Below are 70,419 nucleotides of genomic sequence, written 5' to 3'. Positions count from 1 at the left end.
CTCGCGACCTTCGCCTCTCCTGAGTCCGTATGGGAGTTGCAGCGATGTGAAAAGACTGTAACTACCAATTGGATACCACGAAATTGGGGAGAAAAAAGGGGTAAAAAATAATTAACATTATGTATTGCGGGTCCGATTGAAGTGCCCGGCGGGTCGTACTTTGCCCCCCCTTGCCTTATGCATAGTTTKTACATCTCAATTGTCAGTAGAAAGCACATTTGTTTAAGCAAGTCAGCCATATCAGCTGTTTTTTTAAAGGCAGTAAATAAGGCTGCCTTATAACTGTTTCGCTACCAGACAAGGCTCCGCTGATTGCCAGGTGTAGCAGTAAGATGTTGGGACAGCTKTATGTTGGCCCTAACATTTTGTGGGCACCGTTTGTCACCGTTATTGTGCAATTAATGTATTGTTTAGTGTTGTGTAGTAGCTTTGCTGGCATGCATCCCACTTCTTTTTTTTTGCCACCCCAATATTTACATGCTAAAATCGCCACTGCCTACATCAATGCAGTTTACAGCCTATGGACAATAGTTGTGTATTCACTTGATAACAATAATACATTTGTCATTGCACTTTGTTCTTGTAGCCCAGATATAACAATTTTATTGTCTAAAAACGTAGGCCTATGCCCAGTCAATAGTAGAGCTTTGCATGTCCAGGGACCACAGAGGGCAGCCTGGATGAACGCACTACAGAACTGCCATTTCATAATCTCTTAATGAAAACTTCTTGCACTTTGACAGGTAAATATTTTGCTTATAGTCCTTATATCCAGCTAATGAGTGGCCTAATATCTAGCTAATATTTCGATTTTTAATTCGGCTACAAATCACTAGCCTCTCTCTTCCAGCTGTTCCAGTGCACAACAGGCTATGCACGCCTCTCCACAATAGGCCATTCCTCTTCTCATAGAATCCCAGGAAAATCTATAGACTACAAAAGCAATAGGACATTTAGATAATTTTTTATACAATGCCGAATTCGACGAAAGAAGCAGTCTTGCTCTTGCTAATTGCTGAATGTAAAACAGGCCTACAGCATAGAAAATGCATGTCGGTAAAGTTTCAATGTACATTGAAGTACAGTATTACCTGCATTTGTCACTATGACAATGAACACATCCTGAATGGTCTGAACCAGTATTTATCTGTGCGCTAGAGACCTCATGAATGGTCTTGCGTTACCACCTTATTATAATAGGCAGCATGCAGTAAGATGCATTAATCAGTTGATTGATAGGTGTAGGACTGTAGAACGATAGACGCTCAACTCTAGTGTGGATGCTCACCAACGTTTCACAGTTATGTAACCTATAGTTTATCATTATCGTTATTGGCTTGGTGGATGGCCCAGACCTCAACTCTGACACAACACAACTAACGTTATCGCAACAGAACTAGCGTTCTAGTAAGTCTAGCTAGCGTTAGCGAACTTGAATTAAATACATATAAAATGACATTACTTAACTTGTATACTCTATACATTTACTATTTCAAATAATTTATTCTGGCAAGTTTGCCACCAGCTCGCTGCAGTAGGGAAGTAAAGCGGAAGTCGAATCCATCACTTCCGTTGTTTGGCTATGCCCATAGCAACGTTCGAAAATGAGGTGGCGATAAACCCTGGATTGTGACGCTACCTATTGGCGGTTGAGAGGCTTTGAAGCCACCGGTCGGCCATAAAATCAAATACAATTTTGTCGGTCACATACATATGGTTAGCAGATGTTAATGCGAGTGTAACGAAATGCTTGAGCTTCTAGTTCCGACAGTGCAGTAATCTAAGAAGTAATCTAACAATTCCACAACAACTACCTAATACACAGAAATCTACTGGCACTCCCCAGTAGCATCAGTCCTCCATAGGAATTAATGGAATTCTACTGTATTTCAATTAAATGTTTGTAGGACAAAATTACATGTATTTAAGTATTTTTGTTGTTGTAGAACAGGAACATCAGTAACCTCTAAGAATGAAACTTTAAGCTAAATGTTTTTATATATATGTTTTATGTTTTGCTCACATCATATAATTATGCATTAAGGTGTCTGTAATATAGTAATGTGGCAAAAGCGAATGTAGACATTAATAAATGCATTTCTCTAGCTTCCAAAATATGTTTTACAACGGTGGGGGAGTGCCAAGGCAGAGGCACGGTGGTTTCAAAACAGCTTCTCCTATCAGTCATCTAGTGTATATATAAATGATTGTCCAAAACCCCTCTTGACTGCTGCAGGTCACATCTATATTTTTAGATTCTGCAATACATTTTATGATATCCATGCCACTTCATCACGAACATTTTGTTTCCCCTGCTTTCAATTATGCTCAATGTGGCAATTCCATTCAGGACAAATTAAGAAAAAGGCTGATCACCACAGGGTGTCACTGTCGCTCCTTAAATTATTAGGCCAGTTCTTGCCTTGGTCCTGGGGCAAAAGGAAACCACTGCGGATTCACACAGATTCGGTGGTTAAATTGAGCTGGTGGAGCTGGGCTCCTGCACCTTGGGTCAAAGTGGAATAGGAAAGAAAGTAGGATAAAAGTACTAACGCTAATCCTAGAATTGTAATCAGTGCTTGACTTGGACTGAAATAGGTGCCCGTGTTGTGCCGAAAATCTCCCCCCTGCCAGAACCCCCCCACCTTTAGGACAGTGGCTGAGGACACCCTGGCCTGACACCTTGATGTACCTGGCCCGACACCACCTGGCCCCCCAACCTGCTTGTTGCTGCCCCCCCAACACACACACACACTCAGAAACCTGGATACCTTTACTGACCTTGATGTCTTTATGAAAGCCATCTGACCATAGGGTTTTGCAGTGTTTGTACCCTCTATAGCCACACATGATGTTTGAGCCTTTTGGTCATACTGTATATGACCCTCGATTTAATACTGGATCAGAAACCGACTGTTGCTCTTTCCTTATTGAAATGGTGAATAAAAGGACGACTATGATTTGAATGTGTCAATTGTATGCAATGCAAATTACGCTAAAGAAAGCCATTGTGAATTCAGTGGGTTTTTCTTCATTATTGTCAACAAGACATTATTGTGATGTACCCTTGTCCTGTCTCTAAACACTGTGTATTGAGGATACTTGTGGTGATAAATCTATCATCCAAGTTGGGATCAATAAACTACTACTGCTACTACTAATACTACTATTAGGGTCAAGTTCCATTCCATTGAAAAGCAATGCAGAATAATTTAAACCCTGCCTATTATAACCCAAGCTCTAAGGCTGTATTCATTGATATTAGACTGCCCATAACTGTCTTATGAATTTGAGTGGTTACGTTTCTCCAGTATATCCCCCAGTTTATCAAAATGTGGCTGTTGCAATTACAGAATATGGATCTCATTGATGTAGTTGTTTCTACTTTTGGTCATTTCCATGTACACTGCATTCGGAAAGTATAAAGACCCTTTTTACACATTTTGTTATGTTACGGCCTTATTCTAAAATGGATTAAATAAAAAAATTGTCCTCTTCAATCTACATAAAATTCCCCATGATGACTAAGCGAAAACAGATTTTTTGAATTTTTAGCAAATTTATTACAAATAAAAACAGAAATACTTTCTTTACATAAGTATTCAGACCCTTTGCTATGAAACTCGAAATTGAGCTCAGGTGCATCCTGTTTCCAATGATCATCCTTGAGATGTTTCTACAACTTTATTGGAGTCCACCTGTGGTAAATTCAATTGATTGGACATGATTTGGAAATGACTTGTGTCATGCACAAAGTAGACGTCCTAACCGACTTGCCAAAACTATAGTTTGTTCACAAGAAATGTGTGGAGTGGTTGAAAAACGAGTTTTAATGACTCCAACCTAAGTGTATGTAAACTTCCGACTTCAACTGTATGTAAATGTAATATTTCAGTATGAGCAGGCGTAAACTACAGACAATGAACACAATTGCATTTTATCGATGGCAATTTGAATGCACAGAGATACCGTGACGAGATCCTGAGGCCCATTGTCTTGCCATTCATCTGCCGCCATCACCTCATGTTTCAGCATGATAATGCACAGCCCCACATTGCAAGGATCTGTACACAATTTCTGGAAGCTGAAAATGGCACAGTTCTTACATGCCCTGCATACTCACCAGACATGTCACCCATTGGGATGCTTTGGATCGACCTGTACGACAGCGTGTTGTAGTTCCCACCTTCTTGCCCTTTGTGCTGTTGTCTGTGCCCAATGATGTTTGTACCATGTTTTGTGCTTCTACCATGTTGTGTTGCTACCATGCTGTGTTGTCATGTGTTGCTGCCTTGCTATGTTGTTGTCTTAGGTATCTCTTTATGTAGTGTTGTGTTGTCTCTCTTGTTGTGATGTGTGTTTTGTCCTATATTTATAGGTTATTTAAAAATAAAACAATTTTAATCCCAGCCCCCGTCCCCGCAGGAGGTMTTTTGCCTTTTGGTAGGCCATCATTGTAAATAAGAATATGTTCTTAACTGACTTGCCTAGTTAAATAAAGGATAAATAAAATAAAATATCCAGCAACTTTGCACAGCCATTGAAGAGGAGTGGGACAATATTCCCCAGGCCACAATCAACAGCCTGATCAACTCTATGCAAAGGAGATGTGTCGCGCTGAATGAGGCAAATGGTGGTCACACCAGCTTCTGACTGGTTTTCTGATCCATGCCCCTAGGGCCTAATGAATTTATTTCAATTGACTGATTTCCTTAAATAAACTTTAACTCAGTAAAATCTTTGAAATTGTTGCATGTTGCGTTTATATTTTTGTTCGGTGTAGTTATGAGGTTAGGAGATTGGGAACCAATCTGGACTAGCTAAAGCCAACTTCATAAAATTGCTAGGTGGCTAGTATTATTACAGAGAAACAATAACAGGACAAATCTGGCGGGGCACGTGCCCCTGTGCCCCCTATAGGCATGACGCCTCTAATCACATATACAGTGCATTCGGAAAGTATTCAGACACCTTGACTTTTCCCACATTTTGCTATGTTACAATTCTAAAATTGATTAAATAAAAATAGTTCCCCATTTTTCTACACACAATACTCCATAATGACAAAGCGAAAACAGGTTTTTAGAAATTTTTGCAAATGTATTAAAAATAAAAAACTGAAATACCTTATTAACATAAGTATTCAGACCCTTTGCTATGAGACTCGAAATTGAGCTCAGTTGCATCCTGTTTTGATTGATCATCCTTGAGCTGTTTCTACAACATGATTGGAGTCCACCTGTGGTAAAGTCAATTGATTGGACATGATTTGGAATGGCACACACCTGTCTATATAAGGTCCCACAGTTGACAGGGCGAAAACCAAGCCATGAGGTCGAAGGAATTGTCCGTAGAGCTCCGAGACAAGATTGTGTCTCAACACAGATCTGGGGAAGGGTATAAAAAAAATGTTGACAGCATTGAATGTCCCCAAGAACACAGTGGCCTCTATCATTCTTAAATGGAAAAAGTTTGGAACCACCAAGACTCTTCCCAGAGTTGGCCACCCGGCCAAACTAAGCAAACTAATTTTCAGACCAGAGCGGAAGGACCGTTTAAAAAAAAATACATATAGGCATGTCAGTTACAGTATAGATTAATTAAGTTTGCATGAATGCATAAAAACTTTTGGCTGAACTGTCTGTTTGAAACAGGAGCTAGCTATGCACCTCAGGTTACATAACCCACTCTCACTTCATTCATTCATTCACTCACTCACTTACCCAGTGAGTTTATTGAGAGAACACACCGTTTGGAGAAATGAAGTCCAGGAAGCCTGATGCTGGCTCAGCACAGTGAGTAAATCTGAGGAGGACATCAGAGGGCTTGGCTGCGTTCAAAATGGGACTCTATTCCCTACATAGTGCACTACTTATGACCAGAGCCCTATATAGGCAAWAGGATGCCATTTGGGACCCATGGCACACTGTCTGCAAATCTGGAAAAAACATCACTGCCTATGGACAGAGTAAGCATTCTCTCTCCTCAGGAAGTGCACGAGAGACCCTGCACTGTTCAATCCATTCTTCAATCCATTATTTTTGAAGAACACATACTCCCAAGTATGTGTTAATGTAAGTGTGACTGTATTTTGTTTCGGCTGTCCAGTTCAGAGGTGTGTGGGAGAGTCGGAGTGCAGCTACAAGCGTCTTCACACAAATCAGAGGCAGTCATTTTACCCTTTGTAACTGGGTGCGGGCCGAGTCCAGAGAAGAGGGGGCAGGGAACCTTTTATTKAGCTCAGACTGTAAGTAGGTACAGCTGGGAAGGAGAGTGGAGGGAATAGCACCGTTCTCAATATGAAATTATTTTGTTATGGTCCCTCACTCTCTCATTCTTTCCCTACCACTCCTGGTTTTCCCCCTTGTTCTTGCCAAATGTCTCTCAGACACAGTGTTGTTCATAAAACATGGATTCTCTCTTGGAGTTTAAAAACTCTAAATGAACAAAATGGTGAGGGATGAGAGCACATAGAGAAAAGGGTGTGTAAGAGAGAAAGGCAGCAGTTGTCGTTGGGGGTTAACTGCCTTGCTCAAGGGCAGAATGGCAGATTTTTCCACATTGCTGGCTCGGGGATTCGAACCAGCAACCTTTTGGTTACTAGCCCAACGCAATTAAGCGCTAGGCAACTTGCCAAAGAGGCCAAGTGGCAGGGAGGGATGGAAAACAAATGAGGAATGCATACAAAGATCTTAGGCAGGGGATAGGAGAAGTTGAAAGGAGGTGGTATGGAGAGAGAAAGTCAGAACAGCGGTGATAGACAAGGTCTTGGTTTGAATCAGAAAGCTAATAAAATCAGGTTTTGGAAACACATTAGCAATTTGTAATTGTTTTTAACAACATTTTGAGGATGGTTTACAGTTGCTTTGGTAAAAAAAATTAACAAAAAAAATTTCATGTGGTATGCTGAGAATAAATACAGCTTTGGTTGTGTAGGAAGAATGATATCATTACAAGCTAATACGAGAACATAAAACTGACAAAACATCAAAATAAACTGGCACAAGGCTTTCACAACAGTCAAACTCTGTCTGACAAAAAGCACACCACTGACGTCTTGTTAACCACAATCTGAATGACTGGAAGATTAAATAAGCGAACGGACCAGGTAGAAATTAAGAAATGTGAAAAAAGAGGCACAAAGTGAAAAGTTTGACAGTCTTGAAAGTTTTCATTCTCGTTGATACACTCTGGTGCACAGGACATCCCCGGCGCTCATTATCTGAAAGAAAATTACAACTAAATTAATACAAAACTCTGATAAATCAAACATATATATTTGCCCCCAAATACAGTTAAAGCCTAACATGTAAATACAGGAATAAGATTACCATTTGTTGGCAATAAAAATTGACTCTTTACCAAAATCAGTTCACCATCATTGGTCACTTCACGGGTCCAGGCAGTCTTAGGGCCCTCCCCTTTCTGCAAAATCTGCTCACAGCTGATCTTGTTATCTGTCTCCCAGCGAGGGGTACTCTGGAGATCATAGGAGGAAGGCCAGGCAAGGATTGAATAGATAAATGACACTGCATGCTGTAGTGAATTGGTTAGATAGAAAGACACAGTAGATCTGTGTGTGACCCTGAGGCTTCTCATTTGGTACTCAGTACTGTTGCAGCATGTTACTGCTTCCTCAAGTCTGTACGACGTTATGTTTGCTGCCCTCTACAAACCATATAAAAAGTAAGAATAATAAACCATCACCAAGAACAACTATCAAGTTACACACGGATTATTTCCACATGCTTATACAGACCCCTGATTTCATACACTGAGTCCTGGCAAAATATGCACATATGGTAACAAAAATATTTCATGCAACATATGTAGAGATGACGATGATGAAGAGTGTGGACATGGAGTATTACCGTGCAGAGGCGTCCGTCCACTGTGGTCTCATTGAAGGACTGTCCCACGGTGAAGGAGACATGGGTGGTGCGTACGCTGGTGGAGGTCTGGATGGAGAGGCTCTCTCCCTGCTGGGTGATCTCTACTGCAGGCCTGGAGGCTGCAGCCACGGCTATCTTCCTGACAAACACGTTCACACCTGGTCATAGGGGACCAATAAGGTATCACAGGAGTAGATGGAGAATGGAGACATTGTTTGCGTCCTAAATGGCACCCTATTCACTACATAGTGCACTAGTTTTGAACAGGGCTCTACGGGGCTTTTGAAAAGTAGTACATTATATAGGGAATATAGTGCTGTTTGGGATGCATCTGTTGTGATGAAAAGCCATATCACAGCCATCATTCATAACCGTTAYTTTATGGGTAGTGGGAACGACATCAGAGGGGAGGGTTTGATCTCAGACAGAGCTCTCATTCATTCAACTTTAAGGGATGATTAGCATAGACTTTCATACAATTAACAGGATGTTACTCAACTAAATGAATGAAATATCAGACTGAATTTCATTCCTCTCGCCTATTCAAATTAACATTCTTATCCCTAAACAAAAATCTGACAAACCTTCTCATTGGAAAGTTTATTTTTGCCTGGAGCGAAATTGCTCTTCGGAGGGATATAATTGCTGTTGCCCACAGAGAAACCGCCGGAGCGAGTTAGTTGAGGAGTCCCAGGGTACTGGGGGAATGTCAGTCTCAGTACCGGCTGACTGAGGGGGCCCACTTCAGGGGGCCCATTTCAGGGTATAGTCCCGTTTACACGGGCTTTAATTACTATCTCATGAGGACTTGGTTTATAACTAGGTAAAATATAACATTCCTCCACGGGTTATTTGTCTTTACATTTTAATGGATGCCGCTGACTGGCCCTCCTCTGACCTTTCTGTGTGTGTGTGTGTCTGTGTGTGTGTGTGTGTGTGTGGTGTGTGTGTGTGTGTGTGTGTGTGGTGTGTGTGTGTGGTGTGTGTTGTGTGTGTGTGTTGTGTGTGTGTGTGTGTGTGTGTGTGTGTGTAGTGTGTGTAGGTGTGTGTGTGTAGGTGTGTGTGTGTAGGTGTGTGTGTGTAGGTGACTGAGTGTGTATGTGGACGGGTGCCTCAAAAAGGATAACCAAAGACTTTTAAAACAATAAATCAAGCAAGATAATTATTACAAATAATATGGCTAGCTCATAATTACCCATAAAACCAAACACATGCACAGGGGAGAAGAAACACTTGAGTGGTGTGTGCGGCCACAGACCAAGCTGGTTTAACATTTCACCCATAGCCCAGAGTGGGATGCTTGACATATCCCTGACAAAGGCTAGGGCTCCATAGATTGCAAAAAAGAAGAATGGCAATTGCATAAATAAGTGCAACAGTGATTTGTAGAATTTATGATAATCTGAGACTATATCAAAGAGTCGATACATTTACAGACATGTCTACTACAAACATATTTATATATAGAGTGCATTAAGACATTCGAATGTTAGTTATAATAACCAAAAGGCTACGTCCATGTTCATAACWGTATGAAAATACTCACCCAATGCTTTCAGGAGCTCTTCAAAGTTTTCAGAAGTCTTCATTTTCCACGTCCCAGAGAAGTCTGCAATTTTACGGTCCATTTCAGATGTAATTGTTTGCTATAGTAGTCGATACTTACAGAAACAAATAGATAACGTTACTATTCAGTTCTCTGCTGACCCTGTGAAAATAAACTGTTTGCAGCTACTCTGGTTTTCCTTTGCATTTCGTCTCTCAGGTTGGGTACCGTTACCTGGTTCTCTCTGTTTACTCTATCCCCCTCCCCCTCCCCCTCCTTCAGAGGTTGGTTCAATCTGTTCCGCGAACTCCCTTCTTTGTCTTATGTCTTGCTTGGTCGAAGCGTACCGAGCGCGCCCTGGGTGGTAATGAACAGCAATAATCCATCATGGAACCAAAGCGCACGGAGCGTCCAGGTGCCTGTTCCTCTTCTCGAGCATTAGTGGAAGAATCAATAATTGTTGCTGTATATTCACGGAAAATAGCCGACTGAGATATCTAGACCCTAGATATATCTATGACTATTACAGTATATAATATTGCGTTTTGTAAACTAGGCTAGATACATTTTCATTAGGTTACAATGGAAACGTTTATATAGTGCCAGTTCTATCGAGCGGGATTTTATTGCCAAACAAACTGCAAGAACGGGACCCCTAATTAAGAAAGTATGCTTGCACTTTGAAGTTGAATGGCGCCAGTGCGGTAAATCAGGTTGTGGAATTCAAAACAAGAATTTGGGCAAGTGAGTGAAGGGATAAGAAAGGGGTATCGTCGGTCCTATTGAAAACGTCAAGTTTGTTAAAGAGGATCCCATCCTAAAGAAGATTATGATTTTGGAATGTGAAATCAGATAGGTTGGGTTAGCGCCTATAGAAAGAGGAGAGAAGGAAGTGCAGAGGGCAGTGAGGGGATGCCGATCAATGACCCATGGCAATCATCTATATGAGGATATTTCCTATCATGGGCTGGCTCTTCTCAATGAGCACATTAGAAAATTGCATATTCCATATTGACAATATATCAATAAATCAATCAAAACATAATATGGGGTACAAGTCCTTCACTCCCTTTTACTTATTTAAATATAAATACAATTACATAAATATTGATATATATTTCTAATCACGCCTAATTACGTTCACCAACTGATTCAAGAATAGGCTACATTAAAGCACATAAATTGTTTGAAACATAGAAATCTTGAAATGCTTCTCAATGAGATGATATGTTCTAGAACTCTCTGGAACAGAACACAGTTTCATGTCTTTACATGTTTATGTGTTTACAAAACAACAGACCTCTTTTATAAGTAACTGAAGAAAGACCACTATCTCCTCCTTATACAGTTGAAGTTGGAAGTTTACATACACTTTAGCCAAGTACATTTAAATTCAGTTCTTCACAATTCCTGACATTTAATCCTAGTAAAGATTCCCTGTCTTGGGTCAGTTAGGATCACCACTTTATTTTAAGAATGTGAAATGTCAGAATAATAGTAGAGAGAATGATTTATTTCAGCTTTTTTTCTTTCATCACATTCCCAGTGGGTCAGAAGTTTACATACGCTCAATTACTACTTGGTAGCATTGCTTTTCAATTGTTTAACTTGGGTCAAACATTTCGGGTAGTCTTCCACAAGCTTCCCACAATACTTTGGGTGAATTTTGGCCCATTCCGCCTGACGGAACTGGTGCAGCTGAGTCAGATTTGTAGGTCTCCTTGCTCACACACGCTTTTTCAGTTCTGCCCACACATTTTCTATGGGATTGCGGTCAGGGCTTTGTGATAGCCACTCCAATACCTTGACTTTGTTGTCCTTAAGCCGGTTTGCCACAACTTTGGAAGTATGCTTGGGGTCATTGTCCATTTGGAAGACCCATTTTCAACCAAGCATTAAACTTCCTGACTGATGTCTTGAGATGTTGCTTGAATATATCCACATAATTTTCATGGCTCATGATGCCATCTATTTTGTGAAGTGCACTAGTCCCTCCTGACGCAAAGCACACCCACAACATGATGCTGCCACCCCCGTGCTTCGCGGTTGGGATGGGGTTCTTCGGCTTGCAAGCATCCCCCTTTTTCCTCCAAACATAACGATGGTCATTATGGCCAAACAGTTCTATTTTTGTTTCATCAGACCAGAGGACATATCTCCAAAACGTATGATCTTTGTCCCATGTGCAGTTGCAAACCGTAGTCTTGCTATTTTTATGCCGTTTTGGAGCAGTAGCTTCTTCCTTGCTGAGCGGCCTTTCAGGTTATGTCCATATAGGACTCTTTTACTGTGGATATAGATACTTTTGTACCTGTTTCCTCCAGCATCTTCACAAGGTCCTTTGCTGATGTTCTGGGATTGATTTGCACTTTTCACACCAAAGTACATACATCTCTAGGAGACAGAACGCGTCTTTCCTGAGCGGTATGACGGCTGCTTTGTCCCATGGTGTTGTATACTGCTGTACTATTGTTTGTACAGGATGAAGGTGCACCTACAGCGTTTGGAAATTCTCCAGGATGAACCAGACTTTTAGGTCTACAATTATTTTTCTGAGGTCTTGGCTGATTTCTTTTGATTTTCCCATGATGTCAAGCAAAGAGGCACTGGGTTTGAAGGTAGGCCTTGAAATACATCCACAGGTGCACCTCCAATTGACTCAAATGATGTCAATTAGCCTACAGAAGCTTCTAAAGGCCATGACATCATTTTCTGGAATTTTCCAAGCTGTTTAAAGGCACAGTCAACTTAGTGTATGTAAACTTCTGACCCACTGGAATTGTGATACAGTGAATTATAAGTGAAATAATCTGTCTGTTAACAATTGTTGGAAAAATGACTTGTGTCATGCACGAAGTAGATGTCCTAACCGACTTGCCAAAACTATAGTTTGTTTACAAGAAATGTGTGGAGTGGTTGAAAAATGAGTTTTAATGACTCCAACCTAAGTGTATGTAAACTTCCGACTTCAACTGTACCTCTCTCCATCCCTTTGGTTGCACTCTAGTGAAAAACTTCTCTTCCAAAATCATGACATTCAAGCAACTCCCTTTTCATATTGCAATTCGAAAATCTAGGGGAAAGTGAGCAAATGAGTTTGCGACCATACAATTTGTCTGCCTTTAAAAGTGTTTAAAAGTGTTGCATATTTATTTGTCAGCCTTTAAAAGTGTTGCATAGAGATCAAAGTCAAATGGACCCCAACAACAGAGAGGAGACAGGGTGAGGGTGTAAAATTAAACAACCCTCTCAATTCAATTTCAAAGGGTTTTATTGGAATGGGAAACATATGTTTACATTGCCAAAGCAAATGAAATAGATAATAAACATAAGTGAAATAAAATGTACAGAAAACATTACACTCACAAAAGTTCCAAAAGTATAAAGACATTTCAAATGTCATATTATGTCTTTAAACAGTGTTGTAATGATGTGCAAATAGTTAAAGTATTTGTACACCTCTCTCTCTCTCTCCAAATGTCAAGAGGTAATTACCAACCAATTCTGTCCCGCTGGTTCCGTCTCCTCCACATCCTCTTACAACCCCCCTCCCTCTCCTCTTCCTCCTGCCAAGAACATTTCAACAAGTCTGGATCAGAACTAATACCCCTGGAAACCTAATACTGTGTATTCTACCAACCCAAAAAATGTAACCCAAAACATTTATCTATGTTTGCAAAATATTCCAGTGGTAAACGTTTCTAGCCCCCCCCCCCCAAGCTCAATAACATACTTCATAATTTGAATTAGATGGACAGTCCCGCACTCACTGTTGGCTGACCTCACCCCCTTTCATCTTTCCCTGAAGAATATGGGAAAGTCCGAAATTGAACCCTATACCCTCCATAGTGCACTACTTTTTACCAAATACCTTTAAAAATGAGTTCACAATATAGATAATAGGGTGCCACTTGGACATAGCCTATGAGGCTAAGAGGCCCAGCTAAGGACTGAGTTGGATAAAGGAGAGGAGAAGGTCCTCTGAAAAAATGTGAGGACATCTAGTCCCTGTTGTGATGACGACCGGTATTCTTTCAAATCTCTTGATTGTTCATGTTTCCCCTGAATGCATTCTCATTTTACAGGACATAATCACAGAGGAGCAATTGAGGGTAACGGTCATTCCCAATGTATGAATGTGTCTTTGTGTCTTCATAGGGCAAATTCCATTTCAATTCAGATGATGTGATGATTGACATTCAATTCAAGAATTGAAAAAAAAGGCTAAACAAATATTATTTTCATGAATTCATTAATTTTATTTTAATTATTGGATGACCTGAACTGATGGACTTAAAACGGAGCTGAGTGTAATGAATATTGCTACATTAATTATGCACTCCATATGGCCATTTTGTGTTGAGAAATGTTAGTAACTGGTGGAAACATTGAAGTAATGTAATAAAAACAAGACTAGTACCAACATATTGATATAGCTTTTATAAAACARAGCTACCTGGTTGGTAGTAATTCAATATTTATTGACATGATTATGAAACATATTTTATTTTGTCAAATCTAATCAAATGCATTTATATTGAGTGCACGACAAAAGTAAAGCTTAAGCACAGGATAGGATGTCGATGTAGCGCCATCTACTGTTGAATGCGATTTTCTGATTCCAATTTCATATTAGTGCGGGACATAAGATTTTGTAGTCTTTTGCTTCCACCCGGACGACTGCATCAGTCACAACATGGCGAACCACCTTCGTTTTGTTGCTCGGACGGTGATGGTCAATGAGGGCAATATCGATGCAGCTTACAAGGCTCTAAATAGGTATCGTATTTCCACATGTATTTTTAAGTTACTGAGATAGCTAACGTTAGCTATTGTAAGTCAGCTTGTTATTTGAACATCGTCGTTCGAACATAGCTAACTTGATCAATGTCATTCCGACATGACTTCCGGTGTAGACAGAATCCATACGGTAAACGATGAATTTGGCGATTTAAACCCAGGAAGCAGACATTCAACTTGCCGTTCGCCAGTTTTTCACGCTTAAATGTCAAAATCCATTCGGTAGGCTACTTACCAAAGGACGGACGATAGTTGCTCAGCGAAACTCTATTATTACGGCCGGTATGTAACGTTAAATACCAAAAAGCTCAAAATAAAAAGTTTCATGCAACCGAAAAAATGCATCTGGTGAAAGTGAAAATCGCCTTCTGCACCTCCAATAAAATCACAAATTACTGCCACGCACAGGTCCGCGGATCCAACAGCAGTAAAGGTAATTGATTGTATCGCCTAGAACAGTGTATGAACGTAATATAAATTGGTTTTCACCTGCGCTCAACGGAATGCAATAATATTTAATGTAAGATAGGTAGACAATAGGCTAGGTCTTTACAGTGATATTTATATATTTCTTAATTCAATTCTTTTACTTTTAGATTTGTGTGTATTGTTGTGAATTGTTAGATATTACTGCACTGTTGGAATTAGGACCACAAACATTTCGCCACACCCGCAATAACATCTSCTAAATATGTGTACGAGACCAATACAATTGGATTTAGGTATGTGGAGACACATTGTACAATATGAGGATGAAATTATAGTCCTAAAAAAGTTGATCAGTTTTACTGACTTTACTGACTTTTACTGATGCGCAACTCACTCACCGGCGATGGCCGATGCGCTCGTGATAAAAGCCTGTCTCTCTCGTTTTACTTAGTAAAAACAATGCTCTTCACTCAATAGGCCTATTTGGAAGTTGATACAATACATGGTCAAATGTATGTTATGTGGACACCCCTTCAAATTAGTGGAACACTCGTTGATGACAGGTGTATAAAATCGAGCACACAGCCATAGACAAACATTGGCACTAGAATGGCCTGTACTAACGGGCTCAGTCAATTTCAAAGTGGCACCATCATAGGATGACACCTTTCCAACAAGTCAGTTCGTCAGAAATGTCTAGGAGCAACAATGGCTCAGCCGCGAAGTGGTAAGCCACATAAGCTCACAGAAAGGGACCACCGTGTGCTGAAGCTTGTAGCGCATAAAAAATAATCTGTCCTTGGTTTCAACACTCACTATGGAGTCCCAAATGGCCTCTGGAAGCAACGTTAGCACAATAACTGCTTGCCGGGAGCATCATGAAATTGGTTTTCATGGCCAAGCAGCCGCACAGAAGCCTAAGATCACCGTGCGCAATGCCAAGCATCGGCTAGAGTGGTTTAAAGCTCACCCCCATTGGACTCTGGAGCAGCGGAAACCTGTTCTCTGAATCACGCTTCACCATCTGGCAGTCCGGCAGCTGATTCTGGGTTTGGCAGATGCCAGGAGACCGCTACCTGCGCGAATACAAAGTGCCAACTGTAAAGTTTGGTGGAGGAGGAATAATGATCTGGGGATGTTCTTCATGGTTCGGGCTAGGCCCGTTAGTTCCAGTGAAGGGAAATCTTAACGCTGCAGCATACAATGACATTCTAGACAATTCTGTTTGGGGAAGGCCCTTTCTGTTTCAGCAAGACAAAGCGAGGTCCATACAGAAATTATTTGTCGAGATTGGTGTGGAAGAACTTGACTGACCTGCACAGAGCCCTGACCTCAACCCCATCGAACACCTTTGGGATGAATTGGAACGCTGACTGCGAAGCCAGGCCAAATCACCCAACATCAGTGCCTGACCTCASTAATGCTTGTGGCTGAATGGAAGCAAGTCCCTGCAGCAATGTTCCAACATCTAGTGGAAAGTCTACCCAGAAGAGTGGAGATTGTTCTAGCAGAAAAGGGGGGATCAACTCCATATTAATGAATTTGTAATGAGATGTTTGACGAGCAGGTGTCCACATACTTTTGCTTACGTAGTGTATTTGTTAGCCTACTGGCAGATATTTATCTTCACTTTTCAGCAGGAGCCATTTGCTTTCCAATCTGTGTTTCCCCGCGATTGTGTGAAACCTGAATGTGACCCCCCCCGCCCTCCGTTTAATCTCCGAACTGCCTCTACGCTAGCCCAAAAGGAACACCTATGTGAGAATGCTATTCATTGACTACAGCTCAGCATTCAACACCATAGTGCCCTCAAAGTTCATCACTAAGCTAAGGACCCTGGGACTAAACACCTCCTTCTGCAACTGGTGGTAAGGGTAGGTAACAACACATCCGCCACACTGATCCTCAACACGGGGGCCCCTCAGGGGTGCGGCTCAGTCCCCTCCTGTACTCCCTGTTCACTCATGACTGCATGGCCAGGCATGACTCCAACAACATCATCAAGTTTGCCCATGACACAACAGTGGCAGGCCTGATCACCGACAACGATGAGACAGCCTATAGGGAGGAGGTCAGAGACCTGGCCGTGTGATGCCAGGACAACAACTTCTCCCTCAACAGGATCAAGACAAAGGAGATGATTGTGGACTACAGGAAAAGGAGTACCAAGCATGCCCCCATTCTCATTGACGGGGCTGTAGTGGAGCAGGTTGAGAGCTTCAAGTTCCACATCACCAACAAACTAGAATGGTCAAAACACACCAAGACAGTCGTGAAGAGGGCACGACAGTGCCTATTCCCCCTCAGGAGACTGAAAACATTTGGCATGGGTCCTCAGATCCTCAAGGTTCTAGAGCTGCAACATCAGGAGCATCCTGACTGGTTGCATCACTGCCTGGTATGGCAACTGCTCTGCCTCCGACCGCAAGGCACTACAGAGGGTAGTGCGTACGGCCCAGTACATCCCTGGGGCCAAGCTTCCTGCCATCCAGGACCTCTATACCAGGCGGTGTTAGAGGAAGGCCCTAAAAATKGTCAAAGACTCCAGCCACCCTAGTCATAGACTGTTCTCTCTGCTACCGCACGGCAAGCGGTACCTGAGTGCCAAGTCTAGGTCTAAGAGGCTTATTAACAGCTTCTACCCCTAAGCCATGAGACTACTGAACAGCTAATCAAAGGGCTACCCAGACCCCACTTACACTGCTGCTACTCTTTTTATTATCTGTGCATAGTTACTTTAACTCTACCTACAGGTACATATTACCTCTTATCTCGACTAACCGGTGCCCCCGCACATTGGCTCTGTACCGGTACCCCCTGTATATAGCCTTGCTWTTGTTATTTTACTGCTGCTGTTTAATTAGTTGTTACTTGTATTTGACATTTTTTACTTAACACTTGTTTTTCTTAACTTCTTAAAGCATTGTTGGTTAAGGGCTTGTAAGTAAGCATTTCACTCTAAGGTCTACATCTGTTGTATTCTCTGCGTGTTACAAATAACATTTGATTTGATGCCGTTCACTGACAGATTTGCCCGACTGTAGGCATGCTTTGTGATTGGGCTACACACAATCCACAGCTAGGCAATTCAAAACAAAAAAAGCTATTGATTCTGTGGCTAAATGATAGGCCTACTCCTGCTGTAGTAGTCTGAACTGTTGAATTTGTTTCTGAACAGACAGCAGTAGTTCTATGACTTTGTTAAATGTATGTCAATTCATCAGCACCTCCAGCACCCAGCTATGCTATAAGGAAATAAATGAAGTGCATAACTGGAGAGAGAAGAGTTGCAGGCTCATGTCTATCAGAGCAGAGAGAGGGAGCAATGTCATATAATGTGAATCTCATTCTAGTTCTGTGAGCGACACGGCCACGCGTTGGTCTGTAGGTAAAAATGTTGATTAAACAAACCCGTGCCGGCACAACACAAATAAAGTGTTGAATAACAGGCACTTTTTCACATTGTTTTTTTTTGCTGGCATGATAATTAGAGGAGGCAACTTGAATTAACTCTGATTGCTTTTATTAAAAATGTTACATTGCAAACAGTCCCAATAATTTTTCATGCCACGAGGTACCGGATTATGGCAAATGGGTTCTGGAACGAAACAGTCCAAAACTGAGCGGTACCAGATCCTGTTCTCAAATTAGCGAACTGAAGATTTAGCTTGCTACTGTGTTCACGATCACCAAATCAGTATCGCCCAAAATTGCTACCGTCGAGGAGGGGCTATTTTCTACTGCTTTCCCTCCCTTCCTGCTTGGTTGCCTACCTTTCCCTAAGACTCTCCATTCCCTCTTGCGTATTAGAAATTTTGATTTTTTTTTTAACCTAAAGCCCGCGGCTTTAACGTTCTGATACATTGTATTTTAAGACTAGTTAAGTCCCATGACAACGCCCTTATGTCTTGTTATCCGTGCATGATGCTGACTAAAAAAACAGACATTTGAGATGGATTCATATTTCCTACTACTCAGAGACATATTATACGCCTTTTAATAAGACGCATAATGGCTAACACGTCCTCATGTCAAAGAACACAACATTTTACGTGTAGGCCTGCTTCTAACCCATTTCTCTCTGCTCTCTCATTTTACACCCTTAAGAGTGCTGTCTGTGGATGGAATTATCGAAACGGTGAAACGAAAGCGCTACTATGAGAAGCCATGTCGGCGCAGGCAGCGAGAGAACTACGAGAACTGCAAGAGGATCTATCATTCTGAAATGGCCAGGAAGATCTCCTTCATCTCCCGGACGCAAAGACGAGACCCCTGGGTCGGCTCCTAGATGGAGGGCTATGTTCCGTCCGTGCGACGAGGACAGTTAGGAGTAAGAGCTCACTGAGTTAGCACTACCCAGCTGGAAGATGGAAGGGGAAAGAAAAGTCCTCTGAAGGGAACTTCAATAAACCGGATCCAACTAGATTTGTATTCCACAATCCAAAGGGTTAGGGTTAGTGGCTGACACTTTGAAAAATTGTTTATCATCGAAATGATGTCGTCTGTTTTGAATGGTAATTTTCCCTGTTCATTATAGCACAGTGTGCCAGAGGCGAGCATGTCTGTCTTGTTTGAGAAATGAAACCTTCATTCTTGTTTGAAACGAGACAGTAACTATTTACATGAAACTATTGTTAACATTTTAGACACAAAGCCAAATTTATGTTTCGCACCTGGATCAAAAGTTGTGGTAATACTGAAGTTAAATAAATTGTCTCATGGTGTACGTTTGTTTCTAGTACGTTTTGTTTCTGAGATTAAATGAACCAATTTTGCTTGCGCCCACCACTTATTTTTGTTAGTTTTGTGCCATATTGCACTATTTTGAGGTAAGCCATGTTCTATAAATGAAAACGTCCTTTATACAATGCTTTTTTAGAGTATTGTAAAAAAGAATGGCATTTGTTTTGGGATGAACAAACAATTTATAGATTAGGTTGCAAATTGATAACAATATATTCATTTTAAAAGGAGAATTTGAACAACAGTGTAATTATGCAGGATATCAGTCTACTAAGACATTGGCTTCATCCCAAATTGTACCCTATTTCCTATATAGTGCACCCCTTAATGGTCCATTTAAGTCCATTCCTTGCCAGAGATGCATAAACTATGGACGGGTTGTCACATCCACTGGTTTCTCTAAATGGGGGCCCCCAATGTGAGCTCGTGCTCTAGCGCCCATAAAAGCAAAAGCACTTGCTGCCCTGCAGAGGTTGCTGGCCAGAGCAAATCGTCTTGACATTGTGGAGTAGGGCAATAAATTATCTATGATGGATTTGCAAGTTTTTCGGTTGGCGGCTGACCTACCTCCAATAGAGAAGTGGCGGAAGTCAGAATCAATGATTTTGTTAAGCGGGCTATAGATAGACTAATAAAAATCGTGGAGACTGTTTAAAAGGTAAATCTACAACATGTTGGCCACTCATTTCAAGCAATCTCTCATCATACACTTGTCTCAAGAAATTGCCTGAAATTCTGATATTCTTATTGTTTCAAATAAAATATTATTGGTTGCATACGCAGCGCCATTCGGGCACTTGATCTCAGTGCAAGAGGCGTCGCTACAGTCCCTGGTTCKAATCCAGGCTGAATCACATCCGGCCGTTATTGGGAGTCCCATAGGGCGGCGCACAATTGGCCCAAAGTCATCCGGGTTTGGCTGGGGTAGGCCGTCATTGTAAATAAGAATTTGTTCTTAAACTGACTTGCCTAGTTAAATAAAGGTTAAATAAATACAAATATGWTTTGCTTATGTTAACACAGGTGTAGCGAAATGMTTATGTTTGCAAATAAAAAACATTTAAAGAAAATAATTAACAAATATAAGAATGAGCAATCTGAGTCCGGTATATAACTAGTGCCTTGATGAGGGGGAAACCTATTTAATCCATTTTAGAATAAGGCTGTAACGTAACAGAATGTGGAAAAAGTCAAGGGGTCTGAATACTTTCTGAAGGTACTGTATATGTGTATAGACATTATGGACAGTATATGAGTAGAAAAGGTGTGTACAGCAGTAATTATATAGGATGAGCCTTAACTAGAATACAGTATATGCATATGAAGTGGGTAAAACGGTGTGTAAAATTATATTGTAGTAACCAGTGGTCAATAACTTTGTACATACAGCAGCAGTCTCGAAGGTGAAGGGTTGAGTATCGGGTGTTGGCCAGCTAGTAACAGGGACTAAATTCAAGGAAGGGTACTGGGCGGAGGCCAGCTAGTGGTGACTATTTAACAGTCTGGTGGCCTGGAGATAGAAGCTGTTTTTCAGTCTCTCTGTCCCAGCGTTGATGCACCTGTACTGTCTCTGCCTCATAGATAGCGGGGTGAACAGGCAGACACTAGGCCCTCAAAAACCTGCAGACACTAGGCCCTCAATGGAATGAGTTTGACACCCCTGGTCTAGGGTGTTGGGTAAGGTGGATGTGATATGATCCTTAACTAGCCTCTCAAAATACTCCATGATGACAGAAGTGAGTGTTACAGGGCGAGACGATAGTCATTTAGTGCCGTTACCTTCACTTTCTTGGGTACAGGGACAACGGTGTACATCTTGAAGCAAGTGGGGACAACAGACTGGGATAGAGAGAGATTGAATATGTCTGTAAACACTCCATAAGAACATTGTGGAAGGACCTCCAAATATAATTAGGCCTGTTCATTTCTGGATCAGATGATATGTTTTAGGAATGGTTGGGTCATCACAAAAATGTAAATGGCTATTATAGGGTATAATTTATCTACACCAATGGTACCCAAACTTTCTATAGTCCCTACCCCTTCAAACATTCAACCTCCAGCTGCGTACCCCCTCTAGCACCAGGGTCAGCGCACTCTCAAATGTTGTTGTTTTGACATCATTGTAAGCCTGCCACACACACACTATAAGATACATTTGTTAAACATAAGAATGAGTGTTTTTGTCACAACCCAGCTCATGGGAAGTGACAAAGAGCTCTTACAGGACCAGGGTACAAATAATAATATAATAATAATCCATCATTTCTCTTTATTTAGCCATCTTACATATTAAACGTTATTTGTTCATCAGAAATTGTGAATAACTAAGGCCTCCCGGGTGGCGCAGTGGTCTAGGGCACTACATCGCAGTGCTAGCTGCGCCACCAGAGTCTCAGCGCCCAGGCTCTGTCGCAGCCGGCCGCGACCGGGAGGTCCGTCTGGTGATGCACAATTGGCCTAGCGTCGGTTTGGCCGGTAGGGATATCCTTGTCTCATCGCGGTCCAGCGACTCCTGTGGGGGGCCGGGCGCAGTGCGCGCTAACCAAGGGGGCCAGGGGCACGGCGTTTCCTCCGACACATTGGTGCGGCTGGCTTCCGGGTTGGAGGCGCGCTGTGTTAAGAAGCAGTGCGGCTTGGTTGGGTTGTGCTTCGGAGGACGCATGGCTTTCGACCTTCGTCTCTCCCGAGCCCGTACGGGAGTTGTAGCGATGAGACAAGATAGTAATTACTAGCGATTGGATACCACGAAAATTGGGGAGAAAAGGGGATAGAAACATTTTTTTTAAGAAAAGAAAAAGAAATTGTGAATAACTCACCACAGGTTAATGAGAAGGGTGTGCTTGAAAGGATGTTGGGTTGTATTGGAGAGAGTCTCAGTCTTAAATCATTTTCCACACACAAGTCTGTGCCTGTATTTAGTTTTCATGCTAGCGAGGGCCGAGAATCCACTCTCACATAGGTACGAGGTTGTCTCTGTGTCTTATCAGCACGATTTGCCAAGGCAGGATACTCTGAGCACAGCCCAATCCAGAAATCTGGCAGTGGCTTCTGATTAAGTGGACTGGAGGCAGGGCATGAAAGGGATAACGAATCCAGTTGTTTGTGTCRTCTGTTTTGGGAAAGAACCTGCGTAATTGCGCACCCAGCTCACTCAGGTGCTTCGCTATATCACATTTGACATTGTCTGTAAGCTTGAGTTCATTTGCACACAAAAAAATCCTACAATGATGGAAAGACCTGTGTGTTGTCCTTGTTAATGCAGACAGGAAAGAGCTCCAACTTCTTAATCATGGCCTCAATTTTGTCCTGCACATTGAATATAGTTGCGGAGTCCCTGTAATCCTAGATTCAGATTATTCAGGCGAGAAAAAACATCACCCAGATAGGCCAGTCGTGTGAGAAACTGGTCATCATGCAAGCGGTCAGACAAGTGAGAATTATGGTCAGTAAAGAACTTTAAGCTCGTCTCTCAACTTTAAAAAAACGTGTCAATACGTTGCCCCTTGATAACCAGCGCACTTCTGTATGTTGTAAAGTGTTACATGGTCACTGCCCATATCATTGCATAATGCAGAAAATACACGAGAGTTCAGGGGCCTTGCTTTAACAAAGTTAACCATTTTCACTGTAGTGTCCAAAACGTCTTTCAAGCTGTCAGGCATTCCCTTGGCAGCAAGAGCCTCTCGTGATTGCTGCAGTGTACCCAAGTGGCGTCGGGAGCAACTGCTTGCACGCGCGTTACCACTCCACTATGTCTCCCTGTCATGGCTTTTGCGCCATCAGTACAGATAGCAACACCACTTGACCACCAAAGTCYGTTTGATGTCACAAAGCTGTCCAGTACTTTAAAAATATCCTCTCATGTTGTCCTGGTTTMCAGTGGTTTGCAGAAGAGGATGTCTTCCTTAATTGACCGTCCATAAACGTAACGGACATATACTAGGAGCTGTGCCAGGCCCGCCACTTCTGACTCATCCAGCTGTAACGCATATAATTCACTGGCTTGTATGCGAATAAGTCCTCCACAATAGTATGGGAATTGCCTGTCCTAGCCACTCTGTAGCTCACCATATAAGACGCTTCTAGCCCCTTCTTATTAATGGTATCTGTTGCTTTTATACATGTCTTACTACTCAAAAGTACTACTTTATTTTGCTAAACAAAACTGCTGTGGCTTATTTTTCAAATTGTCATGTTTAGTTTCTAAATGTCATGTTTAGTTTCTAATTGTCTGCGCAAGAGWGAAGGTTTCCCGTGAGAGAGTAACGGTTAATGTGATTGGATGCTAATTATTTGACTAGGCTACCTGTATTTGACATTGTGTTGTTATTTCGCTGAATACTAGATGGTTGAATTTTATTTTTGGCAGTGAAACGAGGCTACCAAATGTACGTATAGCCCGTTGGAAATATAAATGTACTGTTTGAAAATGTGAAGAAAAAAAAGAKATATATTTAAATGTGAATCATATTTTYATTTGGCGTACCCCTGACTGCGTTGTGTGTACTTGGGAATAYCTGATCTACACTAATTAAAGGTGCACTATGCAAAAATCACTCATATCCTTCTTGCTAAAATTCKAATMGTTTTCCTAATTTCAGTTTGTGACAAAACAAGCAAGCAGAGTGTAGAGAAYCATTGTACCGTCTAAACCGCTGTGAAATATATTTTCCTTAACAAAAAATATTGTATTTTCAGCTGTTTGAAGCTGGTGTACAAAACAGAAAGTAATAGACACAARAACGAAACTTAAGAACGGGGAGCACAGAAAAAGAAGCACATCGAACAGATCTACAGTTTCTTAGACTTGCTTTCAACGAGAATGAMATATATATAACTAAAATGTCTATGTGAATTTGGTTGGGTTGTCCAAAACATTACATATTGCAGCTTTAACAAAGATACACTAAATGGGGAGTAAACATGCATGGTAGTTTTGGACAAATCCAGAATATGCATGCCTACCCCACGAGAACAAAATGTTAACTATCTACTAAATTCAGCAAAAAAAGAAACATCTCTTTTTCAGGACCCTGTCTTTCAAAGATAATTTGTAAAAATCCAAGTAACTTCACAGATCTTCATTGTAAAGGGTTTAAACACTGTTTCCCATGATTGTTCAATGAACCACAAATAATTAATGAACATGCACCTGTGGAACGGTTGTTAAGACACTAACAACTTACAGACGGTAGGCAATTAAGGTCAAAGTTAGGAAAACTTAGGACACTAAAGAGGCCTTTCTACTGACTGAAAAACACCAAAAGAAAGATGTCTCTGCTCATCTGCGTGAACGTGCCTTAGGCATGCATGCTGCAAGGAGGCATGAGGACTGCAGATGTGGCCAGGGTAATAAATTGCAATGTCTGTACTAATGAGACTCCTAAGACAGCCCTACAGGGAGACAGGACGGACAGCTGATCATCCTCGCAGTGGCAGGCCACGTGTAACAACACCTGCACAGGATCGGTACATACGAAAATCACACCTGTGGGACAGGTACAGGATGGCAACAACATCTGCCCGAGTTACACTAGGAACGCACAATCCCTCCATCAGTGCTCAGACTGTCCGCAATAGGCTGAGAGAGGCTAGACTGAAGGCTTGTAGCCCTGTTGTAAGGCAGGTCCTCACCAGACATCACTGGCAACAACGTCGCCTATGGGCACAAACCCACCGTCGCTGGACCAGACAGGAAAGGCAAAAAGAGCTCTTCACTGACGAGTCGCGGTTTTGTCTCACCAGGGATGATGGTCGGATTCACGTTTATCATCGAAGGAATGAGCGTTACACCGAGGCCTGTACTCTGGAGCGGGATCGATTTGTAGGTGGAGGGTCCGTCGTGGTCTGGGGCGGTGTGTCACAGCATCATGGGACTGAGCTTGTTGTCATCGCAGGCAATCTCAACGCTGTGCGTTACAGGGAAGACATTCTCCTCCCTCATGTGGTACCCTTCCTGCAGGCTCATCCTGACATGACCCTCCAGCATGACAATGCCACCAGCCATACTGCTCATCCTGTGCGTAATTTCCTGCAAGACAGGAATGTCAGTGTTCTGCCATGGCCAGCGAAGAGCCCAGATCTCAATCCCATTCAGCACGTCTGGGACCTGTTTGATCGGAGGGTGAGGGCTAGGGCCATTGCCCCCAGAAATGTCAGGAAACTTGCAGGTGCCTTGGTGGAAGAGTGGGGTAACATCTCACAGCAAGAATTGGCAAATCTGGTGCAGTCCATGAGGAGATGCACTGCAGTACTTAATGCAGCTGGTGGCCACACCAGATACTGACTGTTACTTTTGATTTTAACCCCCCCCCCCTTTGTTCAGGGACACATAATTCAATTTATGTTAGTCACATGTCTGTGGAACTTGTTAAGTTTCTGTCTCAGTTGTTGAATCTTGTTATGTTCATACAACTATTTACAAGTGTTAAGTTTGCTGAAAATAAACGCACTTGACAGTGAGAGGACATTTCTTTTTTTGCTGAGTTTAGTTGGTAGCCACTCTAACTCGGCCATTATCCAATTATGAATTGCCCCAGCTCTGGTGCGTCATCATCAGGCTGATCCATAGCTGATGACATCAGTTGTTGTCCAGTGTTCTACACGTGGAGTCTGAAACCGTAAGTACCATCTAATCACTAGCCTTACATTATGATAATGCAGGACAGGACACCTCAGCCACACTATATAAACCGTGTGGTTACTGCCTCGTGTTTTCCCTTGCTGACTATACAGCCACAGCCTTCCACACGTCTGACACGTGCAGTGAGAGAAAAGCGTGACAAGTAAGTTACTGGCCAATCAGTATTTATGTAGTCACTGAGTGGTTATATTCTCAACCAATGAGAGCGTTTTTGTACCAAGTGCTAACCAATCGTGGCCGTGCACACAGTTCAGCACGTGTAGCGCATGGTAGCAATTCACATGTTGCCCCTCGCTGTACTGAGGACTGAAAGGTAAACGGAATTTGAAAGGAGGAAAAGGAGGAAACAGTACTGAGACGTTGAGAATAGAGGACTCTAACAACTATAGCGCGCAATCAACATCAGTGTTTGTCATATATATATATTTTTTTAAATAAGATCTTGTCAGAATTGTAATAGGAGAAGGAAATAGCAAATATTCAACTAGTTATCCATTTGACTGTTTTATTTTATTGTCTTGATATCGGCTTCATCCTAAAAAGGTAAGAGATATATCGGCTATAGCCTACTGTGCCTTATGTTTTTCTTTAGAGTTTTTTTCCCCCCTAGTCCTATTTTAACTCGATTTGAACTGTCAAATGTGCACTGTTGGTTACAATAATTAAGCAAATAGTAAAATAATTATTGGTTGTGCCTGAAGTATGCGCTGGTTCAGGATCAGCTTTCCCAGCTCGAGCCCGAACCTTCCTTTGGTTAACGCCTCAAACCAACCTGGAATCAGTTTATGGCATTAGTTATCTCAATGTATGTCATCTATATATTATTTAATAACTTTAATACAGTATAGACTAATTTAAAGAAAAGGCATAGGGGATTTATGAGATGCGTTCAATGAACATTGACAACTTTATAATGCGTGAAACAATGTAGTGTAATGCAGCCTCTGGCCTTTTGTTTCAGGATAGTCAATTAGTTTGATGTTAAAATGGTCAGATGTTTGAAATGTAACTAATAGCTGACATAAAATCCTAGAGCGATACAGCCAAATCCCACTGGACAGGGTGCGTCACACCCCCACACAGCACACGATCACATGTATAGATAGCAACGCAACAGCTCGTGGAGTTTGAACCAATATCAGTGACTAACAGCATTCCTTCTTGAATATTTATTAGGGGACACACCTACTAGTATTCTGGAACGTGATGTGAAACTCATGCATTTGCGTTGTTATTGTTTTTTATTTGTTATTGTTTTTTTATCGATCGTTTTTTCATTTAAATTGTGATATAGGTATGTCTATGACTATGTCATTTTGTTAAAGGGGGGTTTTACTACATTACTACATGCCGGACTTGTTGTAATGCCTAGGTCACCATTAACTCTACATCAGTTACTCTGAGGTATGTCTAATTGTAATATCCATTGGGACTGACCTGGTCTGTTCTCTCTCTCTCTCTCTCTCTCTCTCTCTCTCTCTCTCTCCAGGGATGCATTTGTTGAGCATGTCCACCAAATGGCCGACCTATGATTCCCGCTCCTCCACCCCCAGCTTCCTCCTCAGCGAGAGCGACGTGACTGAGGACGAGGCAGACATTGATGTCTTCAMCTCCGAAAGYGAGGGAGATAGCTCAGGGGGTGGCAAGACCTGCTCAGTACCCTTCTCCCTGGCCGGGGGTGGCGAGGCAGCCCCTAGGTTACACTGGTCCATGGCTGGGAGTGGACAAGCGGAATGCTTTCCCCACACCACCATCTACCCATCCATGGTGGCTTCCTCTTGCAGTGCTGCATTCTACACAAAGGAAAGCACAGAGGAGACCACGCAAGGAGACCTGGCCTTTGCTCAGAAAGTGAGTTTTGTTTATTTAAAGACTGATTTAAACATACTTTGTTACTGATTTTCTCACCCAGGGACATTGTCAGACAGTAGATGTTGATGTTTTCTGTTTCCCTTCTCTCTCCTAGTGTTCAGAGCTACAAAAGTTTATCAGACCCCTGTTGGAGCTTCTGAATGGACTCAAGACGGGGAGATTTGAGAGAGGACTTAACAGTTTCCAGTCGAGCGTTGCCATCGACAGACTCCAGAGGATCCTGGGTATTCTTCAGAAACCTGACATGGGGTAAGCAAATCATCTTGTGTATAGCTAGCAGTAACTTATGGTGTAGTCACACATTTACTTTAAGTGTTTCATGTCGTAACATGTTATTAATGACAGTACTCCTCTTTTTCCACAGAGAGAAATTCCTCCGCACCCTCCTGCAGGTAGAGATGATGCTGAAGATGTGGTTCCCCCATGTGACCCCTGTCGCTGCCACCCAGAACCCCACACCCAGTCTTCCGCCACGATGGCACCAAAATCAGCTGTGTATGCCAGTCAAAGTGGGTCTCTTACTGCTCTAGCTATCACTGTTTAATATGTAATTGTCATAATGATTCCCACAGCAATCTATAATATGTAAGACTTGTATCTAATTTATGTTTTTCTTCACTCTTGCTCCATCAGAAGCGCAAGCTTAGCTGGTTGGACTCTGATTTCCCCAGTGCCGCCCCACCCACCTGCAAGCGCCTGCAGCGTGAGGACAACTACCAGGAAGTGACCTCACAAGACTTTAGCCTTTTGAACACAGACACTTATAGCCCGTCATGTCTGACTGTCAGCAGGAGAAGAAAGGGAAATAAGAGGCTTGACATTTCACCTTGCTCTGCATGTGGTAGCCCAGCCACACAAGACAGCCGTGTCTCCTCAACCCATCTGGTGTTTCACTCACATCAGTTCTCCCTCCATGAACATCAGCCACGGAGATGCCACAGCGGGCCTGGCACAGTGAAGACACAGACCAATATTACATCAGTGGGAATCCAAAGGAGGAGTCAATCTATCCCCACATTACTAAGGTCTATGAAACAAGAGCCGGAGTAGAAGCACAGACACATAAAAGTGGACATAAAACTGAACTCTGAACTCATTGCACCTTTTAACCATCTTTCATTTTTCATTTTTTTTACTGAAATTTACCTGGGAATATTTTTTATGGTTGATGTGATAAAGCAGTGTTTAGTAATAAATAAATAAAATATATATACTGTTACATTTTTATTTTATTTTAGACGAATAAAAGATTGATGGAATACCTCTAACCTAACATCAACTCACAGTTATGAGTAGTATTAATAGTAGTACATCTTAAAACATGGACAATACAATGAAAAACAATACAAGAACCTGGTAATCCTTTAGCTGATGCAGCACAGTGAAAAAAGGCAGCTGAGTGTATAAGGCTTGCTATACCACCTCATTGATTGTAAACCATAGCATACAACTGGCACTAAACCACTCCCAACCAGTGGCAACAAAACCATGTATTTATTACACAGTTTAATGTAACTATTGACTAAATCCACCTCAGTGTGAATACTAACTACCACAGTAGCATACAACTGGAACGAAGGCAACCATTAAGTACTACAAAAGAGGAGAAATAACAACTATGTTAGATTTATTGTATTTCTCATAAAATGGGTCTGTTCTAGAAGAACCTGGATGCAGACTAGAGCCAGGGATTCCCTATTACATTCTAATTTGCTTTATAACTTTCTTTATTTGACAGTATACATTTATCATCCTTTACTTTTTGATACATTTGATATCAGGTTTATTCTTCTACGGTGTGAAAAGAAAAATATTTTGAGGAATATGTCACTGCCCAAAAATGATTTGCACATGAGTATTTTACTTTCGATAACAAAGGACATTCCACCTTATTGATAAATGTTACTATTGTGATGACGCCAAACACCTCATTTTTTTTTATCTTCTAGGAAGGTTTCTATTGGATTGGGAGAAAATCCATAAAAAGTATTTCATTAGGCCATTTGGGTATTTGAACCACTATGTTTTTGCTGAGCAAATATCATTCATGTCGAAATGCCACTTTATCCCTGGCCACTTTCAGAGAGTCGCTCTTGAGTTGTAACTACCTCGATTGGAGTAGGCAGGAAACCAAGAATAACTAGGTACTGACTTGATCTGCCAACTTAAAGAAGATTTCTGGATAAAAACGAATACAGACAACTGAAGCTGGTAGTATGTGTTATTGTTCCTTACCGTGCCAGGGAAGGCCCAGGTCGTTGGACAGCATAGGAGAGAGATCACTGCAGTTGTAAATACAGGTAACTGTGTTGAGGCAATGCACAACCCTTCCTAAAAACTGGTCATACATCAGCCAATTGTGGAGTTGTTTATTTAGATATTTCCCTTGAGGAAATACTGCAATTTCATGTGATGTTTTTGGTGTATGTAGCCTAATGCTCCTGCTTAATTAATAGTGTCCCGTGTGGCTCAGTTGGTAGAGCATGGTGCTTGCAACACCTGGAGAAGCGTGTCTGTTAAATGACTAAAGTGTAACATTAAAAAAATCGAAAATAAAATGTACATTTCCACATAAATAGGGCCCATGTTTTGGACATTTTCTCTGTTTATCAAAAGAGGACAAATGGTTAGGCTGAGAAGGATACTTCGCTGTTTTATGTTATCTTCCTTTATTCAAGCCATTTCCTTTGCTTCCTTTCTTCCTACCTTTAACCCAACACCCTCCATCACATTTTTGGGTTGGACATAATATAATTGTTTTTTGGTTACACACAATGTAATTGTGCATAATATTTTATATATAATTGTTTGAGACCTACATTGTTTTTGATGAATTGCACCCTTTATGCTCAAATAAAGTAACGTGTTGGTTCATCAGAACTTGACGTCTGACACATACATTCAAATGATTTCCCTGAACATCTGAGCTGATGTAGAATTGACTGTGGCCCTGCTAAATGAGAGTTCAGGTAGGCCTCCGTGCTACAGCAAGAAAGTAGAAGGGGTGCTCGACAACAATGACAAAAATCCAACAAAATAGCCTACCAAGAAAAACTTCCAAAAGGACTACCGGTAATCTGAGGCAGGAAGGAGTTGGAGTACTCAACGAAAAATGCAGAGATACATTTCTTATTTACTGAAGCTTTATTCCATTGTTAGGATGAGTACAGGTGACTGATGTCAAGCTGCCAGTCACCTGTACTCGTCCTACTTCTTTCAGAGGAAGACATCAGTTTGGCGTCGAAACGTCAGTCACCTGTACTCTTCTCAACGATGGATTAAAGGGGCAATCTGCAGATGCTATATTTATTTGGGGATTTATAAATTAATGATATATACCCATTGATTCTTGAAGAATGTAACTTTTAAATGCCTCATGGGCTTCACACCCTGTCAGAACCTAAAATATAAGCTTGTTTTAATCCAATGTTTACTCTACTGTTTACTCCAATGTTTGTACTCCAGTATATTACTCCAGTATATTGTTTCAACTGTGGATAGGCCATTTAAAGCCTGAGAAAATCTACAGTATCCAGCTGCAGTCCTGCAGCATGGCCTGTCACTAAAAGTGGCCTTTCACTAAAACCCTATACTATTAACTAGCTACTTTTCCTTTCCTAGTTCTCTTTCTTCCTTTCCCTTCCTAGCTCCTTTCCTCCTATCCTTTCTGACCTTCCATTCCTCCTTTCCTCACTCCCTTTCTGACCTTCCATTCCTCCTTTCCTCACTCCCTTTCCTCCTCTCATAGCTATATTTCCTTTCCTCCTTTCATAGCTTACTTTCCTATGTCCCTTTTTCTTTCCTCTTCTCCTAGCCCCCTTTCATATTTTCTTTCCTACTTTCATTTCCTAGTCTCCTTTCCTAGCTCCGTTTCCTCATTCCTTTCCTAGCTCACTTTCCTTTCCTTGTTTTCTAGGTCCCTTACCTTAACTCCTTTCCTAGCTTCCCTTCCTCCTTTTCTAACTCCTTTCCTAGCTTTTTGATTTGATTTTAAACACAATACAACCACACATGTGGATACAGTACAATGCCATTAAAATCATTGACCATGACACAAAAACAATTATTATCCATTGTGGAAAGAAGGAAAAGACACTAAGAAAAGGAGGAAAGGAAGATAGGAAAGGAGGAAATTAAGCTAGGATAGGCAGAAAGGAAAGGAGGAAAGGGAGCTAGGAATGCCAAGAAGGGGAGGAAAGGAAGCTAGGAAGGAAGGAAAGGAAGATTGGAGCTAGGAAAGGATGGGAGGAAAGCAAATGAGGGGAGGAAAATAAGGAAAGGGAGCTAGGAAAGGAGGAAAGGAAAGGGAGATTTAGCAAAGATTATAGCCTTTTCTCATTTGCGCAACAGTCTGTCCTCCACTCTCTCCTCGGTTGGTTGTGGGCCTCCTGGAGGTCAGGCCTCCCCCTGATAGAATATGAACATGTCAGTTGGGGGCCCCTCCAGATTGCATATGGCAAAATGTGTATAATAGCTTGAGATTAGCTACAAAACTGTACATTTTTCTGTCTGCCCGCGGCAAATGTGTAGAATTGCATGAAGTTAGCTGTTTTCCGGGTGGTGGGGCCTCCTGAAGGTAGATTCCCTGCGGCCTGTGTGCGGTTTTAGTGACACGCAATGATGAGCTGGAGGACTGCAGCTATTTAGCCACAGGGTGGCGCTACATTCACATTAGTCCGTTTTTAGTTTTCTAGTAACGACCAACCAACTCTATAATAAGACAGAAACTCAATAAACGTCTTTGTTGCTCAAATTGTTGAAATAAAACCAAGGACAGAATAAATACTATCGTTAGCAAATACAGTAATAACTTAATGTACTGTTAAAACAATAGCAACTGATTTATGCATACAGCCAGCGCGGCACCATACTTTTTATAACGAAGATAGACCAGACCCTGTCGTTGGAGGGGCACAGGGTCTGAGCAAGCGAATCGAGGAATCCGGGTGGAAGAGAGCGCGCTTGTTTGAAATGGAAAAACGTTGCGGTTGCAATTGATAAAGAAGAACATCAAGACGAAGCAGCTGCTTCCGAGGGGTTCGTGCTGATTGTACGGAGACTGTGACAGCCGGTAAAATGGCATCCCTTGACAAGGCAAGAAAATGTACACTACCGTTTCAAGTCAGTACTAATTCAAGGGTTTTAATTTATTTTTACTATTTTCTACATTGAGCAATGGACATTAGACCGGTGAAAATGTGTACTTTGGTCTGGAGTCCAAATTTTCGATTTTTGGTTCCAACCGCTGTCTTTGTGAGACGCAGTGTAGGTAAACGGAGGACCTCCGCATGTCTATTTCCCACGTAAAGCATGAAGGAGGAGGTGTTATGGTGTGGGGGTGCTTTGCTGGTGACACTGTCTGTTATTTATTTAGAATTCAAGGCACACTTAACCAGCATGGCTACCACAGCATTCTGCAGGGATATGCCATCCCATCTGGTTTGGGCTTAGTGGGACGAACATTTGTTTTTCAACAGGACAATGACCCAAACACACCTCCAGGCTCTGTAAGGGCTATTTTACCAAGAAGGAGAGTGCTGCATCAGATGACCTGGCCTCCACAATCGCCCGACCTCAACCAAGTTGAGATGGTTTGGGATGAGTTGGCCCGCAGAGTGAAGGAAAATCAGCCAACAAGTGCTCAGCATATGTGGGAACGCCATCAAGACTGTTGGAAAAGCATTCCAGGTGAAGCTGGTTGAGAGAATGCCAAGACTGTGCAAAGCTGTCATCAAGGTAAAGGGTGGCTATTTGAAAAATCTGAAATATAAAACATATTTTGATTTGTTTAACACGTTTTTGGTTTCTACATGAGTCCATATGTGTTATTTCATAGTTTTGATGTCTTCACTATTATTCTACAATGTAGAATATAGTAAAAAATTAAGAAAAACTCTTGAATGAGTAGGTGTTCTAAAACTTTTGACCGGTAGTCTTTGTCAGGACAAGTGCAGTATTACCATAAGGAGACTTATACTTGGAATACGGAGGAGGAATGAAGGGAAAATGAGAGGCAGAGGAGGTCTGAGAGACAGGGAGGAAGAGGGTGAGCTTGAGTCGATTAAAAATGGTGAGAAAAAGGGAGATGGTTTGTTAAAGAAGAATGGTAGAACTTGTAAGCAGAGTGAGTTGAAGACAGGAGGAGAAATGGAAGTGAATGAGGGCGAAGTATCGGAGGTGGTAGGTGTGGTGAAGTTCTTGGAGGCCGAGGCTTGCACCGAGGGTCAGGATATAGATGGGTCTGTGACAGGAGGAGTGACGTTTTTGGATAAAGTGGACCCTTGCCTTTTGGCTCATCCTTTTATGGTTTCAGGGTGGGCGAAAACAGAGTTGGATGCTGTGGAATCGGTGAGGGTTACCAGAAGTGGTCTTGTAATAATTGTTTGTGTTTCTGCTGGTCAGAGGGAGCAGGCCCTCCGTGTTAAACGAATGGGGGCAAGAGATGTGAATTGTTTTGCTCTCAAGAAATGGGTGCCACTGAAAGGAGTGATTACTGGGGTAACGGTAAATGTGAATGCTGACCAACTGAAGGTTAAGATTCCCGGTATTTGTGATGCTAGTTGTTTGGTGCGACGCAGACAGGGTGGCGTGAGTGGAGAAACAGAAGAGTCATTGTCTGTTCTTTTCACTTTTGATGTTGAGTCATTGCCCAACAAAGTGATGTTAGGATATATACAGTTGAAGTCAGAAGTTCACATACACCTTAGCCAAATACATTTAAACTCAGATTTTCACAATTCCTGACATTTAATCCTCGTAAAAATGCCCCGTCTTAGGTCAGTTAGGATCACCACTTTATTTTAAGAATGTGAAATGTCAGAATAATAGTAGAAAGAATGATTTATTTCAGCTTTTATTTCTTTCATCACATTCCCATTGGGTCAGAAGTTTACATACACTCAATTAGTACTAGGTAGCATTGCCTTCAAAATTGTTTAACTTGGGTCAAACGTTTCAGGTAGCCTTCCACAAGCTTCCCACAATAAGTTGGGTGAATGTTGTCCCATTCCTCCTGACGGAGCTGGTGTTACTGAGTCGGGTTTATAGGCCTCCTTGCTCGCACACGCTTTTTCAGTTCTGCCCACAAATGTTCCATAGGATTGAGGTCAGGGCTTTGTGATGGCTACTCCAATACCTTGACTTTGTTGTCCTTAAGCCATTTTGCAATAACTTTGGAAGTATGCTTGGGGTCATTGTCCAGTTGGAAGACCCATTTGCGACCAAGCTTTAACTTCCTGCCTGATGTCTTGAGATGTTGCTTCAATATTTCCATATCATTTTTGTTCCTCATGATGCCATCTATTTTGTGAAGTGCACCAGTCCCTCCTGCAGCAAAGCACACCCACAACATGATGCTGCCACCCCCGTGGTTCACTGTTGGGATGGTGTTCTTCGGCTTGCAAGCATAACCCTTTTTCCTCCAAGCATAACGATGTTCATTATGGCCAAACAGTTATATTTTTGTTTCATCAGACCAGAGGACATTTCTCCAAAAAGTACGATCTTTGTCCCCATGTGCAGTTGCAAACTCTAGTCTGGCTTTTTTATGGCTGTTTTGTAGCAGTGGCTTCTTCCTTGCTGAACGGCTTTTCAGGTTATGTCCATATAGGACTCGTTTTACTGTGGATATAGATACTTTTGTACCTGTTTCCTCCAGCATCTTCACAAGGTCCTTTGCTGTTGTTCTGGGATTGAGTTGCACCTTTCGCACCAAAGTACGTTCATTTCTAGGAGAGGCACTGAGTTTGAAGGTAGGCCTTGAAATACATCCACAGGTACACCTCCTATTGACCTAATTATGTCAATTAGCCAATCAGAAGCTTCTAAAGCCATGACATAATTTTCTGGAATTTTCCAAGCTGTTTAAAGGCACAGTCAACTAAGTGTATGTAAACTTCCGACTTCAACTGTAAGTTATCAGGGCCCTGGACGTTCTGCCATCCTAGGCGAGACCAAAATCTTTCATAAATGCATGGTGGGCCTCGTTTCGTTGGAGCTGTGTAAAATAAGCTTTCTGTCAATGACCCAGCCTTAACGAATTTTATTTATTTAAATATCAAATTTGATTGTCCAATATACATTTCAGCATTTCTTCATTTTGTGGCACGCCTAGAGTGACCTCTTTCCTCTGCTGTTGTGCTGCATTACAGTCATCGATGTTTTCTCTCGGTAGCTGTCCATGGTCCTGAAATCAAATCAAAGATACCCAGCATTTCCACAAACTTCAGAATGTTCCCATTATTTGTCTCGTTCAGCCTGTCAGTGGTCCCACGTAGTGCAATGTTCTGGGTGGCCATTACGCGTATCAGGGCTATGAGCCTCTGCAGCACCTGCTGCCAATGGAGAGTCTCTTCGTCAATAGCCCGTTGGGCTTGGGCATCGATAGTTTGCTTGGACACCAGCCTGATCTCCAGCTCCTTCCACCTCTGGAAACTTTCTAGACGGTCATGCGACTTCTCATGAGAGCGGAGGAGGTGGGACAGATTCTTCCAGTTCCTGGTTCCATCCCTGACCAGTGCAGATTTGCACTCATGTGAAAAAAAGTTTGCAACAAAAACAGAAGGCTGTATCATTTTGCTTGGAATAAACGAGCCATGGTCTCTCCCTGTTCGCCATCCTCCTATTGTAGTKGGCCACCGAAAATATTTGTTACCTCTCATCTCTTGGKAAATTCCCCTCCTTATCCTGATATGGCCCAACCTGCACTAAAATATATCGTAAAGATCCATTCAAATCTTTTGGCCACTCACCGAGATCTTTTATGTTTTTTTATGTCATCGGGGACAGGGAGCGACGGGTCTGAGGTAGTAGGGTCCAGATAGGTCCAGATAGTAGGGTCTCCGCTGGCATTATTTGGAGGTGTGGTTAGGCCTGGTGCGACCACCTGTTCTTGTCCACCCAGAGAGCTGTCATCATCGGTGGAAGTGGATGGCTCGGACTGCTCCGGTTCGCACTCTTCGCTGCTAGAACCAGCGAACGGGGGCTCGTCCGTCTCTCCGAATGAACGTCCTTGGAGGCTTGTTCTCCACACCGGCTGATGGACATTGCTGCAGGCTGATAGATTTCAGCAGCGAATCTCTTTGGCTTAGAGATTGTGCCTCTTTTCTCATTAGTTTAAAAAATATATATATATTGGCTTCCTGATAGTTTTTGTCTCTTTGACGTGGTAGCAAATTTGGTTGCAAATCTCTGTAGCTTACTTTTAGCTAAAATGATTTCCACTCACCCCCGGCGGTCTAGTAGCCGATCAGGGGCGCCGGAGGGCGGCACCCAATTTCCAAAATGTCGCCCCAAATTCCGATGTTACAGGTGTCAAGCTTAAGGGCATGTGACAGTAGTGTGTAGGAGGCAGGTTCCTAAGTGTGAGAAGTGGTCAGAAGGGCATGAGACACAGGATTGTGTAGTGTTGGGGGAAGTAGTGGTACGTGTTAATTGGGAAAGGGGGATACCTAGTCAGTTGTCCAACTGAATGTATTCAACTGAAACGTGTCTTCCGCATTTAACCCAACCCCTCTGAATCAGAGATGTGCGGGGGCTGCCTTAATCGACATCCACGTCTCCGGCGCCCGGGAACAGTGCGTTAACTGCCTTGCTCAGAGGCAGACCGACAGATTTTTACCTTGTCAGCTCAGGGATTTAATCCCGCAACCTTCCAGTTACTGGCCCAACACTCTAACCACTAGGCTACCTGCCGCCCCATGGGCCCCATGGGCAGGAAGTTGTCATGCTGAGCCAGGGAAGAAAGTATAGGAATATGGATCAAGTGGGAAGGATCCTGAGAGGAGTGGTGTGAATAGTTGATCTATACCAGTACAGAGGGATAAACCAACAAGTGATATATGTTTCAGTAAGATTGGATTTTTGGCATTTATAGCAATGGTTATCAACTGTACTGCAGGGAACGTAAGTCACAGAAAATAGAGGTTGTGGTGGGAGCTGCAAAGAGGTATTTGAGTGTGCAAGACTTGATATCAGAAGAGTTACAGGGTGTGTTAAGTATTAAGTGTTAAGACACCACGTCTCTTACTTTCAGGCTGTTGGCCTGAAGTAGGACTAAATATATTTAAGTAGTAGAGTATGGTATATTTTGATATTTTGTCATTTTTTTTGTGAGTGTAGTGTTTGGTAAGGTATTGTTGTTGTTTTTTCAAGCAAAGCATAAGGGAGTTATACTCCAGTCGAGTAGGTGGACTAATGCAACATTTATTAGACCTCATCGAAGAAGAAGACCTTGTCGTTTCCAACGGGAGCAAATTAATCACAGTGCGCAGAACAAGCAAGGAGGTGGGCAGAGCCAAGCACGAGCTAGTGAGATCCTATTGGCGCGTTCTAGCATTATTTGTATATTTCCGTTAGGGAACGCCTACTCTATGAAGTGCGCGTGTGCAATAACTAAATTCCCACTTGCACTTAAAAATAAAAAACTTTGGCAAAGGGTAAAGTCTACAACACGCAGTCCAATCTGTTTATTACAGATTATAGTTTTGGAAATAGAAAGCTGTATGGAGATTAAATGTTTAATCGAAGAGAACATTTGCAGAATTTCGCGCCATCTTCTCCTAATGCCGGCCATTGGGCTTTCTCTCATCACCATATTTGGTAGTGAGTGGAATCGACGCCAACCGGATGCTTCACATTTATACATCCGCTGAAATATCTGGCTCATTGTTTTATGTGTGGCTTGGCAGTGCAAGGCCCGAAGATGGCTGCAGGATCAGGCGCGTCAAGCGGCCAAAGTCGTGGTTTGCCTGTGGCTCTGGAGTCAACTTTGGACCGACGGTTTCAAGGAGTGTCGAACACAATGGAATCAATTCAAGGACTATCAAATTGGTGCATTGAGAACAAGAAATACCACAGCCTTATCGTGCGTTACTGGATTAAATGGTTGAGGAAATGTGAGTTGCTAATGTTAGCTAGCTAACGATAGCTGATTTGCCTGGCTAGCTTAGCGCTCGTTATATTGCTAGGTTAGCTAACTTTAGCTAGGTAACTGTTGGCTGCATACTTTAACGTAAGTAACTAGCTATGTTTAGCGAATGTTAACAGTATCTAGTTAGTGACATTGGTGCACAACACAGGAATGTCATGTGAAATTAAATCATGTAATGTATCTTATAGTTAGCTTCTTGGGTAACGTTAAGTAACGCGGGAGTGCGCATATGTGGAGCTAGTTAGTTAAAAAGTTAGCTAATGTTGACTTGCAGTGTCAGCCAGATAATGCTATCACTACTAACGTTACTAGTTGTGATGTCTAGCAAATGTTTGTTATAACGTGTCTGGTCAGTTGTTGACAAACAATGGCTTTAGTGAGCAAGTATTCTACGCATAGAATTAACGTTAGTGTAAAGTTGTTAGCTAACGTTAGCTATTCTCCTGTTAAGACTGTCAAATTTCTTGAAGCCTTTGCCATCCTTGGTTTAACACCTTAAATCAGTTGGACTTAGATGTGTCAAACAGTAACAATCAAAATACACGTTAACTAGCTAGGTAAATAGTTCAGTAATTAGCCAACACGTTTATAAAATATACTATGTTAATGAGTTTACTGTAACTTCCTGTTAACTACACAGTAGTTATTGCACAATAAAAATAGGAACGTTTTGAGGAGCAGACTAGCCTACCTCAGGAAATGACCAACCATTTTGGGAGCTATAGTTGTTGTAGGCCTATAGGGAGTGCTTGTGTACGATAATTGAAGATGCCTGAATGTATTGTTGTTCAGGTCTCCCGGAGACCGGGAACATGCTGTGCTGCTTTTGCCAGATGCTTTCCTCTACTTTTTTGTTATTGACAGTGAAGCTTTGGTAGTCCATATTTATGTCATTGTGTGTTGTTTTAGAAACTGTATGTTATTTATTTTTTAAGAGTGTAGTTACTAGTAAAGTATTCCTAACATGCAGACCAGACAGCTCGCAGGCATTTTGATTTTGTCCTCCAACTCCAATCAGGACTAGCAGGTTGAAATATCACAACAAAGTCTGAGCCAACTATATTAATTTGGGGACAGGTTGATAAGCGAACATTTATGGTAATATCTAGCTTGCTGTTGCTAGATAATTTGTTAATAGGATATAAACATTGGGTTGTTTATCTGAAATGCACAAGGACCTCTACTCTGACAATTAATACACAGATAAAAGGTTAAACCGATTTTAGTTGCTAGTAATTGCTCCTCCTTCGGGCTTCTTCTTTGGACTTTATATGGCGGTTGGCAACCAACTTTAAGGTGCATTACCATTGCTGACTGGCGTGAGGACCTCAGTTCATTTTACCATCACCCATGTGGGTATGTGTGCCTAAAAACCAATGAGGAGATGCGAGAGACGGGACTTAATAACGTAACTGACCTCACTGCTCGCGTTGCAAAATAAATGTACTCATATATGTTATTCAATCATTGCACCCACACTGCTCACGCGCGTCAACGAGCATCTGCGTAGCCTGGTGCTAAAATAGAACTTGGTTCTATTTGCGATGCGCTGTAAGTCCCGTCTCTCCCATCTCCTCATTGTTTTTTAGGAGCGTATACCCATGTGGGTGATTTGAAAGATGAACTGAGGTCCACACTCCAGCCCAGTTGGTAGTGGTAATGCACCTTAAAGTTGGTTGCGAACCGCCATATAAAGTCAGAGGAAGAGAGATTACTAGAAACTAACTCGGTTTCACCCTTTTATGGATTAATTGTAGAGGACCTTGTCCATTTCAGGTAAAATAACAACCCAATGTATTTATCCCATGACAAATTAGTTAGCAACAGCAAGCTAGCTAGCTAAATTGCCATAAATGTTTAATGCTTTTCGACCTGTCCCCAAATTAGTATAATTGGTTCAGATTTCGTTGACACTTTTCAACCTGAGTGTCCTGATTGTGGGTGGACAAAATCAACATGCTCACGTGTCTGGTCTGGTCAGCATGTAACTCGAAATGACTGTGTTGTTTTTAAAGCCGCAATAAGCAGTTGAAACAATAACAAGAATTGTCCCGGCCAATGTTTCGGTAAAAATATGATGGATATGGCTGGGTAAATGTAACCACTGTCAAATTCAGAGACAAAGCTATGGATGAAAGTACTGACCATCCATCATAACATTAGTTTTGAAGAGTTATAGTTTGTTTACATTTACAAACATGGGAGCTTATATTTTGGGTTCTAATGACTATTGAACTATGCAAATGCATTGGGGCATTTTTATAGGTATTCAAGAATCAATGGGTAGGTCTGCATATCATAGATTTATAAGTCCCCAAATGGATGTAGCAACTGCAGGTTGCACCTTTTTTTAAGGTAATTTTCTTTGAGTTAAAAATAATGTGATTGTGTTGCAAGAGTGGATTGTGAGAGTGAAGAAGGTACTGCTTGTGAAAGCCAGCCGATATGTGCTAAAGGTGTATTGCCGTGCAACTTGGTGAAGGGGTCTTTGTAGGATTCCTTCATGGACCTAGTTTAGGAACAAGTGATAGTTCACTCACTCCAAAATGCATAGTCTGCTAATTACTCCTGTTAGTTTATACCTATTGGCTGAGGAAGAGTACAATGTTATGTTGGTATGCCTGGTCTTGTTACTACAGCAGGGAATTAAGTATTTTCACCCAGGCTTAGATAAGTATCAGGATGTTGCTGTGACTGCCTTGGAGGCGGAGCTCTGAGTTTTTCAGTCACCATGACTGTTTGCTGGTGTTCCTGCCTTTTCAGCAACAGAAGCTGATGTTGGCAATGCTTAAAAATGTTATGATGTAGGCTTAAAGGGCAAGTTTGTTTTGCATTACCTGGTGCCCCGGCTGGTGGAGATTTCACTTAAGGACCTATGTTGGCCTGAAACCTTAGAGGTTCTTCCATTGGCACTTTGAAACCAACCCAGGTTGGGCTGGACTTGGTGGCCTAGCTCAAGATGTTTCCACTGCTTCCAGATAATTAGAAATTATGTCATGTTGCTAGGTAGACAAAATGTGACTGCAGCTGGCTTCACTAATGTTGCTAGCAAGCAAGATGTTGAAGAATTTAATTCACCCTCACCATACTGTAACTAACATTACCCCATACTCCTGCCAGTACAAGCCAGACTCAGAGCGATGTATTTAGCTTGCTGAAGTTAGCTAAACGATTAGCGTAACATGCTAGCTAACTTAATTCCTACCTTGCTTGCCATGACATTGGCTATTAGCTAGCTAACCAAGCAAACCAGACAGGTTTGATATGATGTAGCTAGCTAGCTTTCAATACGACTTGGCAAGCTACAATTCCTGCTAGCTAGCTTGTTTTAACTCTGATTTGCTAGCTAATGTTTTTGGTCACTAGCATTTGAGTCACTAAACTTTCTCATAAAAGTTTATTGTGTAGTGCAAAAATGTAATGAAGGATCCAGCTATGGTGGTAATTAGTGTCATTTCTGACTACTGCAGTATTTGCTTGTCAATGTGCTAGCTAACAGAAACAAGTCCAGACAAGCTAGCTAAACGTTGTCAGCATCCAGCAGTGATCAGCTTGGTGGTTGCATAGGAACGGCATCACCAGCCCAACTTTTAATCGAGCTGGCACCAGTTGTGAAACTTGGCTGCGCTGTCCCAGGTTTCCCTCGACCTAGCTCGAATTTTAAGTGCTTTAGTGTCTGCTAGGGCTGGGTGATTAGACCTAAAAATAATATATATTTTTCAAAATTATGGTCGATTCACATATAAAACATTTAAAATGTTTTCTCTAAATCAGCGTTGTACAATTTAATGGTCACTGCATTTCAAACAGTCAGAAATAGTCTAATGAATTCACAGCTTGTGAAGTTATACCATGGATAAATATAAGCCTTCCACAACCATAAGACCCACTAATAATTACATTATTTTATCAAATTAGTTTTACCTGCTTTTTTTTGCCGATAATCACATCTGGCTTTCAAGTGTAAGAAAATGCCCTTTTTTGTTACAGATTTAACTGGACGAATAAAAAATCATGAGCTGGCGCTCACCCAGAGAGAGTGATTTTATGTAGAGGTGCTGACTAACTGCGAATAAGCTATAAAAATATGTTGCACACTATATAAACTCCCAGTTATTTATCTAGAACCATGCATAATGCACGTTCACTAATGACTAACTTCTTGTAGCAGGCATAAGGCTATAGAAAATGAACACAGGTCTCATCCACAATCTCCCGAGTGGCGCAGCGGTCTAAGGCACTGCATCTCAGTGCTAGAGGCATCACTACAGACCCTGGTTCGATTCCAGGCAGTATCACAACCCGGCCATGATTGGGAGTCCAATAGGGCGGCGCACAATTGACCCAGCGTCGTTAGGGTTTGGCCGGGGTAGGCCGTCATTGTAAATAAGAATTTGTTCTTAACTGACTTGCCTAGTTAAATAAAAATCTCAAGCCCACGTGCTAGTGATAAGCCAGCTAATSTTTATTTCAAGTTCAGCCAACTTGGATCTATTTGCTAACTAACAAGGTTGAACAGTTTAATTGTTATGAACACACCCTTCTGTCTGTTTGCAAAGCATGTTAGCCTGTCCAGCCTGTCCACTTTGTTCAGAATGAAAACGAGTTGCCAATTCTTTATAATTGTGTTTTATGGTCAGTGCACATTTAATGAAAGACTAGACAGCTAGTATAAGTGTTTGGATAAAATGCTGCTAGCGGTACCCCAATGCAGTGAGCGATAAACTGAGCATACATTTTTTCAATGTTCATTGATACACTCGTTTTAGTAGTCTGCTCTGTGCACAATTTGAGTAGTTGAGACATAAAAAGGGTATTGTGAAGTTAACTTATCCTCTATTACAGTCAAATAATGTCTCAATGTGTTTTGSTATCCATATGACAGATTCTGTTGGACCAAATTCAAATAGTGAGTTGAAAACGCTTGTCAGAGTGGAATATGTGATCTCAACTTTGTTGGCGTGAGAGGCAGGGGAGAGGCTTGTGTGTGTAAACCATAGAGGAAGAGGCGACGCGAGAGGTTTCACTCTCGCTAAAAACGTTCCAAAATAAGTAATGCGTTTCTAAGGGCTTATATTGGACCTAAGCTTGTCGCCTGCCTTCCCGACTTTGGGACAACAACTGTCTCCCATTTGTTAGGGCGGAGATGTGCATCTCGTCATTATATACAGATCTCTGGCGTAAATGGGATGGTGCACGAAGGAGAAGAGACCAAAAATACAACAAGCGAGCAAGCGGACATAAACACTCCTAATAACGATTAAATGCAGATACAGGCATTTGGAATATCGCCAAAAAACATAAATTAATTAGATATAGTGTCTGCCTTTTATGGTATGACAGAATAAACCTGTTGACGTAGGGTAATAGTGGCTAACTGCCTCCCTCTTTAGCGTATATGACTTCAGAACACTTGTGTTGATGATCTTATCGTGGCTAAGTGCCTTGCCTGGCTGTGTGTGACGTCTGAATCACAGTGTTGATGTCATAGTGGCTAATAGGGCTGGTAATTTCCAGGGACCTCACAATACGATATCATGATACTTAGGTGCAACTCAATATTCATGTTTTGTACACTCGGTGCATGTCTGCTGCAGAGGGACGAGAGAGACCAGAGAGACCCCCATCACTAGTGGCTACCTGCCTTTATAATGTCACAATAGAAGTTATTGGGCGGGTTCAAGCGGACCATCGTTGATCACCAGCTTTCAAAGTGTGTTACATTATGGGTATAAAAATGGTCCTTCTTGCGACATGTTGACTGCAGGAGCTTTACAAAAACCTTGTGGTTTAAGGTCATGTAGTTTTTGTTGAAGTCACCTTCAAGTCGCTTCAGTTGCTTCTCGCCAATTACACTATGCAGCCATGACCTGCATTGTGGTTGACAAATAGTGCCTCCCAATCATTTGTGTGTTTTTGTTTGACCAATGCGAACGTGGCCAAAGACATGACTGAAACAGGAACCAACTTCCACAATTCTAAACAGTCCCTCCAGGATTTCGTAGGGATATTTTTGTGATATGTGCGGGCAAAAATGCTTGGTATTGCAGAGTCAATTCTGATATTTTGCATGGCAATGATTTTGTCCAATTTGTCACATGCGTTGAGGGAATAAGTTTGTTGACGTGTGGCTTGATTGATCCATAGAATAAATGTGCAGTGTTTGGTTAAAACATTTTATACTGCAGAGATGGGTCTTTAAAAAAAAATGTATCAAATAATGCTGGAATATTGCTTTTTTACTTTTTTTTTTATGTGGAAATAATGCAGTGATTGGTCAAATGTGCAGGCACTCACATAATATGCAGGGAAGTATTGATTTAGCCCCAAAAAATTTATCGGAATACTGGAGGAACTGTCAATTCCCCTGACTGTTTACAGTGCCTTCAAAGTATTCATACCCTTGACCTTTATCAAATTTTGTTACAGCCTGAATTTAAAATTGATTACTTAAGTTGCATGGACTCTGTGTGCAATAATAGTGTTTTAAAGTGGAACTGACAGTTTTAACAACTTTGCAGGTATGAAACAGACAATCATATCAGCCCCAAAAAATCCCAGTTTATGCTTCAAAACCAACATAAGAGGTTTTAAAATGTGTTCTATTTGACTCAAAATTCCATGACGTACTGTCAGGCATTGTGGGAAGAATAGATGGATGCAGTTCAATGTATGATTAATATAATTCACCAATACATTTCTTGGTAGTCCAAAAAATATGGCTATCAGATTGTAAAATCACAGCTGGCCTGGTACATTGTTTGCTGCCACAACTCATTCGAGATGCACAGTTTTCAATTTCAATTATTCAATATTTTGAACAAAAGCGGACTGTAACTAAGGCTGGGAATGGTTGGCAAAACATTTTTAATCATGTTTTCAGTTGACATGTTACTACATAGCTACGTATTTATTTGGAGTTAAATACTTTTTGATTCGGGTCCACAGCATGTTATGCACATCTGCAAGCATAGCAGCAAAGGCTGGACATATTATTTATCTTTTATTTTAATATTTTAAAATGCTATAAAGAGCATCATAAGTGGACATTATAAAGTGCCATATTTTTCTGATAAAACAACGTTCAGTTGGGGTCGTAGTTGCATGTGTTTTTGTGAAAACAAATAGGCTATGGCTGGCCTGCAAATTCAGTGTTTTTAAAATATTGTCCGTGCGCAGATTGAATTTGACACCCCTGGGCTAGCGTAGCTATTTATTTAGCAAGCTAAGAACATTGAGCCTAATGCTAGCTACTGGGAGAATGTCATGTCATTGGAGGAGTGGGTGAGTGACCAACTTTTTCCCCTCATTTTTTTGTTGGCTACAGCAAGAGATGCTGCAGGTTTAGTTAGGTAGCAAGAAATGTACATTGTTTTGCTAGCTAACTAGCGAGCTATGCTGAACTTGAACAACTGTTATCCACAGTTAGCATATATCTTAGTTGTCAATCAAATGTATTTGGCATCGATCAAATGGGTGGGCAGGCAAGTTCCCATTGTCAACTTTGGTTGGGACAAGCATGCATTGGCGAGCAGGCTGCAGAAGGACTAGCAGGCTACTATTTCCCTTTTTTATCAATTTTGACAGCCAACTAGTTGAAAAAGTTTGAGAGGGTGTAACTAATCTTCCCTCGTTTAGATTTTAGCTCATCTCACTCTGGCTAGCATTAGTTGTTGATCTTATTAATGTGCATCGGCAGCTGATGGAGAGAGAGCCTACTTTTTTTTTTAATCAATAGGATTGTGACTTTCTCAAATGTAAGGCTCCCGTGATGTTTACATATTTGCATAAATCCTTTCAGCTGTATTTTGCAGCTTTTGGCAAATCAAATTTGATTTCTCACATGTGCCGAATACAACAGGTATAGTGAAATGCTTACTTACAAGCCCTTAACCAACAATGCAGTTTTAATAAAAATAAGTGTTAAGTAGAAAATGGATGAGTAAAAAATAAAAGTAACAAATAATTAAAGAGCAGCAGTAAAATGACAGTAGGGAGGCTATATACAGGGTGTACCGGTACAGTAAATGTGCAGGGGCACCGGTTAAATGAGGTAATATGTACATGTAGGTAGAGGTCAAGTGACTATGCATAGATTAATAAAACGTAGCAGCAGTGTAAAGTGGGTGGGCAATGCAAATATTCTGGGTATACATTTGATTAGCTGTTCAGGAGTCTTATGGGTGGGGGTATATGCTGTTTAGAAGCCTCTTGGACCTAGACTTAGCGCTCCGGTACCACTTGCCAATGCAGTAGCAGAGAGGTCTATGACTAGGGTGGCTGGAGTCTTTGATAATTTTTAGGGCCTTCCTCTGACACCGTCTAGTATACAGGTCCTGGATGGCAGGAAGCTTGGCCCCAGTGATGTACTGGGCCGTACGTACTACCCTCTGTAGTGCCTTGCGGTCGGAGGCCAAGCAGTTGCCATACCATGCAGTGATGCAACCAGTCAGGATGCTCTCGATGGTGCAGCTGTAGAACCATTTGAGGACCCATGCCACATCTTTTCAGTCTACTGAGGGGGAATAAGCGCTGTCGTGTCCTTTTCACGACTGTCTTGGTGTGCTTGGACCATGTTAGTTAGTTGGTGATGTGGACACCAAGGTACTTGAAATTGAACCTGCTCAACTACAACCCCGTTGATGAGAATGGGGGCATGCTGTGTCTTTTACCTATTGTCCATAACCATCTCCTTTGTCTTGATCAAATTGAGGGAGAGGTTGTTGTCCTGGCACTACACTGCCAGGTCTCTGACCTCCCTATAGACTGTCTCATTGTTGTCGGTGATCAGGCCTACCGTTGTAGTCATTGGCAAACTTAATGATGGTGTTGGAGTCGTGCCTGGCCATGCAGTCATGAGTGAACGGAGTACAGGAGGGAACTGAGCATGCACCCCTGAGGCCCCCCGTGTTGAGGATCAGCGTGGCGGATGTGTTGTTGCCTAACCTTGCCACCTGGGGGCGGCCCGTCCAGGATCCAGTTGCAGAGGGAGGTGTTTATGCCCAGGGTCCTTTAGCTTAGTGATGAGCTTTGAGGGCACTATGGTGTTGAACGCTGAGCTGTAGTCAATGAATAGCATTCTCACATAGGTGTTCCTTTTGTACATGTGGGAAAGGGCAGTGTGGAGTGCAATAGAGATCTGTGGATTTGTTAGGGCGGTATGCAAATTGGAGTGGGTCTAGGGTTTCCAGGATGAGGCTGTTGATGTAAGCCATGACCAGCCTTTCGAAACACTTAATCTCTGCCGGTAGTCATTTAGGCAGGTTACCTTCGCTTTCTTGGGCACAGGGACTATGGTGGTCTGCTTGAAACATGTTGTTATTACAGACTCGGTCAGGTTGAAAATGTCAGTTGGTCAGCGCATGCTCGGAGTACACGTCCTGGTTATCCGTCTGGCCCTATGGCCTTGTGAGTAAGATTTTTAAAGGTCAATATTCACATCTACTCCCTTCACAGAACAGCGCAAACTAGCTCTAACCAGAATAGAAGGAGGAGTGGGAGGCCCCGGTGCATAACTGAGCAAGAGGACAAGTACATTAGTGTCTAGTTTGAGAAACAGATGCCTCACTAGTCCTCAACTGGCAGCTTCATTAAATAGTACCTGCAAAACACCAGTCTCAACTTCGAGAGTGAAGAGGTGACTCCGGGATGCTGGCCTTCTAGGCAGAGGTCCAGTGTCTGTTTTGTCCAGCTTAATCTTTTATTGGCCAGTCGGAGAGATGGCTTTTTCTTTGCAACTCTGCCTAGCATCCCGGTTTGCGCTGTTCTGTGAAGGGAGTAGTACACAGCGTTGTACGAGATCTTCAGTTTCTTGGCAGTTTCTCGCATGGAATAGCCTTAATTTCTCAGAACAAGAACAGACTGACGAGTTTCAGAAGAAAGTGTTTCTGGGCATTTTGAGCCTGTAATCGAACCCACAAATGCTGATGCTCCAGATACTCAACTAGTCTGAAGAATGATGTGCTAACATAATTAAAAAAGGGTTTTCTAATGATTAATTAGCCTTTTAAAATGATAAAATTTGATTAGCTAACACAACGTGCCTTCGGAACACAGGAGTGACGGTTGCTGATAATGGGCCTCTGTACTCCAATGTAGATATTCCATTAAAAATCTGCCGTTTCCAGCTACAGTAGTCATTTACAACATTAACATGTCTACACTGTATTTCTGATCAATTTGATGTTATTTTATTGGACAAAAAATGTGCTTTTCTTTCAAAAACAAGGACATTTCTAAGTGACCCCAAACGTTTGAACGGTAGTGTATGTACTGTCACTGTGGGGATGACGTCATTGATGCACTTATTGATAAAGCCAGTGACTGATGTGGTGTACTCCTCAATGCCATCGGAGAATCCCGTAACATATTCCTGTCTGTGCTAGCAAAATAGTCCTGTAGCTTAGCATCTGCTACATCTGACTACTTTTTTAATTGATGCTTCCTGCTTTAGTTTTTGCTCATAAGCAGGACTCAGGCTAAGAATTATGGTGACATTTGCCAATTGGAGGGCAAGGGAGAATGCGTTCTCATGATCAAAAGTCGAGCTGTTGCTACTGCCTGTAAACATACAGTCCAGTTCAAAGTGAAAGATGGCACCCCCGTGTGGCAAATGGCTTTTTAGCATATCCCTACTGTTAATCTGATTGGCGCACCTGTCTGGGTAGAATGCAGTCCTGGACAGTGTGTATTAATTGTCCAAACGCACAGCTGCTTTCCCGCTATAGAACTTTCACAAATGCCTGACTACGTAATTCCCAGACGTTCTATGAATTTATGAAAACGTGAAAATGACCATGTCCAAGTGCGCGCTTGTCAGAAAATGTAAAAAAGGTGTTTGTTTTTTCTGTGGGTTTATATGAACAGATTTTAAGATTTTGTGTTGATAAAATGCTGTCGGTTCCACTTGAACATGATTTTTGAACGACTACCTCATCTCTGTACCCCACACAAGGTCCCTCAGTTGAGCAGTGAATTTGAAACAGATTCAACCACAAAGACGAGTGAGGTTTTCTAATGCCTTACATAGAAGGGCACCTATTGGTAGAGGTCAAAATAAAATAAAAAGTAGACACTGCATATCCTTTTGAGCATGTTGAAGTTATTACTTACACTTTGGATGGTGTATCAATACACCCAGTCATTACAAAGATACAGGTGTCCTTCCTAACTCAGTTGCCTGAGAGGAAGGAAACCGATCTCGGGATTTCCCCATGAGGCCAATGGTGACTTTGAAACAGTCACAGAGTTTAATGTTTGTGATAGGAGAAAACTGAGGATGGATCAACAACATTGTAGTTACTCCACAATTCTAACCTAACTGACAGAGTGAAAAGGAAGCCTGTACAGAATAAAAATATTCCAAAACATGCATCCTGTTTACAACAAGGCACTAAAGTAATACTGCAAAGAATGTGGGAAAGCAATTCACTTTTTGTCCTGAAATACATAGTGTTGTGTTGGTGGATTTGCCCCAAACATATTACGGAGTACCACTCCATATTTTCAATCATAGTAGTGGCTGCATCATGTTATGGGTATGCATGAAAAGAAAAATGGGAAAATGTTGTACAATCCAGGTGTGGAAACCTCTTAGAGACGTACCCAGAAAGACTCACAGCTGTAATCGCTGCCAAAGGTACTTCTACAAATACTTATACTTATCATTATGGGATATTGTGTGAAGATAAGTGAGAAAACAAATCAATTTAATTATTTTTAATTCGGGCTGTAACCACAACGTGGAATAACTCAAGGGTCATAAATACTTTCTGAAGGCACTGTAGCTTTAATTTAGGTTATTGTTCATTCTTAGATTGTTATTAAAAAATATATAGGTCCATTATTTTTTTCTACATACATACTTTAGATTTGGTTTCAGTCATTCTAAGTTTAACAGAGTGTTTTTCCCATCCTGAAAATTAAATATATTTAGGAAAATAAATCTTTGAATGCTAATGAGACCCTTGAACAAATGTAATCTTGGTTCTTGTGTAAAAAAAAATGTGGCATTGGCATCATAGACCATTTGGTTTGGATTTGTCCTGTCTTTGCAATGCTTTGTCTTGGTGTACAACCATAACAGTATCGGTGACAATGATGCCGTCATCACCTGCTAAATGTATTGGGATGTTGGGATTAGTTTTTACGAGGGGAAAGCAGGGAAAATAAGCATTGTTTTGTCATTTTTATATATTCAGGTCTGTTTTATGCTTTTCAAAATGTTTCATGTTTTGGAGTGGCTCCAATGACCCTTTGCGGTGTCTGCCCAGAGCCTACTTGGCCTTGGGAAAAACTTTGTCACTGCCTTTTAGACTGGGGTTCCACTTTCAATCGCCCTAGGCCAGGGTATCTTGGACCCGGTACAAGGTAAGGCTTCAGGCCTGCATCTGAGTTAAACCTCCCAAAACATGGCGTCAATCCATGCAGGACAGGATGAAGAGTATTCTAGTTTGTACAAAACACAGGAAAGTTACCCTTCGGTTACAAGAAGGCAATGAACAGGTAACTGACAAAATTAAGGAAAGACTTCAGTATATTAAGTAAATTGAGATCAGGTGGGGAGCATTGTCCTGGCAAGGTTTAGGTCCGCTCAGCCCCTTAGAGGGCAAGGTAAACGCCAGTAAATACGCAGCCATTCTGAGTGATCACCTTCAACTTCTGGTGAAGCATTTCTACCCTGATGGGAGTGATCTCTTCCAGGATGACAATGCCCACATCCACAGTGCACGAGGGGTCACTGAATGGTTTGATAAGCACGAAAACAATGTAAACCATATGCCATGGCTGTCTGTCAGCAGATCTCAACCCAATTGAACACTTATGGGAGATTGAGGAGTGGTGCCTGAGACGGCGTTTTCCACCAACATCAATTCTTCTTATGGAAGAATGGTGTCGCATCCATCCAATAGAGGTCCAGACCATTTTATTTTTTATTTGTTTTTTGTTCTTGTGCTTTTACCCCTTTTTTCTCCCCAATTTCGCAATATCCAATTGGTAGTTAGTCTGGTCCCATCGCTGCAACTCTCCTACGGACTTGGGAGAGGCAACGATCTAGAGCCATGCGTTCTCCGAAACACAACCCTGCCAAGCCGCACTGCTTGAGTTCCAGACACTTGTAGAAATGATGACGAGGCTCATTGAAGCTGTTCTGGGGGCTCGTGGTGGCCCACTGCCCTATTAAGAGACTTTGTTGGTTTTGCCTTTATTTTGGCAGTTACCGGTATAAGCCTAATGCTTTAGTAGTGGCAGTGTCGGGTACTGAAAGGCTAGACATATGAAATTGTATGGTATTTTGTTTGTGTAACACTTGTCATGCTGGCAATTTTTACAGTCCCACCACTGTGGTTTACAATTCAACTATTTTCTCTCTCCCTCCCCCTTTTTCCTGCTATTTTCTCCTGGCAGCTGAGGCTTCTCATCGGCTCAATTTGTTCTACCTCGCCAACGATGTCATTCAGAACTGTAAGAGGAGAAATGCCATCGTCTACCGTACTGCCTTCGCCGACGTGCTCCCTGAGGCCTTCCAGCTGGTCAAGTGAGTAAACCACACACTGTTAGTTGAAGTGGCCCCTAGATGCTGATCATGGGTCGGTTATGCACTAATGGGTAAGGTTAGTATTGAGGGAGAGGGAGCAGATCATAGATCTGTACCAGTGTTTCTTCTAGGGGGAACAAATGTAGCAGTGCAGGGGGAAAAGATCTCTTGGGAGTCCTGTTTCCAGAAAACTTGCATAAACACAGTGTTATAATGTAGGCCTACCTGTAAGGGTAACTTGGGGTACTTCTCACAGAAAGCGCTTCATGTCCCAAAAAATTCCCCCCAAAATTTCCCTGTTTGCCACTACTCTTGCACTTCTAAAAATGTAATCTGTCTCATCAAAATTTAAGTCACTCCCCCAAAAATGATTTAGGAGTAGGGTGGTGGTTTACCCCAAGTTACTCTACAATAGGCGTGTTACATTTAGCCCCCCTCTCCCCTATGCACTCGAAATGAATTGCAGAGCGATAATGTGCTTAACCATGCTGTTGCTATAAACTCCAGGTTTACAATAGTGCAGTTCGAGGATATTTAGGAGTTGAGAAAAAAGTAGGAATGAAAAGCTGTTTTCCCTGCGACAGCAAGAATTGTTGTGCATTGACTGCTTGTTAGCATGCCTGTTAACCTCCCTATGGCAGTCGTAACTTGAATGCTCCTCAAATAATTTTAAATTGCTGCAATAAAAACACCGATCCTGTACCTATGGGAAAACTTCAGCCCGGAAGCCACACGGTCAGAGCTAACGTCTACAATGTTTTTGTTTGTCCACCATACAAGTCAATGACTGTGTCCCAAATGTCTTCATATTCCCTTTTTATATAGTGCACTACTAAACCAGGGCCCATTGAGCTCTGATAAAAAGTAGAGCACTATACACGCAGTTTATTAGGTAAACCATCCCGTTCACAAAAATTAATCACTCCTTCAGACCGTGAGTCACGTGGCCGTGGCTTGCTATATAAAGCAGGCAGACAAGTATTGACAGTGTTTAGGGCAGGCCTGAGCAAGTATTTTCCATGGAGGACCACATTAGAATATATTTTTGCCGTCGCGGGCCGGAATCATATTACAGGATTATACATGTGTATGACTGTTGACAGACATATCTACTGTAAATCACATCCAGATATGCTACTTATTTTACTTTTTTAACATGCACAGAAATAAACCACATCCGTGTTCTCCTTTTTGGTAGGTATTTTCATTATTATACATGCAAGGAATATATACATACGTATATATATACACGGAGGGAAAAGTACACTGCATTCAGCACCACGGACAGAACTCTTGTTAATGGGTATGCACAAAAACAAAGAGCGCTCAACATTCCATTTAAACTACTCAATCAGTGTGAGGAGTGAAGTCTTTGATGGGCATTGACTAGATAGATAGAGCAGTGAAGTCCGGTATAGTTTCTGACGTCGCTATACGCAGGATTGCTGAAAGGTGAGAGTCAGTAAGAGATGATCTGTGACTTGTTATATTTCAACACTGAAAATGTCTGTTCACATACATGGGTTGACCCAAATAGTACAAACATCCTCTGAGCATGACTTCTAATCTTTGGAACTTTTGTTCGAGAGATGCATAGAACCTCGTCAGCGACATTGTTTTGAATAGTTCTCCAATCACTGCATCAGACTGAAGATTGATAAGCTCAAGTTGCAGGTCAGTGGGAGTGTTATCCACATTGAAGGTGAAGGGAGAGGAAACCAACAGCATGTCATTTTCCAACACTTTGGAATCCTCAAAATGACGAGAACTCACCGTTCAAAGCACGCAGCAGCGATGTATTCTTCTCCTGCTGGTCATCTGATAGGGAACAGACTAGTAGTGTCGGAAGGTGGGTGAGATTGTTGGCTTCTACTTGGCGGGTCAGGAGGAGTAATTTTCCCTTGAAGACTTTGACAAGGCTGTACATCTGATGTGCAAAAAGGCCCTTCTCTTATAGTTTGGAATTCAGTTCATTCATGAGGGCCATGATGTCCACGGTGAAAGCAAAATCAGCCAACTATGTTTTATCTTGCAGTTGAGGGAGAACCACATTTTCCTTTCATTTGCAAAAACTCAGCAATCTCCGGCTTCAGGTCCCACACCCTTTTAAGCACCTTCGCCAAACTCAGCCATCTCACCTTTTTGTGGTAGGGGAGATCTGCATGACCCGACTGTTGGAAGAGACAGTGAGTCAAACTGCCTGTGGTTTAAAGATTTTGCTCTTATGAAGTTTACCACTTTAGTGACTGTATCCACAACATGGCTCATTTTCAGAACACATTTACAGAGCACCTCCTGATGAATAATGCAATGCAGGAAAATAATTTTGTGATCTGGGTTCAGCTCAGCTACTTGATCTTGTATCCTTTTCAAAAGGCCAACGTTTTTTCCTGTGAAGTTTGGGCACCCATCAGTGGTCACACAGAATAACTTTTCAAAAGTCAGTCCCAGCTTTGCCCCATACTTATCCTCCAATAAATCTTTCCCTGTGGTTGTGCTCTTCATTGACTGCAGTAAAATGAGCTCCTCCGTAATTTCAAAGTCTGGGGTTATGCCTCGTAAGAATATCAACAACTGTGCCGTGTCAYGTACRTCACTGCTCTCATCCAAGGCCAAGGAGTAACCGGTGAAATCCTTTACCTTGTCTTTCAACTGTTGTTCCATATTCTCTGCAATGTCCTCAACACGCTTATCACTGTTAGTCTTGACAGGGAAACATTTTCAAACAGCTCTTTCTTGTCGGGGCAAAGTATTGCTGCAGAGTCAAACATTATTTAATTAATTCGCCCTCAGTGACTGGCTTGCTATGTTTAGCAATTTTGTGGGGCAGTACATAGCTAGCTCTCGCAATWCCGTCGTTTGCTGAATGCAGTTTTGTGAGAAGTCCTTGCTGCTTTTGCAACTGAGAAAGCAACTCTTTCGATGCATTTGCCCTCTGCTCAGAAGACATAATCCTATATTTCTCTGCATGATTTGTCTGGAGGTGTCTAGACAAGTTTTAGTCTTTCAAGACAGCRATGCTCTCTTCATACACTTAGCACACAGCTTTCCCTGATACCTCAAATAAATATTTCGATGTCCACTCTTGCTGAAACACCCTACATTCATTGTCTACTTCCCTTTTCTTTGAAATCTTTGAAAAACTAATTTTTGCGCTATTTCTAGATGGTTACTATTTGTAACTGTTACGTGTGTATCAGCCCGTCAGTCACTGTCTGTCCTCGTGCAGTTATATATATACTTGTCTTTTAAAATAAATGTCCCACAAGTGGTGGGAGTTAAATCATTACACAAAGGCGAGTATTCATTGGACTTTTGAATAACACATACGTCGCAGCATATCTCAACATTGTTGCTGACCAATCCCAATAAAGCATCTTTGGTATGAGAATAGAACGGGCTGTTTGCAGCATGGATGTACCACCGTCAAATCTGCCACAACTGCGTAATGCTATTCCTCCCTACACCTTGTAGAGTTAATGCCTCAAAGAATTTGGGCTGTTCTGGAGGCCAAGGTGGTTCCGACACAGTACTAGATGGGTGTACCTACTACCTAATAAACTGAACACGGAGTGTATAAGAAAAAAGGTTTGATCTGCTCGCCAGGGCTACTCTGTCACTATACACATCAGTGCAATGTCAGTGATGACCTTCTCTGTCTCCTCCTGTCCTGCAGTAATGTCGGAGACTCTAAGGTGATGAAGTCGGTGGACAGGATATTAACCATCTGGGAGGAGAGGAGTGTGTACACAGAGCAGCTTATAGCTGAGCTGAGGTCCAGTCTTGTCAAAGAAGAGTCACCTGCTGCTGTAGAGACGCCTAAAGGTGAGTAAATCTGTGCCGAACATGTACCACCAGCGGAGTTCACTGTGGTATACTGCTTCTTTTGAATATCATGAAGTATCTTTCAAAATTGCACAAATGTCATGTTTATTGTTGTGCAGTTCAATGCTTGTGTGTTGTGTAACTTAGTAATTTCTTATGTAATTTCAGCTCCAGTCAACCCTAAGGCTGCTCTTCAATCTAAGATTGTAGCCGAATTTGTCGTAAGTGTCTACGACCCACTGTTCAGGATAGATTATATTTTCTGTTCTGTTGAGGTTTTCTTTTTTTTAATCCATCTCAATTGTGTATTCAGAAAATTTCAACTGCATATCCTCTTGATACCAAAACATACCAAATGAACTAACTACTGTACTATGAGAACTGTAAATACTTAAAGTAAATGTTTGTACTCCAAAGCTACTATGTTGAGTTGAAATTGACCATGACTATTGTGGTGTGACTCTGACTGTCCTGTCATGCAGCCCCAGGCTTTYATCGATCACCTCTCTAAGTACCACAGCTCTGTGGAGGAGGTGTCACTGAAGGAGAAACAGCTGGCAGCCATGAGGGTGGATGTTTGCAGCACCGAGGCCCTCAAGAGACTGAAAGGTAACAATAGCCAAAGGTTTTAAGGTTAACACACAACCTGCTGCAAAGTTATCCATGAGCATTGATGCTGTTTGTCCCAAATTGCACCCTAATCMCTATTTAATGCACAACTTTTGACCAGGGCCCACATCCTCCTGAAATGTTGTCAATGAGCATTGGCCCAGTAACTGGAAAAGGCACGAGGCATCTCTTTCAGATCTGAAAGAAAAARACCTTGATCCCTGTCTGGCCACTCTAGTCTAGGAGGAGATAACAGTAGTTTTTAGACTGACCAAGGTTGTGTGTTTGTTTTCTTTCATTTCTCTCTCTAAATCAACTACCCATTCAGATAAGGCAGGAGGAAAGAGGCACTCCAAGGACTTTGAGGATGGCAGTGCGAAGTTAAAGGAGTTTGTTTCCTTCCTTGACCGGCAGATCAAAGGAGGGCCCCCTCTGTTGGATGTTCTTGGCAACGCAGATATTTTCTACGAGATGCAGTATAAGGAGGTCAAGATAGTTGCCAATGTGAGTAGCTGAATCAAATCAATCAAAAGTATTTATAAAACCCTTTTTACATCATTAGAAGTCAAAGTGCTTATAGAAACACATCCTAAAACTCCAAACGGCAACAATGCAGATGTAGAAGCACGGTGGCTAGGAAAAACTCCCTAGAAAGGCAGGAACCTAGTAAAAGAAAGGAACCAGGCTCTGACCGGTTGCCAGTCCTCTTCTGGCTGTGCCAGGTGGAGATTCTAAGAGTACATGGCCATTAAGGCCAGATAGTTCTTACCCATGTTCATAGATGACTAGCAGGGTCAAATAATAATCAGTTGTCGAGTGGGAACAGTTCAGCACCTCCAGAGTAAATTTCAGTTGGCTTTTCATAGCATTCAGAGTTAGAGACAGCAGGTGCGGTGGAGCGAGCTCGGGATAGAAAGGGAGGTTGAGAGAGCAGGAGAGAGCTTAAGCTCACACAGGACACCAGATAAGCACTGTGGCCCTGTCTGACTATACCCCCGGACAGGGCCAACCAGGCAGGATATAACCCCACCCACTTTGCCAAAGCACCCTCCCCCCACACCACTAGTGGGATATCAACAGACCACCAACTTACTACCCTGAGTCAAGGCTTAGTATAGCCCACGAAGATCTCCTCCACTGCACGAGCCCAAGGGAGCACAAAACCGGACAGGCAGATTGCGTCAGTGACTCAACCCACTCAAGTAGATTATAGCAAAAAAGCCTGGGACGGCATGGAAGAGCACTAGTAAGCCAGTGACTCAGCCCCCATAATAGGGTCAGAGGCAGAGAAACCCGGTGAAGAGGGGAGCCGGCCAGGCAGAGACGGCAAGGGCGGTTCGTCACTCCAGTGCCTTGTYGTTCACCTTTGTACCCCGGGCCAGACTACACTCAATCATAGGACCTACTGAAGAGATGAGTCGTCAATAAAGACTTAAAGGTCGAGACCGAGTCTGCGTCTCACATGGATAGGCAGACCGTTCCATAAAAATGTAGCTCTATAGGCGAAAGCACTGCCTCCAGCTGTTTGCTTAGAAATTCTACGGACTGTGTCTTGTGACCGTAGCATACGTGTAGGTATTTACGGCAGGACCAAATCGGAGAGATGGGTAGGAACAAGTCAAGAATCTAGCAGCCGTATTTAGCACTAAATACACTTCAGTTAGTGCTACCTGGGTAGCTGGAGAGTAGAGCATTTCAGTAGTCTAATATAGAAGTGACAAAAGTATGGATGAGCTTTTCTGCATACTTTTTTGACGACAAGTTTATGATTTTTGCAGTGTTACGATGATGGGGGAAAAAAGTTGCCCTTGATATGTTTGTCAAAAGAGAGATCAGGGTCCAGAGTAACGCCAAGGTCCTTCACCGTTTTATTTGAGATGACTGTACTTAAGATTAATTGTCAGATCAAATATCACATCTTAGTTTCTTGGGACCTAGAACTCATTTCTCGTTTGTCTGAGTTTAAAAGTAAAACATTTTCCGCCATCCACTTCCATATGTCTTAAACACGGGCTTCTAGGTAGGAAATTTTGGGGCCTCACCATGAAGTGTACTAGATGGTGTCCTTAAATCCTTCGTATCTGTTGTTGTGAAAGGTTGAAAGATATTTTCTTTGGTTTTAGTGGAGGGCTTTGGCATAGATTTTTTGTGTTCGAGTTGTCTTTTCTTTTTTTTCTTTTTTTACTTCTCAAGGCCTACAAGACGTTTGCCAACCGGGTGTCCCACCTCAAGCGTAAGCTGGACAGCCTCAAGGCCACCTTACCAGACCTGGATGAGTCGCCCATTCCCTCGCCCTCGATGGACGCCCCCTCTCCCAATGGCTCAGAGTCCCCGTTCCATGACCTGGCTGACCCAGACTCCGACCTGGATGGCCTGGCCATGGATGATGAGGCGGACATCACTTTAGGGGAAGCACCCAGCCCCCTGTCCTCCCCTGGTGGCTCCCCCAAGCAGGGCTTCACCGTAGGGGAGTCAGACAACCGCGACGTGGAGGACATGGAGCTCTCGGATGAGGAGGCAGAGAACGTCAGTATCATAGGTGAGGGTAATGACATGCGATGCAGAGCATAGATGGGGGGCAGGTGTTGAAGGGACAGGATCTATACTGAACAAAAATATATACGCATCATGCAACAATTTGAAAGATTGTACTGAGTTACAGTTCATAGAAGGAAATCAGTCAATTTAAATAAATACTTTAGGCCCTAATCTATGGATTCCAAATGACTGGGAAGGGATGCAGCCCTGGATGGGCCTGGGAGGGCATAGTCCCACCCACTGGGGAGCCAGGCCCAGCCAATCAGAATACGTTTTTTCCCCCACAAAAGGGCTTTATTACTGACTGAAATACTCCTTGGGCTGGCGTGGTTACACGTGGTCTGCAGTTCTGATGCCGGTTGGACGTACTGCCAAATTCTCTTAAATTATGTTTTGGGCGGCATATAGTAGAGAAATTAACATTAAATTCTCTGGCAACAGCTCTGATGGACATTCCTGCAGTCAGCATGCCAATTGCATGCTCCCCCGAAACTTGAAAGATCTGTGGCCTTGTGTTGTGACAAAACTGCACATTTTAGAGTGGCCTTATATTGTCCCCCAGCATCTTGATATGCCACACCTGTCAGGTGGATGGATTATCTTGGCAAAGGAGAAATGCGCACTAACAGGGATGTGAACACATTTGTGCACAACATTTGAGAGAAATAAGCTTTTTGTACGTAGGTAAAATTTCTGGGATCTTTTCAGCTCATGAAACCAACACTTGTTGGGGATATGTTTTTGTTCAGTGTAGTACTTTTATGTGCCTCATTTATACCTGTAAGGCTCTATTGTGTTGCAACTTAGCTGTTTGGATTGAACATTTCCTCTGTTTTCAGTTGAGCAGCGAGTTGAAAGTCCCATCCCATCTCCAGTCCCCATTCCTGTGCCTGTTGTCACACAGCCACCACTGGCCACAGAGGCAAAGTCTGTTCCACAGGCCACACCCTCCCCAGCTCTCGTAACCCCTTTGACCCATGCAACCAACCTATCAGTCAACCTCGCCAATGTGGACCTGGGTAAAATTAGCTCTATTCTCAGCAGCATCACATCTGTCATGAAGAAACCAGGTGAGAAACTTCAGCTATTGTAACATCATAAAGGCACTACATGCAGGCAGCCACTGTTGCGTTATCAACACTGCTATTCTGATGGGGCATCAAAGGCACCATGACATCATCAGCGCTGTTATTCTGATGTTGCGTCATAAAGGAAGCAGTCCGGAGTTGGGGTCAATTCAGAATTTAATTCAATGCAACACTTGATTTAAATTTCCAATATGAATAACTGGATAACCCCACTGGAAGCAGAATTTGAATTTAAATTTGAAGTAGAATTGAATTAAACTTTTCACACGTGGGTTACAAATATCTCGTAACGGTCGCCCCAGCGTGAGTTGTTTTATGCACGTGATGTCAGAATGCACCCACTGTTCCAAGATGTGATTGTTACTCAAAAGGACAGTTAACACATGCTGCCTGCTAATTATCTATAGGCTCTGTTTTTAATTTGTCAATTTCAAATTATTTTCTAACATTGTATTTTCGATCAACAGTTTGAATTGAAGTGTGTTCCACCTCATAACAGAAGCCATGCCAATGAGGCCTATTTGTTATATGTACAGTAGTGGTGCATGGTTCAGCTGTTTATTGACCCGCACCTGCCCGCAATTGGTAATAACCCATCCGCAACAGGCCGACTACATGAAAATCTGAGGCCAGCACCCAATCCTAACCACGGAAAATATAGAAATGTGCTTTAGACTGCAGAACCATTTTTGGGACAGGGTGCAGGATTTTGTTTTGCCTGATATGTTAGATATGTTTCTGCTTATAAGTTCTGACATTTTGGAAGGCCTTTTGTTAGTAAAGTTGTCTAATTTAGATAATGTAGCTTCTCTTTTATCATATGTTGCCCTGGAAGACTAAATTAACCATTGCTCAACAGAATGTAATAGATCTATAGAAATGAATACAATAAAGAAAAAACATAGGGATTAGTTATTCTTTGAAAAATGTCTAAATGATGGCATCATGTAGGCCAAACTGTTTGTAAGCTACAGACGATTTTGTGAGGAGACTGCTTTTCAGGATGTCTCATGGTCTGATTAACACCCCTCTAGCTCTTTCATAGTTTCACTGCAGATGCGGAAGTGCGACATAGGCGGATGCAGTGGATTGAGACGGATCCGATGCCAAAAAACATATCTCTAGCATGAATTGCTAGATTTTTATGGGGATTTTTTCAATGCTTATTAATATTAGTGGGGTGTGGATATCGACCTCATGGGGGTTTTAACCTGTGTTCTCCTTTTTAATCTACACCAATTTGAAGTGGATTTAACAACTGACATCAATAAGGCATCATGGCTTTCACCTGGTCAGTCTGTCATGGAATGAGCTTACACTCCGTGTATGTGAAGCAAAATGTTAGAATCGCAATAACAGTATGTAATACATATAGAATTGTGAGAATCGCAATGCATATCGTATCGGCACTTAAGTATCGCGATACTATCGTGAGGTCCCTGGCAATTCCCAGCCCTATTAGCCGCTGACATCATGAACGCTGTTATTCTCATAGAGATCCTATAGGTTATCAATAAAAAGCCTCAAGGTGCAGAGCGTTCAATTTGCCTGCTAGGGGCAAGGAGACCCCAAGCTCTGCTAAAACCATTGACGACTGCGTGCTGTTTTCAAGTGATTGTTAAATGCACTATACGTTTCTGATTATTCCGTGCAAAACAATTGCGCACATTTAGCTCTATCAGATTTATACAGCAAGTAACTGCCCGCTTTTCATCATCAGTAAACCTCAATTGATCACGTCAGTTCAGATACTTGAGGGTTAGACCTATTTACTATTACATTGTTAAATAACATTTGATGTCACAACACCTTGTGAAGTCCGTTTAAATGAGACGCCATTATTCTGAGCAGTGGTCACCAACCTTTTCTGAGTCGAGATCACTTTCGCAGTCAAAAAGCAAGCTGAGATCTAAGACTCAGATTTTTTAATGACTTCAAATGTAACATTAACCAAATAAAAACCGTTCTGTAGGAATGCATACATTATCACAGTATTTTGGCTATATGCCTGGCCTGCCAATAATGTTCTTCTCAGACCATATTATATTTCAGAACTCGAGCTTTAATAAGAAAATAGATCAGTTGGTGTAGCACTTGCAAGGCACATCTGAGCATAAATTGAAATGTTCAAGTATTTGCTTTTTTATTTTACTGGACTGATGTTACCTGTATCTGATGGTCATGGTCCTTTCAAGACAACTGAACTCGGGGAAACAACGAGGTCAAATCACGACGTCAGTCATCTTCATGTCGGAAAGTCGCAGCTCTAGAAAGGTGCCCGAGTTTCAGACTTGGAATTTCAAGTTGGGTGCCTGTTCAAAAATATTTTTCCCAGTTGGATCTCGTTTTTCCCCGAGTTCCCAGTTGCCTTGAAAGCACTGAAATCGGAAGTCGGAGATTTCAAAGTTCCCAGTTTTGAACACTGCATTATTCTCAGCAGAGGGAGGGAGAGAGTAGGAGAGGGTCCGCCTCTCTCGGTCCCTGCTCCATTTACATTACATTTAAGTCATTTAGCAGACCCTCCTTCCTTTCTTCTGATGAGAGGGAACAGTCTTCCACCTGATGGCAAAACTTGAGTCTCACAGCATCTGCACAAATTCATGTTCATATGACCAGAGAAAGTGAAATATTGCTAATAATGAAAATGCAGGGTGTTTGATACACTTGGCTACTCATTCATTGCAGCTCAAGTGGAAGTAGAGAGAAGCACGTTTTATGTTTTGTAATGGTGTTGAATAAAACTTAGACATGAACTCATAAAACCAGCAGTTTTTTACTGTATTCTTTGACAGTCTCTCTGGTCATGGTTTTAATGAATTTAAATCTATTTTCCTCTTTCCCCTAGGAGTGAGTCCAGGTGGTTCTTTGGTCTCCCCCTCTCCAGCCAAGACCATCCCTCCTGCCCCAGTAACCCCCCAGGTAGCCAGCCCTCTGACCAGCATCCTGTCCAAAGTGGACATGACTCCTGAGGAGCTCTTCAGTGCACTGTCCGAATCCCAGGGGCAGGCCAGCGGGCTACAGGGTGAGAAACCGTGTGTTAGAGCAAATTTTAAAGAGTAACTGAGCTCATCGTTTAGCTCATTAAGAAAAACTAGATATCAGTCCTGGTGGTGTGGTTCGATGTGTGTTATCGTACCCTGTCAGTTACTGGTGTTAGTCGCTCTTGAAACACTGTAGCAACAACAGCTATTAGCCTACCACTTCCTCCAAATAGTCATACGAAAGAAATGTTATTAATTTAGACTTTTTTGCAGAGGATGTTTTAGTCGCACAATTTTGCATCTAGCTAAGTTGTTTGGTGATTTTGGTATTTCTCAAGAAAAAAATGTGCATGAGAACTAGTGGAGTGCACTTCAGAATATCAAGTCTACTGCTACTATCTATGACCAGTGTATGTGTCTATCTGGTGCTGTTTCATAGCGAATCATGTTACAAAACAGGGCACGGCGGGACACAAGATGCTTGCGAATGGGTTTAGAATTTTTGGAATAAGAAATGGCAGTTGGGATACAAGTAAGTGTGCATCGTCTCAATTCTCATTCTGCCCAAAACAGACTCCTCAGTGCTTGACTTGGGCAGGTCATAGAACTAAGTACCGGCACCTCACATTTTCTACTGCTTGAGGTCCTGCACCTCTAAGTGGCCACTCCAAAAAGGGCTTAGGGGCCAAATGTTCTTTAAACATACACTGAACAAAAATATAAACGCAACATGCAACAATTTCAAAGAATTTACTGAGTTAGTTCATATGAGGAAATATGTCAATTTAAATTAATTAATTAGGTCATCTATGGACGTCACATGACTGGGAATACAGATATGCATATGTTGGTCACAAATACTTTTTAAAAAATGGCGGAAACTGGAACACGCTTTTATACACCTTTTTGATCCAGAGCATCCCAAACAAGCTCAATGGTGACATGTCTGAGTATGCAGGCCATGGAAGAACTGGGACTTTTTTAGCTTCCATGAATTGTGTACAGATCCTTACGACATGGGGCCGTGCATTATCATGCTGGTGATGGCGGTGGATGAATGGCACGATAATGGGCCTGAGGATCTCGTCATGGTATCTTTGTGCATTCAAATTGCCATCGAAGGTGAACATTTGCCCACTAGTCGGTTAGGACGCCGAACTGCAGTCAGGTCAAGACCCTGGTGAGGATGACGAGCACACAGACGAGCTTCCCTGAGACGATTTGTGCAGAAATTCTTCGGTTTTGCAAATCTGCGGCTGGTCTAAAAAGATCCCGCAGGTGAAGAAGCCAGAGGTGGAGGTCCTGGGCTGCTGTGGTTAAACGTCTGCAGTTGTGAGGCCAGTTGGACATACTGCCAAATTCTCTAAAATGACGTTGGAGGCGTCTTATGTTAGAGAAATTAACATTAAATTCTCTGGCAACCGCTCTGGTGAACATTCCTGAAGTCAGCATGACAATTGCACGCTCACTCAAGTTGAGACATCTGGCATTGTGTTGTGATAAAACTGCTCATTTTAGAGTGGCTTTTTATTGTCCCCAGCAGAAGGTGCACCTGTGTAATGATCATTGTTTAATAAGCTACTTGATATGCCACACTTGTCAGGTGGCTGGATTATCTTGGCAAAGGAGAAATGCTCACTAACAGGGATATCAAGAAATTTGTGCACAACATTCGAGAGAAATAAGCTTTCTGTGCATATGGAACATTTCTGGCATCTTTTATTTCAGCTCATGAAACACTTTACATGTTGCGTTTTATATTTTTGTTAAGTATAACTTTGGCGACGTGTTGTCTTATGTACACTAGTCTGAGGCGCTGTGTAATGTGGGCAAGTCTGTCTGTCTTTTATGGGGAGGATACAGCACAATCTGCAAAATTGTTTGTCCATGCATGACAATTTTCCTTAGCCGTAACAATCCCGTGTTAGTGGGCATCGAAATCAAAACCGAAGTACAACCCCATGTAATTTGTGCCTAACTCAGTTACACAAATCTCACAACTCAGTTTTGGAATATACTGACATCTTACACTTTTTAGTCAATTTTGGCACTGGAATAAATGTTTCTGACTAATATTGAGGCCACATACACCGCTGTGCCACTCGGGAGCACTAAGGCACTGCATCTCAGTGCTAGAGGTGTCACTACATACCCTGGCTCGATTCCAAGCTGTATCACAACCGGCCGTGATTGGGAGTCCCAGAGGACGGTGCACAATTGGCCCAGTGTCGTTAGGTTTTGGCCGAGGTAGGCCCTCATTGTAAACAAGAATTTGTTCTTAACTGACTTGCCTAGTTAAATAAAATAAACAGGCTATTTTCAACCAGAAAAGTTGGCTGTTGTATTGAGTTGCACTTTAACCCTTGTGGGAATTGGCCTATATGAATAGGACTACATTCAAATTTTTCTTCCCAAAGAAATATGAAATGCATAACCATGGTAGCAATTGAAAGAGAACAGTTTGGAGACAATGGGAAAATTATTAGACCAAAGGTGAGTACACAACAGTTCACCTGACACAAGACTGAAGCCAAACATTACACTGTTGATTTTGCTGTACTTTTTGTCGCATTTGTTGATAACAAGATCTGAAAATACCCTGGATTCATTCAGTAGCATAAGACTATTCCTGCAAAATGTTAGGTTGGTGCAACATAAGGCAACAAAATTACAAGGATTTGAGTGAGAGGACTAACTGGTGTCTCCAAGTAGCCACAGAGTTCCTATGCAATTTCAATGAACTTTAATGACTCCGTCTTCAGCTATAAGTAGTTATTATTATTATTTTTAGCTCTTCTAGCTTTGCCGTCGAGTAACTAGAGCAAGCACACTTCTAGTTGTTTTGTTTGGGACTCAACCCTGCATCACCGCCATCACACAAGTACGGTTGTTATTTACGCAATCCAAAAACGGTCCATTATAAATCGCAATCTGGGTCAGGTGGGCATTTGAAAGCTTGTTCTATTGCCAACATGGCTAGCGGTCTTAATGCGGTCTTAATGTTAAGCTTTCACAAGGCAAATCAGAGAAACGGGTTTGTAATTGGTGTGCAAAGAAAGGAGTCGTGAGTGCATTCGGTTGCTTGTGCTTCTTCAAATTTCTTCACAAACAGGCTTATTCTGCTCAGAACAACCCAGGGTATGGTGCCATATTGTCTTGTAACGAACTGTACATCAAACCTAGTGATCATAAACGTTGACACTGTCACACATTTTATGATTTGGAAATGTGATGTGCACATTTGGATATCGTTGTTCTTGTTGACTGCTATTTGAGTAGCAATGGTGGTGACAGACGGGGAGTGTAAATCTTTATTCTGCTATCACTTATTTTATTGTACTGGGTGAGAATCATTCAGATTTGTACAATGGAGTTCGCTATTCATAGTTGTCATGTATTTTAACACACACATTTTAACACGTGTCTTCTCCTTAGGCCTCTCCACTCGTCTGAACAGTCCAGCGGGAAACCTCTCCTCAAACTCCCCCAGTACAGGCAAGCTCCCTCCCTCTGCCTCCACCCCTACAGTACCCTCTCGAGGCCTTCCTCTCACCTCCTCTACGCTCGAACCAACCCCATCAGCCCCTGCAGTGGGGAACACCACCGCCGTCCCTCAGGCAGCGTCCCTTCCCCAGTCCACACTGCCTCTAGCCATCGGCCCTCATAGAGGGCTGGTCCTGGAGCAGGAGAAGGAAGAAAAGCCTTCCGCTTCCAGCCTGGAGTCCAAGATTCACAGCTTCCTGCAGGGTAATCCTGGCTTTAATGCCTTTAACCTGGGCTTGGCTAGCGTGGCCGTCCAAGCGGGAGGCAGCAACCTCAGTCCCTTAGCGGGTACAGAGACCCAGGGGGGCACTCCGGTACGGGACGAGGCCGGAGGAGGCACCCCCACCCTGGATGAGATCATGGATACTCCGGGAGGAGCAGAGCCCTTCCTGGCCAAACAAGGTCAGGTCTCTGGGATTCCTAAACCAGAAGATGGCAGCCTGTCTCTGTCTCCAACTGCCTGCCATAACCAAGCCTGGCAGGATCCCAACAACACTCATGGCCATTTAGGACAACATCCAGGAGTGCCTAATGGTCAAGGGTACCACCAGTTGCCTTATGAAGGGAAGGAAGAGATGCGTGGAATAGCTCCTTCTCTCAGAGAGTCTGGATTGGCCCATTACCAGCCCATCACGACACAGGTGTCAGCCCCAACCCTTGGGGAGGGGTTACTCAGTAACACACCAGGAGGGCCTCCGGCAGGGCCAAACGCCGACGTGAGTGAAGGAGGATGGTATGGTAATCCCTACCCAGAGGGACAGGCCCTGCATCCCAGCAACCACAACATGGCTGCCTCAGGTTCAGGAGATGGCAAAACCCCCATGTCAGGACTGTATGCATACCAGGGGGAGGGGCAGACGCAGCCCTACCAAACAAGGGATCCTCATGCTCTGCCTTTCCAACAGGGGGCCAACCCCTCAAGCTTCCTCAACAGCCCTCTGCCCCCCATTCCCCAGCTGCCCCCACCGCCCTTCCCTGGGATACCAGCCCCACCGCAGGACTACCAGGGCCCGCCCGCGTCTGTGATGGTGCCTGTGGAGGGAACTTCACCAAACCCTGAGATTGAGGATGACAGGGCGGGCGTCCGTACATTGGGTGGTCCGGTGATTATCAGTGACCCCTATCACCCTGATGACTTTCGCCGTCACCCAGATGACCTCCACGGCCACTCCGATCTACTCCGTCAGCCTGACGACCTGCATCACCTTGACGACTTCCATCGCCATCCCGGGGACCTCCGCCGGCACCCTCACGATCTCTGTTTCCCAGACGATCGCTATTATCAGCCAGACGATTTCCACCATCTACCTGTAGACGATCCTCATTATCCTTATAGAGTCAGAGAGCGCCTCACTCCCCCCCTCTCTCCCTCAGAAGACCCTTACTACTATAACTACCCTCTACGCAGCCCTTCCCCTCCATATGGTCACAGACACCCCCTTCCCCCTCACATGAACCTGCACCACCCTGACCACATGCCCCTGCCTCCCCATCCTCTCCACCTAGCTCGCCATCCACACCTGAGAGGCCTCCCGCGGGGACCCCCACGCCCACCTCTCCGTAGCCCCATGTTCAGGGGGAAACGGCCTGGGCCTCCTTTCGGTGGACACCCCAGAGGTGGGGGACCAGGTGGTCCGTTCTTTCCCCCCAAAAGACCACACCTACCTCCACGGTTCTGACTTGTCAGCTGACTTGGTTCACATCAAATTAGTGCTTAGTCTACCGGAATGTCATTGAGGCAGGCGACGTGACACATGGAGGGTGGATAAGATATGAGTTGGGGAAAGAAGCTGAAGACTTCAGGTGTACTTTTAAACCAAGAAGGGGAGCGGAGAAGAGAACTGAGGAGGAAGGGGAATAGATGAGTACAGTTGAAGGAGAAGTGGAGAAGTGGAGGAGTAAATTGGGAGGATCTTAAGGAATCGAAGAGAGGATGAGTGAAGACGTAGATACATGGATCTGGAGAAAGAGGGAATGGAGAGGTCGGCCTGAACAACGGAGACGCAGCGGAATAAAAGAAGATAAGAGGTGGATATATAATTCAGTTTGATTATTGTTCTCATTTGTTTGAGTATAAAACGTTGCATTAAATCTTTAGTTAATTTCCCCCTCTGAATTAGCTCTAAGCTTGCATATATGCTTGTGTGCATGCGTTAGCGTGAGTTACATCTAAGACTACTGTTCATTATTTAAACTGCATTTTAAGACGTTGTTCTTTTGCAAAGTAGGCTTAAGTGTCAGAGAAAGGTAGTTACTGCTATGTTTCTCTTGTCGTTTTTCAATTAAAAGTTGAGGTCTACTTTCCCTTTGCAAAGACCTAACCGAGATCCCAACACCCGAGATGATTGCTCCTACGTTGTCTCTTTTTGTTTACACTACATTTTATGTAAGTAGACACAAAGAGAATGTAAACGTAATATTATGTTCTTCTACAATATCCGTTTGTGTAGCTGGGGGACAATGATAAATTCCATAAATGTTATGACTTTGAATATTATTTATAATTGTTAACCCTTTACTGGCTGTGTCATCACTTCTCTCATTTCTCAGAGAAGGATGACACCAGCACAGGGGTAATAGAATAAAACAGTGCTTTGAGGGGGGGGGGGGTGATATTTTTGTTGCCCCTAAACGACAAAGAAGAAAAGTTAATTTTGGAGCTGGATCAAGGAACTCCACTTTCCGTCTTCAACTATCTTTTACTTGTACTGGCTTTAATAAAAACCTGAGTTTGAAAACCGCATCGGGAGGTTACTTTCTTTCTCAGTCTTGGGAAATGCCTCTCGCCTGAGTCATGTTTGCCTTTAATTCTTCCACCATGATTCCTTCCCATCACCACTTCCACAATAACATTGATGCCCCTCAGGGTTGTGGTCAATTCAAGTTGTAAACTGATGTTCCAATTCAATAAAAAATGCATTATTGAGAAGCTATTTTCAATTACTTCTCTATATTGAAAGGGAGATGGTATATGTTTGAAAAAAATGTTTGGATTTAAATTCAAATCATTTCCTGGGTTTGTTGACTTGTGTTTCTGTTCTAACTGACCCCAACCATGATGCCCATGCACTAAACGAAAATCTAACAGAGAAATGTAAGTGCGTAGTCATCTGGTGTACTGTAGGAAGCGAATAGCCTAAGTGATTCACATCTGTTGCCATGCAACGTGCTGCGTAATTCATTTACGTAGAATGGGAGGTTTAGAAATTAGATTTGAGCTCGTGGCCATGTAGGAGTAGCCCACTGGTGCCTGATACAAAATGGTTGAGACACACCGGGAGACTTATTCTGTGACCACAGTGCAAACATTCACTGACCTGTCACAAAGATATATAGCGCCCTCTGTAATTATTGGGACAGTGAACAATTTGTTCTACGTTTGGCTCTGTTCTCCAGCACTTTTGTATTTGAAAGTATACAACGACTATGAGGTTAAAGTG

The 70,419-nt window shown here is 42.4% G+C and overlaps 4 protein-coding genes across 4 annotated transcripts; 3 read left to right on the top strand and 1 right to left on the bottom strand.

Moving 5' to 3' along the window:
- Window positions 1–6,813: 6,813 nt before the first annotated feature.
- Window positions 6,814–9,989, bottom strand: crabp2b (cellular retinoic acid binding protein 2, b). Its single transcript, XM_023974619.2, has 4 exons — window positions 9,439–9,989; window positions 7,872–8,050; window positions 7,363–7,479; window positions 6,814–7,222 (listed from the first exon to the last, which is right to left on the bottom strand). The coding sequence occupies exons 1-4, from the start codon at window positions 9,518–9,520 to the stop codon at window positions 7,172–7,174; spliced, it is 429 nt and encodes a 142-aa protein (XP_023830387.1). The 5' UTR covers window positions 9,521–9,989; the 3' UTR covers window positions 6,814–7,171.
- A 4,108-nt stretch (window positions 9,990–14,097) lies between these two features.
- Window positions 14,098–19,391, top strand: mrps21 (mitochondrial ribosomal protein S21). Its single transcript, XM_023975464.2, has 2 exons — window positions 14,098–14,217; window positions 18,775–19,391. Exons 1-2 carry the CDS (start codon window positions 14,135–14,137, stop codon window positions 18,953–18,955), a joined length of 264 nt encoding a protein of 87 aa, XP_023831232.1. The 5' UTR covers window positions 14,098–14,134; the 3' UTR covers window positions 18,956–19,391.
- Window positions 19,392–26,363: 6,972 nt separating this feature from the next.
- Window positions 26,364–29,583, top strand: ciarta (circadian associated repressor of transcription a). The gene is made up of 5 exons (XM_023975542.2): window positions 26,364–26,599; window positions 27,546–27,907; window positions 28,023–28,177; window positions 28,293–28,437; window positions 28,562–29,583. The coding sequence occupies exons 2-5, from the start codon at window positions 27,548–27,550 to the stop codon at window positions 28,976–28,978; spliced, it is 1,077 nt and encodes a 358-aa protein (XP_023831310.1). The 5' UTR covers window positions 26,364–26,599; window positions 27,546–27,547; the 3' UTR covers window positions 28,979–29,583.
- Window positions 29,584–38,588: 9,005 nt separating this feature from the next.
- On the top strand, window positions 38,589–69,908 carry rprd2a (regulation of nuclear pre-mRNA domain containing 2a). Its single transcript, XM_023975301.2, has 10 exons — window positions 38,589–38,823; window positions 52,266–52,395; window positions 56,072–56,220; window positions 56,389–56,441; window positions 56,703–56,829; window positions 57,158–57,333; window positions 59,023–59,368; window positions 60,207–60,437; window positions 63,301–63,477; window positions 66,872–69,908. Exons 1-10 carry the CDS (start codon window positions 38,601–38,603, stop codon window positions 68,656–68,658), a joined length of 3,399 nt encoding a protein of 1,132 aa, XP_023831069.1. The 5' UTR covers window positions 38,589–38,600; the 3' UTR covers window positions 68,659–69,908.
- Window positions 69,909–70,419: the final 511 nt, after the last annotated feature.

Source organism: Salvelinus sp. IW2-2015, linkage group LG30, assembly GCF_002910315.2.
Source record: "Salvelinus sp. IW2-2015 linkage group LG30, ASM291031v2, whole genome shotgun sequence".
In the NCBI taxonomy this organism is placed as follows: Eukaryota; Metazoa; Chordata; class Actinopteri; order Salmoniformes; family Salmonidae; genus Salvelinus; species Salvelinus sp. IW2-2015.
Note: the sequence above shows the minus strand (reverse complement) of the source record. Positions and strands in the feature narration are given on the sequence as shown.

Excerpts from the sequence above, each read along its gene's own strand:
- crabp2b (XM_023974619.2), bottom strand. The coding sequence starts at position 9,520 with ATGGACCGTAAAATTGCAGACTTCTCTGGGACGTGGAAAATGAAGACT. Across the intron at positions 8,051-9,438 it reads AGAGCTCCTGAAAGCATTGG|GTGTGAACGTGTTTGTCAGG; the intron begins GTGAGTATTTTC and ends CCCTATGACCAG. Across the intron at positions 7,480-7,871 it reads TGGACGGACGCCTCTGCACG|AGTACCCCTCGCTGGGAGAC; the intron begins GTAATACTCCAT and ends TATGATCTCCAG.
- mrps21 (XM_023975464.2), top strand. The coding sequence starts at position 14,135 with ATGGCGAACCACCTTCGTTTTGTTGCTCGGACGGTGATGGTCAATGAG. Across the intron at positions 14,218-18,774 it reads GCTTACAAGGCTCTAAATAG|AGTGCTGTCTGTGGATGGAA; the intron begins GTATCGTATTTC and ends TACACCCTTAAG.